This window comes from Bufo bufo, chromosome 7 (genome assembly GCF_905171765.1).
Source record: "Bufo bufo chromosome 7, aBufBuf1.1, whole genome shotgun sequence".
NCBI classification, from domain to species: Eukaryota; Metazoa; Chordata; class Amphibia; order Anura; family Bufonidae; genus Bufo; species Bufo bufo.
Window position 1 is genome coordinate 75160423 of NC_053395.1, and position 72089 is coordinate 75232511.

Sequence of the window (72089 nt, forward strand, 5' to 3'; positions counted from 1 at the left end):
GTAGCTTGCATTTTAAACAGTAAAACACTTTTTTCTCTGTTATATAATTGCAGTTGCCTGCCAGTGTGTGTCAGGCCCACAGAGTGTACTGTGCCCACTGCCAGTGCCCACCACTCGTATCTGGTGGCACAATAGCTTGCATTTAAAACAGTAAAACACTTTTTTCTCTGTAATATAATTGAAGTTGCCTGCCAGTGTGTGTCAGGCCCACAGAGTGTACTATGCCCACTGCCAGTGCCCACCACTCATATCTGGTGGCACAGTAGCTTGCATTTAAAACAGTAAAACAATTTTTTCTCTGTAATATACTTGCAGTTGCCTGCCAGTGTGTATCAGGCCCACAGAGCGTACTGTGCCCACTGCCAGTGCCCACCACTCATATCTGGTGGCACAGTAGCTTGCATTTTAAACAGTAAAACACTTTTTTCTCTGTTATATAATTGCAGTTGCCTGCCAGTGTGTGTCAGGCCCACAGAGTGTACTGTGCCCACTGCCAGTGCCCACCACTCGTATCTGGTGGCACAATAGCTTGCATTTAAAACAGTAAAACACTTTTTTCTCTGTAATATAATTGAAGTTGCCTGCCAGTGTGTGTCAGGCCCACAGAGTGTACTATGCCCACTGCCAGTGCCCACCACTCATATCTGGTGGCACAGTAGCTTGCATTTAAAACAGTAAAACAATTTTTTCTCTGTAATATACTTGCAGTTGCCTGCCAGTGTGTGTCAGGCCCACAGAGCGTACTGTGCCCACTGCCAGTGCCCACCACTCATATCTGGTGGCACAGTAGCTTGCAGTTAAAACAGTAAAACATTTTTTTCTCTGTAAAATAATTGCAGTTGCCTGCCAGTGTGTGTCAGGCCCACAGAGTGTACTGTGCCCACTGCAAGTGCCCACCACTCATATTTGGTGGCACAGTAGCTTGCATTTAAAACAGTAAAACAATTTTTTCTCTGTAATATACTTGCAGTTGCCTGCCAGTGTGTGTCAGGCCCACAGAGTGTACTGTGCCCACTGCCAGTGCCCACCACTCATATCTGGTGGCACAGTAGCTTGCAGTTAAAACAGTAAAACATTTTTTTCTCTGTAAAATAATTGCAGTTGCCTGCCAGTGTGTGTCAGGCCCACAGAGTGTACTGTGTCCACTGCAAGTGCCCACCACTCATATCTGGTGGCACAGTAGCTTGCAGTTAAAACAGTAAAACATTTTTTTCTCTGTAAAATAATTGCAGTTGCCTGCCAGTGTGTGTCAGGCCCACAGAGTGTACTGTGCCCACTGCCAGTGCCCACCACTCATATCTGGTGGCACAGTAGCTTGCATTTAAAACATTAAAAAAAAAAATTCTCTTTAATATAATTGCAGTTGCCTGCCAGTGTGTGTCAGGCCCACAGAGTGTACTGAGCCCACTGCCAGTGCCCACCACTCATATCTGGTGGCACAGTAGCTTGCATTTAAAACAGTAAAACAATTTTTTTCTCTGTAATATAATTGCATTTGCCTGCCAGTGTGTGTCAGGCCCACAGAGTGTACTGTGCCCACTGCCAGTGCCCACCACTCATATCTGGTGGCACAGTAGCTTGCAGTTAAAACAGTAAAAAAAATTTTTTTCTCTGTTATATAATTGCAGTTGCCTGCCAATGTGTGTCAGGCCCACTGCCAGTGCCCACCACTCATATCTGGTGGCACAGTAGCTTGCATTTAAAACAGTAAAAAAGGGGGCGGAGCTAGCGCCGTCAGGAGATGGCTGCATGAGTAGATAGCTCCGTACATAAATCACCCTAGTAAGCTTGTTATCATCGCTTGAAAATCCAAAAATGGTCAAGATCGGAGGTCCCAAGCCTAGCGACATTACTGATCCACATAAAACCCCTGTCTGCAAAGGGGACATGGACAAATTTATCAAGAAAGCGGCGGCTATCTATGTAGCACGAGAAGACAAGATGGCGCCGACTTCACCTCGCGCCTCAGGCCGCTCGCAGAAAGAACCGTCTGCAGCAGCGCAGCTCACAGAGGCAGAATCAGACAAGCTACCTATATCAAGAACATACCTAAAAGACATACTTACCTCCTCCCTGACAGCAGCGCTGGAACCCCTGAGCACTGATCTTTCGGAGATAAAACAGGATGTCCGGCAAGTAGGCAGAAGAGTCGAGGTCCTGGAGGAGACACAAGCGGCTCTGGTGAGTCACCAAATGGGGGTAACAAATAACCTGATCCTTGTACAAAGAAATCTAAACAGCCTATACTGTGCTATTGAAGATCAGGAAAACCGCGGCAGGCGTAATAACCTGCGATTCCGGGGGGTGCCGGAGACAATCACCGCAAGAGATATTCCCCATACCATCACTCAAATCTGCCTCTCTATTTTGGGCCCTGACTCAGCCCATGAAGTCTTGATTGAGAGAGCTCATAGGGCACTAAGACCCAAACCAGCCGCAACAGACCCACCAAGGGATATAATCTGCAGATTTTTAAGCTTCCAAGTTAAAGAAACCATACTAATCAAAGCCCGTCCTATGGAAGAGATATCCTGGGATGGAAGCAGCATCACCATCTACCAAGATCTTTCCCAATCTACACTCAAGAAGAGAAGGTCTTTAAAACCCCTAACAGATTGGCTTAGAGCACGCAACATACCGTACAGATGGACCTTTCCTTTTGGTCTCTCTTTCTTCCACGAAGGCCGCAGGATGAATATTTCCACCTACACTGATCTTAACTCAGTGTACGACCACCTCAACATTGAACCTATGAACATCCAGAACTGGGATCTTGTTCAAGACCTATCCTCACTACCAGAACTGCCTATCCCGATTCCATGGGAAAAACCAACATACCCCAAGACCTAATAGAACCAGAAGAGAAGTCCCACAGTCAACACCGAGAAGACTTCCATTGGGAGAGTGAGATGATCTGTCACATGTATATTTTATGTCATGTATTATCTCTCATACTCTTCAAACTTTAACCCTTTAACCGATTTATCTACATACAACCTCTCATCCTGATTTTCCTCTCTCTTATCTAACCCTTCTACTTTTACCTCCAATCCAATTCCTATTACTGTCCAGCAAAATCTTGGATATTTAGCCCAAATAGGGTGATATCTTTCACAGGTTGATAATTCCCCCTCTGATCAACCAAATAATTGCTTGCGCAAGTGCGCAGATATTCTTTTATTTTAGTTTGTTCTTATTTCCATGTTTAAGTTCTTTTCAATTGTACTTGTTCCGTAGATATCTTGCATGTGGCGACCAAACCGTCTCTCAATTGAGACTTCATATAAGTGTGTTCCTATTTCCAAGGTATACTCCAACAGACATCTTGGGCTATATGTGGACCTCTCGTGTGGAGGGATCTGAGACGCAGTGGTTCATCTTACAAAACAGAAAGATATGGCTGATCTCACTGTAGCATCATTTAACGTAAAAGGCTTTAATGCCCCCTCAAAAAGATGTCAAATTTTCTCTCTTTTGAAAAAAAGAAACACCTCCATACTATTATTACAAGAAACTCATTTTAAGTTTAACCATTACCCTGATCTTTCCCGTTCCAGCTTTCCTGAGTGGTTCCACTGCGGCTCGGATTCCTCCGCCTCCAGAGGGGTCAGCATCGGTTTTAACAAGAACACAGCCTTCCAATACATTGCACATATTCAGGATGCGGACGGGAGATACATTATGCTAAAAGGTACCATAGCTAACCAAACCTACACACTAATAAACATATATGCTCCTAACGTTGACCAGGCTTCATGGTTTGATACTATATACCCAATTATAGAATCTTTCCAAGAAGGCACAATTATCATGGGAGGAGACTTCAATGTTACCCTCAACCCCATACTAGACTCTTCAAAAGGGAAGTCTGCCCTTTCACAGAAAAAACTTAACTCCATAAACAATAAACTACATAATCTTAACCTTATTGACACATGGAGAACATTTAATCCCACAGAAAAAGATTATACTTTCTTTTCAAGTGTACATGGCTCATACCAAAGATTAGACTACTTATTTATTTCAAAAGCACACCTACAGTTATGCTCAAAAACCCATATAGACTCTATACATTTATCCGATCACTCTCCAATATTTGTCACTATAACAACCCCTCAACCAGCCGGTAAAACTAACACCTGGAGACTCAATGAGCAATTGATCTCTTCAAAAGAAAACAAAGAAAAAATCCAAAAAACCCTTAATGACTTCTTCTCCCTAAATGCCCTCCCAGATACCTCCCCACATGTTCTATGGGATACACACAAAGCCTACATAAGAGGCCAATTTATTAGCCTTGGTGCTCATATTAACAAAATGAGGAAAGCTCACAATGATAACCTTTTGTCTGAAATCCGAAAGTTGGAAACGATCCACAAAAAATCCCTTTCTGACCACTATCTTCCTAAACTTAACTCCCTTCGATCTGAACTTAAAAACAATTTAAATGCTATATCGGCCAAATATTTCTTAAATTCCCAATTTAAATATTTCGCCCATGGCGATAAAGCATCTAAGTTCATCATGAACAGGATAAAGAAAAGAAGAAATTTTAACTATATCTGTAAGATCCATGATAATAAAGGTGAAAAAGTCACTTCATCTAAAGATATAGCCTCCCAATTTCAAGCTTTCTACCAAGCCCTTTACAATTTACCCCAACATGCCCCACCATCTAATGCCCCACCTACCATAGAAGCTATCAACAACTTCCTAGATACTGTTTCCCTCCCTAAACTCAACACTTCCAATATGGAAACATTGGGATCTCCTTTTTCTATGTTGGAACTGGAGAAAGCCATCAAACAACTACCAAAAAATAAAGCCCCAGGTCCCGACGGTCTTTCAGCCCATTATTATAACTCCTTTAGAGAAACTATTTCCCCTTATCTTCTAAATATCTGTAACCAGTCACTCAAAGGTACCCCCCTCACTACTGATATGACCAGAGCCCTAATAACCATTATTCCTAAAGAGGGCAAAGATCCAGCACATTGTGCTAATTACCGGCCCATTTCTTTACTAAACCTTGACCTGAAGCTTATGGCTAAGATGCTGGCAAACCGTCTCTCCCCTATTCTCCCCTCACTAATACACAGAGATCAAACTGGCTTTGTGATTGGAAGAGAAGGTAAAGATAATTCGGTCAGAATTATTAATGCCATTCATTATGCCACCAAACTCTCTCACCCCTTAGTTCTTCTCAGCACCGATGCCGAAAAGGCGTTCGACAGGATTAGTTGGGATTTCTTGCGTCTTACCTTGTCTAAATTTGGAATGCCAACACCTTTTATAGAAGCGATCTTTTCTATGTATTCCAAGGCCTCGGCGTCGGTGCTGGTGAACGAAACCATCTCCCCTCCTTTCCCCATTAGAAATGGCACTCGCCAGGGCTGCCCACTGTCTCCCCTAGTATTCGTTTTAACCATGGAACCACTCCTACAATCCTTCCGTCAAAACGACAAAATTAAAGGTATTAAACTCGGTAACCATGAACACAAGGTTGCAGCATTTGCCGACGACCTCCTTCTCCTTACCTCCAACCCCAAAACCTCCCTCCCACTAATATACGAAACCTTAGAAAAAATCAGTCCCCTCTCTAACCTTAAAATTAATATGAAAAAATCACATGTTCTGAGCATAGGTCTAAAATCTCGAACCAAAAGTGATCTAGCAGCCCAATCCCCGTTTAATTGGGATACCCCTTATATAACTTACTTGGGAGTTAAAATTAGTACTGATATTTCCAAATTGTTCCAACTAAATTATGCCCCATTGTTACAAAATATGCAAGAACAACTAAGGAACCTCCACTCTCATACATTATCCTGGTTTGGCCGAAAATATATATTTACCTCACTAGTTCTCCCTAAGTTAAATTATTTACAACAAGTCCTCCCCCTCCCCATCCCTAAAACCTTCTTTCAAGCCTTTGACAAAGAAATTCGATCCTTCATATGGATTCATAAGAAAGCCCGCATACGCCTTTCTATACTTCAGAAACCCAAAAACTTCGGAGGTATTAATCTCCCGAATCCTTCTCTATACAATTTAGCTTCCCTATTAGCCAGATCTGTCGACTGGTTCAGGAACCCCACATACAAATCCTGGCCTGACATGGAAGCGGCCATAGCTAAAATCCCCTTTAGAACTTTATTGATCCACTCTCAACAAAACCATAACACATTCAAAAATACCAGCCCTAACATAATGGCCACTATAGAAGCATGGAATACATTCCAAAAATCTGATAACGGAATCCCACTACCCTCCCCACTTATACAAATAAAGGATTTAATAGATTTGGCCCCAATGGAACTGAAACAAAGCCTTCCTACTTACATTCGCAACTCTGAAACCCTGATTCTCTCCCTCTTTGGAGAAGATGATAACATGATCCAGAAAGATCAATTTGCCTCCCTTTTCCCTGAAACTAAGCTATTTCCCTCCCTGTATTCATTTTTACAATCCAACATAACAAAATATGTTCCCTACCATGCACTGCTAAGACCCCTCACTTGGTTTGAAAGCCTCATAAACACGAAACAACCCCCCAAGAAGTTAATCTCTCAAATATATAGAAGGTTGAGTATCCCTATCTGCCCTCCTAAACTGGCATTCATTGGTGCCTGGGAGAAAGACCTAGATATTACTCTTTCTGAAGAGAACCAGTTTAAACTCTTTAGAGAACCCCATTACTCATCCCGTTGCGTCAGGATTCAGGAAAATGGGTACAAAATACTCACCAGGTGGTACAAAACGCCCGATATCACATATAGATACAACAGTTCTGGTTCTGACGCGTGCTGGAGGTGTGGAGAAGAGGTTGGCAAATTTCTACATATATGGTGGTCCTGCTCACCTATATACAACTGGTGGACCGAGATCTTCAAACACTGTAATACAGTCTGCAAAACCAATATTACATTATCTCCTCAACTTGCCCTCTTGGGCCTTCCTCCCCCCCATGCGAACATCGGTGTCACTCCACTTTTTAAGAAGCTTTTATCAGCTGCACGCCTCCTAATCCCTAGATTTTGGCTTTCTTCAGACCTCCCACCTACTGATTACTGGGTTAATAAAGTGGATTCCATATATAGATTTGAAGAACTCTCAGCTTGGGAAAACCGGTCTCACGATAAATTCACTGCCCTTTGGAAACCCTGGAGTGTCTATAGGCATTTCAACGAGATCCACTAATGGATATGGGACCTACTATATTTCTTATATACAAGTATTTAGAGAAGGCTCACCTAATGCTCAAGAATGGAAATGGGTGCACCTACCAAGAGGATTCACCCAATCCTCAAAAACAGTAATAAAATTGAAGAATAAGATGGTAGGGCACACCAATATTCGGTATCACACGGATATTTATTATAACAATATTTATTTATTAGTGATATAACTGTTGAATAAACATACATAAAATGTAACACTCTTAAAAATAATAATAAAATACTAAAAATGGAAAAACTATTGAATACAATAAAACCCAATATAATAATAATATATAAATTAACAATATTGCGTTTTTGATATCTATGTAATTTCAATAGTTCAACTGTATGTATACCAGGACTCGTTTAGATGGTAAACAATATCCTTCCAGATGGGTTCTTTCACCCAATCGATACCCCAAGCGATGGGGATTAATCGGATGGTTTGAATCAAGTCTTTTTGAATAAAGGCTTTTGAAACAAAGATTTTTCTTATATATAAATAAATAAATAAATAGTCACTGCCGATGTTGCGACTTAATAGTCGCTATGTATATTGAATCAGTGCACTATTGCTGCTTTTTAATACAGGAGAGCCGAGACAATTTTACTCACAGTTTGTAGTGCAGTATTGTCGGCTTTGATAAATCACAGGTGGCGTCCCACGTGTGGTGAACAATAGTTGCTCCAATTGCAGCAAATTAAAGTGATGCGGCTTTGGGATCCTCGCTGTTTTTCATATAGCCGTGCCGTATTTGGGGGTCAGTCGGTGATGCGTTCCTTCTGTATTTAAATAAATACTTCACAGGAGTAAACTCTGCCACACAGCCGACTCTCCAAACGAACAGGTATCCGGCTTATCTTGGATTTTTCAAGCTGGAAAATCAGCGATCCCTTGTTTCTTTATTTCCTTTTTCTTTGCCTTTTCCTTTAGCGCTTTTAGTCCTCCGGAGTGATGCTTTATTCCATAGGGTAATTACCAAACATGTTTCGGAGTTAACTACGACTCCTTCATCAGTGGCTAAACTACCCATGGAAATGACTGACTTTTATATACCTAAATCAGGTGTGGATTAAATTAATTGACTTTGAGTCGGAAATGACGTACATTTTTTCTCTTCAGAAAGGTGCAAGTAGATTACTTACATATTCAATATAAAAACCGGTTAAAAATAGATATATTATTAATTAAAAATAGATTAAATATATAACCAAGTATATCACATTCAAACTGCGGTAGTACATGCTTAAACAATTCAAACTGCGGTAATACATGTATTAAACAATTCACATGTGTATATATACACACGCGCATGCATATGTCACCGCAACACCATCATAAAATGTATTTTAATCATCCATTTTATACTATTCGTTCTTACTAATAGAATAGGATAGTAGGTAAATAAGGAGGAAACGATAAATAATATCAAAATCCGCGCACTGTTTGTGCAATTGAATGGAACAATTTTATATGTGTTGCGGTTTCATTGCGTTTTCATTCAACTTCTTCCTACATTGATCCCATATTAGAAGTTCCATTTAGTACTCAAATATAGAGTACATGTATAGGATAAATCTGTTTAAAAACATATACAAATATATAAAAGATATAAAAATCCATAAAATACATAAAATACATATATATAATTATCGATACAATACATCACTAAATTTAGATGAGACAGATAGATATTTCATATTAATTTATTCATTCTTAATTTATTTGCCCATGGGAGAGCTTCATATGTTTGTAGATAATAAGGAGGAGGTTCATCACCGGGGGAAGGCCCGGAGGGCATAAATGCTCACGGGTCTCTCCCCGGTCAAGAACCCCCCCCCTAAAAAAATAGCTACAGAAATCCATAAATTTCAATTTCAGCGTTCAATCCTGCTGGTAATAGGGTATTCAAGTCAAAGATGAATCGTGATTCAATCCTTGACATTTTCTTAATATGATCCCCACCCCTCCAGTCTGTTTCTATTTTCTCCAGAGCCGAAAACACAAGTCCCTTGGGATCTTGGTTATGTACAAGTTTGAAATGGTTTGACAGAGTGTGTTTCACGTACCCTTTCTTTATATTGGAAATGTGTTCCGCTATGCGAACTTTTAATTGTCTCTTTGTTCTTCCCACATATTGCCTCTTACAGGGACATTGTATAACATAAATAACACTATTGGTATTGCATGTAAGGAAATCTTTAATTGTGTGTTGGTGATTATTTGTTGTAGATTTCACTACGGATGTCTTTTTGGGGAACATAGTATTTTTACACCCCATGCATTTTCCACATCTAAAAAAACCTGTAGTGTCTGTCCATTTTTGTATGGATGAGTCTACTTTGTTTTTATTGGTTTTTGGGATTGTTGGTGCTACCATAAGTGCTAAATTGGGTGCTTTAGTAAAAATAACTTGTGGAAATTTTGGAATTAATTGGCCTATTACTTTGTCTTTGTTTAAAAAATGCCAATGTTTATTTAATATATATTTCACTTTTTTATGCTGGGTATTAAACGGGACAATTATTCTTATATTTTCATCTTTCTGTTCCTTTGTTCTTGCACTAAAGAAAGATTTTCGATCTAATTGTCTAACTTTGTTTAATGCTGTTTCCAAAACTTCTGTGGGATATTGTTTCTCCAAAAACTGATTTTTCATATCTACAGCTTCTTTTTCAAAGGTCTCCAATTTTGAACAATTTCGCCTAATTCTTCTAAATTGTCCTGTAGGTACATTTAAAAGCCATTGTGGCAGATGACAGCTGTTATACAAAATATAGCTATTTTTTGCTGTTGGCTTCCGAAATGTGTTGCAGATTAATTTGGACTCCTCTATTTTAATTTCTAGATCAAGGAATTCCACCATTTCTTGGCTAGTTTTTCCCGCAAACCGTAGACCATAGCTATTTTTATTTATATCTTCTAAAAATTTGTCCAATGATTCCTGATCTTTTTTCCATATGAAGAGGACGTCATCGATATATCTCTTCCAGAGCACCAGGTCTGTCCCCAGCTTAGGGTCAATAACTTCTTGTTCCCAATTCGCCATAAATAGATTGGCGTAGCTGGGGGCAAACCTGGTGCCCATTGCAGTACCACATACCTGCAGATATATATTCGAATCAAACCAAAAATAGTTATGATCCAGAATATACTGAGTAACTGTTTGAAGATATTCAATTTGTTCTATGGGTATCTGGCTATTTTGTTGCAATTGCTGTCCCATAGCCTTTATTCCTTGTTCGTGGTTTATTACAGTATATAGGGACTGCACGTCCAATGTTCCTATAATCCATCCTGGACTATATTGTATTTTCTCAATCATATCAATTATTGAGGTGGTGTCTTTTATATATGATTTAATTGTTTTAACTGCTGGTTGCAGTAATCTGTCTATATAATGAGACAGATTTGCTGTCAACGAGCCTATGCCGGAAATTATTGGACGCCCTGGCGGATTTATAGGGTCCTTATGTAGTTTGGGGATGCAATAAAATACTGGCAGTCTACATTGGCTATTAGTAATATAGTGATACTCTTGTTGGGATAGAATGCCCGATTTTTGACCTTGTTCACATAATGTTACTAATTGTTTATAATATTCTATAGTTGGGTCAGTACGTAAACGTTTATACGTAGTTATGTCGGACAGCTGTCTTGTACACTCTTTATTATAATTATCTTTATCCCATACTACTATTGCACCCCCTTTATCTGCTGGACGTATAATTATTTGTTGGTCCTTCTGTAGTTGTTTAATAGCCTGTATTTCTACTTTTGATAAATTATTATCTCTGCTTTTATTCGTTTTTATTTTTCTAATATCAAATTCTACAGCCTGTCTAAAAGCCGTCATCTCCTCACTAATTTCTTGACGTGGATATTTTACCGATTTACTTTTCACATCTGTATGTACATATTTTCGGCCTTTTGTTGGGGTATCTCCATTTACTATAGGGTTTTTAATGAAATATTTCTTTAAACATAATTTTCGGATATATTTTTCTATACCAATCATTGTGTCAAACTTATTTAATTGATTAGATGGTGCAAATTTCAGTCCCTTATTCAATAATTTTATTTGTGAAGGAGTGAGGGGAGTCGTGCTTAAATTAACAATAGCATTTATATCATCTAATTGTAATGGTGATTGTAATTTCTTCTTTCTACATCCTCTACGTAGTGTCCTTTTTCGTGTCTTTGTGCTTTGTGTTGTTGTCTTTGAGTGTTCTGGTGTTCCTCGTATCGTGCTGGTGGTCGAGGTTTGTGTTGCTGATAAGTTTTGTGATAGTGATAATCCAAATTCATATCCCTGTGTCTCAAGTTGTACCGATGTGTTGGGGATTCTATTCGTGTGGGATGTGAATGTGGTGATCGTCTTGGTGTCTTCTGCCGTGATCTTACTTTGTGATGTGGTGGAGTTTGATCTAAAAAATGGTTTTCCGAAAATATTTCATACCTATTAGAGGTAGGTATATTAAATTCTCCTTGATCTAAATTATGAATTATATCTCTTTCGGTAGCTGGTTTTATATGTTGACTAGTAGTCTTTTTTTGTATTGGTTTTTTTGGGTCTTTTTTTACATTTTTAGCGTTCCAAATTTTTTTACTTTTCTTAGAAATTATATCATATTCAATTTTGTCTATATTTTTACAAATTCTTTCCTGCCATAGTTTGTATTCATCGTTTTTAGGTAAATTTGTCATAGTTATTTTTAAATCCTCAATCTGGACTGTTAGTTGCTCCAACATTTGGGATCTCCTTTTTATAACCATTTCCATTAAAACAATGGATTGTGTATACAGGAAATCATCCCACTCTTTTTCAAAATCCGTGTTATACAGATCATGTGCTGGGGTTTTGGATAACAACAGTCCAGTTGGTATTATTCCTTGTATGATATATTGCCTAAGGGCTCTAATTTCCCATCTTTGTCTCAACTGTTTTTGCAGTAGAGTTTCTAATTCTCTAAATATATCTGCTGTCGATTTTTCACTAGATGAACCTATATGTCCATCGTCATCTTTTTCAAACGTGAAAGCCTCCACTTTCAAACGCTTATTTTCCATGTGGCTCCAAATATCCATTCTTTGAACAACAGGGAGCTCACTCTCAGTGGGTGGTAATAAATAATTAAAATACAAGTATTTAGAGAAGGCTCACCTAATGCTCAAGAATGGAAATGGGTGCACCTACCAAGAGGATTCACCCAATCCTCAAAAACAGTAATAAAATTGAAGAATAAGATGGTAGGGCACACCAATATTCGGTACCACACGGATATTTATTATAACAATATTTATTTATTAGTGATATAACTGTTGAATAAACATACATAAAATGTAACACTCTTAAAAATAATAATAAAATACTAAAAATGGAAAAACTATTGAATACAATAAAACCCAATATAATAATAATATATAAATTAACAATATTGCGTTTTTGATATCTATGTAATTTCAATAGTTCAACTGTATGTATACCAGGACTCGTTTAGATGGTAAACAATATCCTTCCAGATGGGTTCTTTCACCCAATCGATACCCCAAGCGATGGGGATTAATCGGATGGTTTGAATCAAGTCTTTTTGAATAAAGGCTTTTGAAACAAAGATTTTTCTTATATATAAATAAATAAATAAATAGTCACTGCCGATGTTGCGACTTAATAGTCGCTATGTATATTGAATCAGTGCACTATTGCTGCTTTTTAATACAGGAGAGCCGAGACAATTTTACTCACAGTTTGTAGTGCAGTATTGTCGGCTTTGATAAATCACAGGTGGCGTCCCACGTGTGGTGAACAATAGTTGCTCCAATTGCAGCAAATTAAAGTGATGCGGCTTTGGGATCCTCGCTGTTTTTCATATAGCCGTGCCGTATTTGGGGGTCAGTCGGTGATGCGTTCCTTCTGTATTTAAATAAATACTTCACAGGAGTAAACTCTGCCACACAGCCGACTCTCCAAACGAACAGGTATCCGGCTTATCTTGGATTTTTCAAGCTGGAAAATCAGCGATCCCTTGTTTCTTTATTTCCTTTTTCTTTGCCTTTTCCTTTAGCGCTTTTAGTCCTCCGGAGTGATGCTTTATTCCATAGGGTAATTACCAAACATGTTTCGGAGTTAACTACGACTCCTTCATCAGTGGCTAAACTACCCATGGAAATGACTGACTTTTATATACCTAAATCAGGTGTGGATTAAATTAATTGACTTTGAGTCGGAAATGACGTACATTTTTTCTCTTCAGAAAGGTGCAAGTAGATTACTTACATATTCAATATAAAAACCGGTTAAAAATAGATATATTATTAATTAAAAATAGATTAAATATATAACCAAGTATATCACATTCAAACTGCGGTAGTACATGCTTAAACAATTCAAACTGCGGTAATACATGTATTAAACAATTCACATGTGTATATATACACACGCGCATGCATATGTCACCGCAACACCATCATAAAATGTATTTTAATCATCCATTTTATACTATTCGTTCTTACTAATAGAATAGGATAGTAGGTAAATAAGGAGGAAATGATAAATAATATCAAAATCCGCGCACTGTTTGTGCAATTGAATGGAACAATTTTATATGTGTTGCGGTTTCATTGCGTTTTCATTCAACTTCTTCCTACATCGATCCCATATTAGAAGTTCCATTTAGTACTCAAATATAGAGTACATGTATAGGATAAATCTGTTTAAAAACATATACAAATATATAAAAGATATAAAAATCCATAAAATACATAAAATACATATATATAATTATCGATACAATACATCACTAAATTTAGATGAGACAGATAGATATTTCATATTAATTTATTCATTCTTAATTTATTTGCCCATGGGAGAGCTTCATATGTTTGTAGACAGTGACTATTTATTTATTTATATATAAGAAAAATCTTTGTTTCAAAAGCCTTTATTCAAAAAGACTTGATTCAAACCATCCGATTAATCCCCATCGCTTGGGGTATCGATTGGGTGAAAGAACCCATCTGGAAGGATATTGTTTACCATCTAAACGAGTCCTGGTATACATACAGTTGAACTATTGAAATTACATAGATATCAAAAACGCAATATTGTTAATTTATATATTATTATTATATTGGGTTTTATTGTATTCAATAGTTTTTCCATTTTTAGTATTTTATTATTATTTTTAAGAGTGTTACATTTTATGTATGTTTATTCAACAGTTATATCACTAATAAATAAATATTGTTATATTTCTTATATATCTGCACTTATACTGCTCAAATATGCAATACGCCTGGCACTGATATCTACTATGTTAATGTTGTAACTTGTGTTAACTCAGTTACTATATTGATTGCTTTTGTGGTACACTGACAATGTATACGGCTGTATATCTCTACTTTTGTCTATTGAAATAGACCTACTTGTACTGCTGAAATAAGTTTTCAATAAAGCTTTGAAAAATTAAAAAAAAAAAAAAAAAAAAAAAAAATCTCTGTAATATAATTGCAGTTGCCTGCCAGTGTGTGTCAGGCCCACAGAGTGTATTGTGCCCACTGCCAGTGCCCACCACTCATATCTGGTGGCACAGTAGCTGCAGTTAAAACAGTAAAACAATTTTTTCTCTGTAATATAATTGCAGTTGCCTGCCAGTGTGTGTAAGGCCCACAGAGTGTACTGTGCCCACTGCCAGTGCCCACCACTCATATCTGGTGGCACAGTAGCTTGCAGTTAAAACAGTAAAAAAAAATCTCTGTAATATAATTGCAGTTGCCTGCCAGTGTGTGTCAGGCCCACAGAGTGTACTGTGCCCACTGCCAGTGCCCACCACTCATATCTGGTGGAACAGTAGCTTGCATTTAAAACAGTAAAACATTTTTTTCTCTGTAATATAAGTGTGTGTCAGGCCCACAGAGTGTACTGTGCCCACTGCCAGTGCCCACCACTCATATCTGGTGGCACAGTAGCTTGCAGTTAAAACAGTAAAACAATTTTTTCTCTGTAATATAATTGCAGTTGCCTGCCAGTGTGTGTCAGGCCCACAGAGTGTACTGTGCCCACTGCCAGTGCCCACCACTCGTATCTGGTGGCACAATAGCTTGCATTTAAAACAGTAAAACACTTTTTTCTCTGTAATATAATTGAAGTTGCCTGCCAGTGTGTGTCAGGCCCACAGAGTGTACTATGCCCACTGCCAGTGCCCACCACTCATATCTGGTGGCACAGTAGCTTGCATTTAAAACAGTAAAACATTTTTTTCTCTGTAATATAATTGCAGTTGCCTGCCAGAGTGTGTCAGGCCCACAGAGTGTACTGTGCCCACTGCCAGTGCCCACCACTCATATCTGGTGGCACAGTAGCTTGCAGTTAAAACAGTAAAAAAAAAAATCTCTGTAATATAATTGCAGTTGCCTGCCAGTGTTTGTCAGGCCCATAGAGTGTACTGTGCCTACTGCCAGAGCCCACCACTCATATCTGGTGGCACAGTAGCTTGCATTTGAAACGGTAAAACACTTTTTTCTTTGTAATATAATTGCAGTTGCCTGCCAGTGTGTGTCAGGCCCACAGAGTGTACTGTGCCCACTGCCAGTGCCCACCACTCATATCTGGTGGCACAATAGCTTGCACGCTTAGTACCAATAATCTAAAAAAAATGACAGGCAGAGGCAGGCCACCCCGCAAGGGCCGTCGTGGTGCTGTGATTTCCTTTGGCCCTAGAATAATGCCCAGTGTTCAGAGGCCACGTACCCTGAACTCGAAAAGTTCTGAGAACATAGTTGACTGGCTAACACAGGACACCCAATCTTCTACAGCTTCCGCTCTAAACCTTGACGCACCATCCTCCTCCAGCTCAGCTTCGGGCACCTCTTAAGTTACCACTCGCCCGCCTGCCGCCACCACCAACACTAGCACCACAGCCGCTTCACTTGATCTATCAGAGGAGTTATTTACACATCAGTTGGAAGAAATGAGTGATGCGCAACCATTATTGCCGGAGGAAGTAGATAACAGGGATATGTCTCAGTCAGGCAGCATTACACACATGGACGTAAGGTGTGATGATGATGATGTTGTACCCGCTGCTGCTTCCTTTGCTGAGTTGTCAGATACAAGTGAAGCGGTTGATGACGACGATGTGTCCGTGGATGTCACGTGGGTGCCCGCTCGAAGAGAAGAAGAACAGGGGGAAAGTTCAGATGAGGAGACAGAGAGGAGGAGGAGACAAGTTGGAAGCAGGGGGAGGTCATCGCATTGAGCTAGTGGCACAGTCAGACAGCATGTATCGGCACCCGGGGTCAGCCAGACAGCACGCCAGTCAACGCATGCTGTTGCCACCACCAGAATGCCGTCATTGCAAAGTTCAGCAGTGTGGCATTTTTTTTGTGTGTCTGCCTCTGATAACAGCGATGCCATTTGCAACCTGTGCCAAAAGAAACTGAGTCGTGGGAAGTCCAACACCCACCTAGGTACAACTGCTTTGTGAAGGCACATGATCTCACATCACAAATGCCTATTGGATCAACACATGATGAGTAGAAGCAGCACGCAAACTCAGAGGCACCATCCTCCTCCTGGTCCAGCATCTTCAGCCACGTCAACCACTGCTGTCCTCCTTGCCCCCTCTCAACCACCCGCCACTCCGCCTCTCACCTTCAGCAGTTCCTGCTCATCTGCCCACAGTCAGGTGTCTGTCAAGGAAATCATTGAGCATAAGAATCCAATGTCACAGAGTCACCCCCTTGCCCGGCGTCTAACAGCTGGCTTGTCGGAACTCTTAGCCCGCCAGCTTTTACCATACAAGTTGGTGGAGTCTGAGGCCTTCAAAAAATTTGTAGCTATTGGGACACCGCAGTGGAAGGTACCCGGCCAAATTTTTTTTTCACAAAAGGCAATCCCCAACCTGTACTCTATTGTGGAAAAGGAAGTCATGGCATGTCTGGCACACAGTGTTGGGGCAAGGGTCCATCTGACCACTGATACCTGGTCTGCAAAGCACGGTCAGGGCAGGTATATCACGTACACTGCGCATTGGGTAAACCTGCTGACGGCTGCCAAGCATGGAATGTGTGGCTCTGCAGAGGAGTTGGTGACACCGCCACGACTTGCAGGCAGGCCTGCTGCCAACTCCTCTACTCCTCCTACTCCATCCTCTTCCATAACCTCCTCGGCTGAGTCCTCTTCTGCTGCTGCGTCTTGCTCCACATCAACTGCACCCCCCCAGCTCCCCAGGGGCTATTACACATCCCGGATACGACAGTGTCACGCCGTCTTGGGGTTGACTTGCCTGAAAGCAGAGAGTCACACCGGACCAGCACTCCTGTCCGCCCTGAACGCACAGGTGGATCAATGGCTGACTCCGCACCAACTGGAGATCGGCAAAGTGGTGTGTGACATCTGAAGCAATTTGTTGGCGTCATTGAATTTGGGCAAGTTGACACATAAGCCGTGCATGGCACATGTGTTGAATCTGATTGTACAACGCTTTGTGCATAAGTACCAGGCTTACAGGACGTCCTCAATCAGGCCAGGAAGGTGTGTGGCCATTTCAGGCGTTCCTACACGGCAATGGCGCACTTTTCAGATATCCAGCAGCGAAAAAACATGCCAGTGAGGCGCTTGATTTGCGACAGCCCGACAAGTTGGAATTCAACACTCCTAATGTTTGACCGCCTGCTCCAACAAGAAATAGCCGTCAACGAGTATTTGTATGACCGGGGTGCTAGGACAACCTCTGCGGAGCTGGGAATTTTTTTGCCACGTTACTGCACGCTCATGCGCAATGCCTGTAGGCTCATGTGTCCTTTTGAGGAGGTGACAAACCTAGTCAGTCGCACTGAAGGCACCATCAGCGACATCATCCCATTTGTTTTCTTCCTGGAGCGTGCCCTGCGAAGAGTGCTGGATCAGGCCGTAGATGAGCGTGAAGAGGAAGAGGAAGAGTTGTGGTCACCATCACCACCAGAAACAGCCATATCAGCATTGCTTGCTGGACCTGCGGCAACGCTGGAAGAGGAGTCTGAAGAAGAGGAGTCAGAGGAGGAATGTGGCTTTGAGGAGGAGGAGGAAGACCAACCACAGCAGGAATCCCAGGGTGCTCGTTGTCACCTATCTGTTGTACTTGGCTGGGGGAAGGACAGACCTTCAGTGAGATCAGTGAGGACGAGGAACGGGACATGATGAGTAGCTCGGCATCCAACCTTGTGCAAATGGGGTCTTTCATGCTGTCGTGCCTGTTGAGGGACCCTCATATAAAAAGGCTGAAGGAGAACGACCTGTACTGGGTGGCCACGCTACTAGACCCCCGGTATAAGCAGAAAGTGCCTGAAATGTTACCAAATTACCGGAAGTCGGAAAGGATGCAGCAGTTCCAAAATAAATGAAAAAGTATGCTTTACACAGCGTATAAGGGTGATGTCACAGCACAACGGACATCTAATAGGGGAAGAGGTGATAGTAATCCTCCTCCTACCCTGACCACGCCGGCAAGGACAGGACGCTTTACAGACGTGTTGTTGATGGAGGACATGCAGAGCTTTTTAAGTCCTATGCATCGCCACAGCCCTTCGGGGTCCACCCTCAGAGAACGACTCGACCGACAGGTAGCAGACTACCTCGCCTTAACTGCAGATATCGACACTCTGAGGAGCGATGAACCCCTTGGCTGCTGGGTGGGCAGGCTTGACCTGTGGCCTGAGCTATCCCAATTTGCGATAGAACTTCTGGCCTGCCCCGCTTCAAGTGCCCTGTCAGAAAGGACCTTCAGTGCAGCAGGAGGTATTGTCACTGAGAAGAGAAGTCGCCTAGGTCAAAAAAGTCTAGATTACCTCACCTTTATTAAGATGAATGAGGCATGGATCCCGAAGGGACTGACAGTGGGTGATACATTTGACTAAAAAAGGCCTGGTGATGAGATGAGCTGCCTTGGGCTAAAAATGGTCCACATACTGCTGTATGTTATCTCTGCATGCCGGATGACTTGCGTGACTTATCTGCCACCAACTAGGGTTCAAGCCGCAATGTTTTAGTGCACTTTCTGCCTAGAAAACAATAATTTTTCTGGCCGCTGCTACAGCAGTGGCTGCAACAATACCAAATTTTTCTGGCATGTGTACATGCCTAATTGTTCTGGCCTCTGGTGCTGCACTGTGGCTGCAAAAACAAAACAAAAAAAAAGGCACATACAGTACAGACCAAAAGTTTGGACACACCTTCTCATTCAAAGAGTTTTCTTTATTTTCATGACTATGAAGGCATCAAAACTATGAATTAACACATGTGGAATTATATACATAACAAACAAGTGTGAAACAACTGAAAATATGTCATATTCTAGGTTCTTCAAAGCAGCCACCTTTTTCTTTGATTACTGCTTTGCACACTCTTGGCATTCTCTTGATGAGCTTCAAGAGGTAGTCCCCTGAAATGGTCTTCCAACAGTCTTGAAGGAGTTCCCAGAGATGCTTAGCACTTGTTGGCCCTTTTGCCTTCACTCTGCGGTCCAGCTCACCCCAAACCATCTTGATTGGGTTCAGGTCCGGTGACTGTGGAGGCCAGGTCATCTGGCGCAGCACCCCATCACTCTCTTTCATGGTCAAATAGCCCTTACTTTCAAAGTTTTCCCAATTTTTCGGCTGACTGACTGACCTTCATTTCTTAAAGTAATGATGGCCACTCGTTTTTTTTTTTTACTTAGCTGCTTTTTTCTTGCCATAATACAAATTCTAACAGTCTATTCAGTAGGACTATCAGCTGTGTATCCACCTGACTTCTCCTCAACGCAACTGATGGTCCCAACCCCATTTATAAGGCAAGAAATCCCACTAATTAAGGCCTCTTTCACACTTGCGTTGTCCGGATCCGGCGTGTACTCCACTTGCCGGAATTACACTCCGGATCCGGAAAAACGCAAGTGTACTGAAAGCATTTGAAGACGGAACCGTCTTCCAAATGCGTTAAGTGTTACTATGGCACCCAGGACGCTATTAAAGTCCTGGTTGCCATAGTAGGAGCGGGGAGCAGGGGAGCGGTATACTTACAGTCCGTGCGGCTCCCGGGGCGCTCCAGAATGACGTCAGAACGCCCCATGCGCATGGATGACGTGATCCATGCGATCACGTGATCCATGCGCTTGGGGCGCCCTGACGTCACTCTGGAGCGCCCGGGGAGCCGCACGGACGGTAAGTATGCTGCTCCCCCGCTCCCCGCTACACTTTACCATGGCTGCCAGGACTTTAGCGTCCCGGCAGCCATGGTAACCATTCAGAAAAAGCTAAATGTCAGCTTCGGCAATGCGCCGAAACGACGTTTAGCTTAAGGCCGGATCCAGATCAATGCCTTTGAATGGGCATTTATTCCGGATCCGGGCTTGCGGCAAGTGTTCCGGATTTTTGGCCGGAGCAAAAAGCGCAGCATGCTGCGGTATTTTCTCCGGCCAAAAAACGTTCCGTTCCGGAACTGCAGACATCCTGATGCATCCTGAACGGATTTCTCTCCATTCAGAATGCATTAGGATAATCCTGATCAGGATTCTTCCGGCATAGAGCCCCGACGACGGAACTCTATGCCGGAAGACAAGAACGCAAGTGTGAAAGAGCCCTAAACCTGACAGGGCACACCTGTGAAGTGAAAACCATTTCAGGGGACTACCTCTTGAAGCTCATCAAGAGAATGCCAAGAGTGTGCAAAGCAGTAATCAAAGCAAAAGGTGGCTACTTTGAAGAACCTAGAATGTTACATATTTTCTGTTGTTTCACACTTGTTTGTTATGTATAGAATTCCACATGTGTTAATTCATAGTTTTGATGCCTTCAGTGTGAATCTACAATTTTCATAGTCATGAAAATAAAGAAAACTCTTTGAATGAGAAGGTGTGTCCAAACTTTTGGTCTGTACTGTACATGTGTCAATTCCCCTTCGTGATCGTTACCTTGTTGTGGTGAAAGGGCTTGCGTATCACAATGAAGCGACCACCTCTATGAGTGTGTTGACAATGGCAATGTTGGCACACCCCAGATGATAAGGTCATTGCTTCATTGTGAACAGACCAAAAGCGATCGGCTGGATAATTTTGCATAGAAAAAACATTAATTTTCTTTGTGATCATCCAAGGTGATCATTAAAGCCTACTAGGCCAACAATGGGCCCACACTGCAGAATCATTGTTTTCTCGGTCACTTAACTGTCACTGAACTACCTCAGCACGACCATAGACTTTGAAAAAACCACATTGCCTGCAATCTCCCAAACGTGCGCACGAGCACAGTCATCACTACACCAAGATTGACGCATAGAGGAATAAAATTTATGTCATGAGTGTATCAACTATTGACAACTCTTTGCGGTTGTCTAAAATCTATTCCATACACGTCCCCTGATAGGGGACGTAACAGGGATTAAACTGATAGGAATAGCACTACTTAACACACCACTCATATCTGGTGGCACAGTACATTGCAAGGCGTACGTGTAGTGCCCCAAATTGGAAGTAAGAGGACCGACCAAGCATCTTTTTCCATCTCCCAGTTCCTAATATCTATTCCATACACGTCCCCTGATAGGGGACGTAACAGGGATTAAACTGATAGGAATAGTACTACTTAAACACACTACTCATATTGGGATTGCACAGTACATTACACGGCGCACGAGCAGTGCCCCAAATTGGAGGTAAGAGGACCGACCAAGCATCTTTTTCCATCTCCCGGTTCCTAAAATCTATTCTATACATGTCCCCTGATAGGGGACGTAACAGGGATTAAACTGATAGGAATAGTACTACTTAAACACACCACTCATATCTGGTGGCACAGTACATTGCAAGGCGTACGCGCAGTGCCCCAAATTGGAAGTAAAAGGATCGACCAAGCATCTTTTTCCATCTCACGGTTCCTAAAATCTATTCCATACACCGGCCCCTGATAGGGGACAAAACAGAGATTAAACTGTTAAGAACAGATTTTTTTTAATTTAAAAAAAAAAGACGACAGCCTCTGCGGAGCTGGGTATTTTTTGGCTGCGTTACTGAACGCTCATGCACAATGGCTGTAGGCTCATGCATCTTTTTGCGGAGGTGACAAACCTGGCAGTCAAACCCAAGGCAACATCATCGACCTCATCCCATATGCATTTTTTCTGGGGCGTGCCCTGCGAAGAGTGCTGGATCAGGCTGTAGATGAGCATGAAGAGGAAGAGTTGTGGTCACCATCACCACCAGAAGCAGCCTTGTCGTCATCGATTGCTAGACCTGCGGCAATGCAGAGAGAGGAGTCTGAAGAAGAGGAGTCAGAGGATGAAAGTGGCTTTGAGGAGGTGGAAGACAAACCACAGCAGGCGTCCCAGGGGGCTTGTTGTCGCCTTTCAGGGACCCTTGGTGTTGTATGTGGCTGGGTGGAGGAAGAGACATTCAATGACGTCAGTGAGGACAAGGAACGGGACATGGCTAGCTTGGTATCCAACCTTGTGCAAATGGGGAGTTTGCGGTTGTGCAAATGGACTGTTTGTGGTTGTTTGGTCTGTCACTGTGAAGCGGGCGTAACCCTTACATTACCTGATCAATACAACATCATACCTGATGTTTTAAAGCACGTTATTCAAAACAATTTAGGAATGTTAGGTGATTTATGCCCTTTATGGATTAAAACCCGACTCTGCGTCAACTACGCAATTTTCCATGGGAGTTTTGCCATGGATCCCCCTCCGGCATGCCACAGTCCAGGTGTTAGTCCCCTTGAAACAACTTTTCCATCACTATTGTGGCCAGAAGGAGTCCCTGTGGGTTTTAAAATTCGCCTGCCTATTGAAGTCTATGGCGGTTCGCCCGGTTCGCCCGTTCGCGAACATTTGCAAAAATTCACGTTCGCCGTTCGCGAACTGAAAATGTTATGTTTGCGACATCTCTATATATCAATAATATACTTTCCATATTATGAATTTAGACAGTGCTACATTTGTCTGCAGTTGTGCTGCGTTACCGCATCTACACAGAGTGAAAAACACTATTTGGAGAAATAATTTAGACTGGTGTGATTTACCAGTTGACCCACCAAAAAACTGATTGAAACAGGGATTTTATATACCAATAATATACTTTCTGTATATTGCATTTAGGTAGTGCAGTATTTGTTTGCGGATTTGCTGCGTTACCGCATCTACACAGAGTGAAAAACACTATTTAAAGAAATAATTTCTATTGGTGTAATTAACCATTTGCCCTCCAAAAAACTTATTGAAGCAGGGATTTTATATACCAACTAGACATTAAGCCCGTTATAATAACGGGCGCTAGAACAGTAGTGTATTTGGCTGTCCTGTACCACCTGATGGATGTGTCATGGTTCAAAGTTCTTCACAATTTAAAATAATATGGCGGGCGTGAATGTCGCCATATATTCACCTATTTAGCGAACAGCGAACAAGTAAAGTTTGCCGCGAAACGACCGCAGGGCGAACCAGAAGGCCATCTCTACCATCAACCATGCACGGACACATCTGGCGCTCCCAGGAAGCCGGCATATGGCTCTGGTGTGTTTTTTTTTTTTTTACCTGTTTGCTGCTGACAATAGTTTTGCCATTTGCAGCCTGTGATGTCAATGCATAAGTCGCGGTAAGCTCAACACTCACCTACGGACCACCGCCTTAAGAAGGCACCTGGCCTCCCATCATCGAGCCCAGTGGGAGCAACACCGTCAGAACCCACAAAGCGACACTCCTGGCGCTCCACATCCTGCCTCTACTTCTCCTCTCTCCTCCCATTTGTCCTCCACTCCACCTTCCACCACGCCATCGCCGCGTTCATCTGGCAGAAGGCAGGCTTCGGTGGCCCAAACGTTCGAGCGTAAAAATTTAATGACGCCGGATAACCCTCTTGCCCAACGGCTGACCGCTGGCTTGTCAGAACTGCTAGCCCGTTAACTACTTACATATAAACTGGTGGACTCGGAGGCCTTTAGAAAATTTGTGGCCATTGGCACACCACAAAGGAATGTCTCCGGAAGGAAATGTTTCTCCCAGAAAGGCATCCCAGAGCAATATGGCCACGTTCAGCGGCAATTGAATATATCTCTGGCACATAGTGTCGGTACCAAGATACATCTGACCAAAGACACGTGGTCTAGCAAAGATGAGAAGTGAAGGTGCATAACTTTCACTGCCCGCTGGGTGAACCTTCTGACGGCCGTCAAGCATGCAACCCCTGGCACCCGTGTGGATTTGGTGTTACCGCCACGGATTGCATGCGGGCCTGCCTCTTCTTCTCCTCCTCCTACTCCATCCTCCATCTCCTCCTCGGCTCCTCAGACATCTGATTTGTGATAGCCCGACATGCTGGAACTCCACCTTGTATATGCTTGATAGGCAGCAATGTGCCGTTAATGACTACCTGTATGAAGTCTGCAGCAGGACAGGTTCTACGGAGCTTGGTTCCTTTTTACCGTGCCAGTGGCTGCTCATGCGCGATGCATACCGACTTTTGTGTCCATTTGATGAGATCACCAAACTGGTCAGTCACAGCCAGGGCACCATCAGTGACATCGTACCTTACGCCTTCTTTCTGGAGCGTACATTGCGTTGTGTCATTGATCAAGCCGTCGAGGAGCAGGAGCTAGAAGATGAGGAAGTCGCAATGCTGAATGAATTCCCAGGGGGGTCTACTCCATATGAGACAAGTCAGCAGGAGTCTGAAGAGGAGTCAGAGAAGGATTGTGGCTTGGCGGAGGAGGAAGAAGAGCAGGCTTTGAGAGGGACTTTAAAGTTTTCAGGGATCCCTGGTGTTGTCCGTGGATGGGGGGTGGATACAAAGGAATACATTCTCCTGGGCGATGAGCAGGAGGGCCTTAATGTTACTAGCATCACAGAGGGCTGTCAGAATGCAGCATTTCCAGGCCTTGCTGTAAGAGATGCTGCATTCTGCTGTTGCAGGTGCTGGCAGAGGAATTTCCACCCACAGTGAAACAGGTGCAGGTACCAATCCTACCACGCCTGCAAGAAGAGGGCAGTTTGAAAATGTGTTGGTCACTTCAGATATGAGATCATTCTCGCAACCAACCCATCGAGAGCCGCCCTCTGGATCGAGCCTCAGGAAACCCCTAGACCGACAAGTGTCCGACTACATCGGGTTAACGGCCGATGTGGACGCTCTCAGAAGCGAGGAACCCCTGGACTAATAAGAGTGCAGGCTTGACCTGTGGCCAGAGCTGGCACAATTTGCCATGGAACACTTGTCTTGCCCCTCGTCGAGTGTCCTGTCCGAAAGGACGTTCAGCGCAGCAGGGGGGATCGTGACCAATAAGCGCACTTGCCTAGCTCCAGCAGTGTGGACTACCTCACATTTCTAAAAATGAATGAGGCATGGATCTCGGAGGAATTGAACACCTGTGACGACTACGTGTAATTGAATTTCCTCATGCCAGCCCACAAATATCCGCCACTGCTCAGAACAAAGAATGGTCTTTGTCTTATGTATATACAGTGACATAAAAGACCTTTTCTGTCAGGTGAATTCCTAATTTTTGGGGCCTCTACTCCAGTGGTCTACAGAAATTTATTTATCCAGTGACCGCCTAATGTACCTCCAGACACATAAAAACGAGTTCTTTTCTGTCAGGTGAATGCCAAATTTTTGGGGCCTGTACTGGCCTACAGTAATTTTTTTTTGGCAATGACCGTCAAATATACCTCCAGTCACATAATCACTTGTTCTTTTCTGTCAGGTGAATGCCTAATTTTTGGGGCCTGTACTCCTCTGGTCTACAGTAAAATTGTCATCCACTGACGATCTAATATACCTTCAGCCACATAATCACTTGTTGTTTTCTGTCAGGTTAATGCCTAATTTTTGGGACCTGTACTTCTCTGGTCTACAGTAAAATTGTCATCCACTGACCATCTAATATATCTTCAGCCACATAATCACTTGTTTTCTGTCAGGTGAATGCATAATTTTTGGTGCCTGTACTCCACTGGCCTATAGTAAAATTGTTATACATTGACAGCCTAATATTAGGGATGAGCGAACCCGAACTGTATAGTTTTGGGGTTTCCGTGACACGGACTCGAACCCGAACATTTTCGTAAAAGTCTGTGTTCGGGTTCGGTGTTCGGCGCTTTCTTGGCGCTTTTTGAAAGGCTGCAAAGCAGCCAATCAACAAGCGTCATACTACTTGCCCCAAGAGGCCATCACAGCCTTGCCTACTATTGGCATGGCTGTGATTGGCCAGTGCAGCATGTGACCCAGCCTCTATATAAGCTTGGGTCACGTTGCGCTGCACGTCACTCTGCTGATTGAAGCATAGGGAGAGGTTGCAGCTGCGACGTTAGGGCGAGATTAGGCAGTGATTAACTCCTCCAAAAGACTTTATTCTGTGATCGATCTGCAGCTGTGGATCATTGAAGTGCTAGTATTGACTTGCTCACTTTTTTGAGGCTGCCCAGAGCGTTTTTAGATCACTTTTTTTCTGGGGTGATCGGCGGCCATTTTGTGACTTGTGGTGCTCCAGCACAAGCTATCACCAAGTGTATTTAACCATCAATAGTGTGGTTATTTTGTGCTATATCCTACATCAGCTGCAGGCTGAGCCTGTGTCACCGAAGTGCATTTAACCATCAACAGTCTGGTTATTTTTTGGCCATATACTACATCAGCTGCAGCTGAGCCTGTGTCACCGAAGTGCATTTAACCATCAACAGTCTGATTATTTTTTGCCCATATACTACATCTGGTGCAGGCTGAGCCTGTGTCACCCAAGTGCATTTAACCATCAACAGTGTGGTTATTTTTTGGCCATATACTACATCAGGGGCAAGTTGAGCCTGTCACCCAGCGCCTAAAAAATAGACCTGACATTTCTATTCAACCAAATCTGTACTGTTTTAGCTGGTCAAGTTATTTGTAGTGACCGTAAAAGCACACTTTTTGTTCTGGGTTGAAAAACTATTCCCAAATTTGCCATTCTCAAAATAACTAGTTTCTGGTATATGAGGCCTGCTTGAAATCTATCCCAAAAAGGATATCTTACATTGAAGGTACTGATAGTGTCATTCAGAAAAACCTAAGACACACGCTACCGTGCAGATAGAAGTCTGATTCTGAGATTAAACCTTAACCTGTCACACATTGCAAAAAAAAACATGTCTCACATTTCTATTCAAGCAAATCTGTACTGTTTTAGCTGGTCAAGTTATTTGTAGTGACCGTAAAAGCACATTTTTTTTTCTGGGTTGAAAAACTATTCCCAAATTTGCCATTCTCAAAATAACTAGTTTCTGGTATTTGAGGCCTACTTGAAATCTATCCCAAAAAGGATATCTTACATTGAAGGTACTGATAGTGTCATTCAGAAAAACCTAAGACACACGCTACCGTGCAGATAGAAGTCTGATTCTGAGATTAAACCTTAACCTGTCACACAGTGCAAAAAAAAACAGCTCTCACATTTCTATTCAAGCAAATCTGTACTGTTTTAGCTGGTCAAGTTATTTGTAGTGACCGTAAAAGCACATTTTTTTTTCTGGGTTGAAAAACTATTCCCAAATTTGCCATTCTCAAAATTGTGGTGAACGGGAACAATGAGGAAAACATCTAATAAGGGACGCGGACGTGGACATGGTCGTGGTGGTGTTAGTGGACCCTCTGGTGCTGGGAGAGGACGTGTCCGTTCTGCCACAGCCACACGTCCTAGTGTACCAACTACCTCAGGTCCCAGTAGGCGCCAGAATTTACAGGGATATTTGGTGGGGCCCAATGCCGTTCTAAGGATGGTAAGGCCTGAGCAGGTACAGGCATTAGTCAATTGGGTGGCCGACAGTGCATCCAGCACGTTCACATTATCTCCCAAGCAGTCTTCTGCAGAAATCGCACAGATGGCGCATGAAAACCAAGCCCATCAGTCTGTCACATCACCCCCATGCATATCAGGGAAACTGTCTGAGCCTCAAGTTATGCAGCAGTCTCTTATGCTGTTTGAAGACTCTGCTGCCAGGGTTTCCCAAGGGCATCCACCTAGCTCTTCACCAGGGGTGGAAGAGATAGAATGCACTAACGCACAACCACTTATGTTTCCTGATAATGAGGACATGGGAATACCACCTCAGCACGTCTCTGATGATGACGAAACACAGGTGCCAACTGCTGCGTCTTTCTGCAGTGTGCAGACTGAACAGGAGGTCAGGGATCAAGACTGGGTGGAAGACGATGCAGGGGACGATGAGGTCCTAGACCCCACATGGAATGAAGGTCGTGCCACTGACTTTCAGAGTTCGGAGGAAAAGGCAGTGGTGAGACCGAGCCAACAGCGTAGCAAAAGAGGGAGCAGTGGGCAAAATCAGAACACCCGCCGCCAAGAGACTCCGCCTGCTACTGACCGCCGCCATCTGGGACCGAGCACTTCAAAGGCAGCTTCAAGGAGTTCCCTGGCATGGCACTTCTTCAAACAATGTGCTGATGACAAGACCCGAGTGGTTTGCACGCTGTGCCATCAGAGCCTGAAGCGAGGCATTAACGTTCTGAACCTTAGCACAACCTGCATGACCAGGCACCTGCATGCAAAGCATGAACTGCAGTGGAGTAAACACCTTAAAAACAAGGAAGTCACTCAGGCTCCCCCTGCTGCCTCTTCTGCTGCTGCCGCCTCGGCCTCTTCTGCTGCTGCCACCGCCTCGGCATCTTCTGCTGCTGCTGCCGCCGCCTCGGCCTCTTCCTCTGCCTCTGGCGGAACGTTGGCACCTGCCGCCCAGCAAACATGGGATGTACCACCAACACCACCACCTGCGTCACCAAGCATCTCAACCATGTCACACGGCAGCGTTCAGCTCTCCATCTCACAAACATTTGAGAGAAAGCGTAAATTCCCACCTAGCCACCCTCGATCCCTGGCCCTGAATGCCAGCATTTCTAAACTACTGGCCTATGAAATGCTGTCATTTAGGCTGGTGGACACACACAGCTTCAAACAGCTCATGTCACTTGCTGTCCCACAGTATGTTGTTCCCAGCCGCCACTACTTCTCCAAGAGAGCCGTGCCTTCCCTGCACAAACAAGTGTCTGATAAAATCAAGTGTGCACTGCGCAACGCCATCTGTGGCAAGGTCCACCTAACCACAGATACGTGGACCAGTAAGCACGGCCAGGGACGCAATATCTCCCTAACTGCACACTGGGTAAATGTAGTGGCGGCTGGGCCCCAGGAGGAGAGCTGTTTGGCGCACGTCTTTCCGCCGCCAAGGATCGCAGGGCAACATTCTTTGCCTCCTGTCTCCTCCTCCTCCTACTCAGCTTCCTCCTCCTCTTCTTCCACCTGCTCATCCAGTCAGCCACACACCTTCACCACCAACTTCAGCACAGCCCGGGGTAAACGTCAGCAGGCCATTCTGAAACTCATATGTTTGGGGGACAGGCCCCACACCGCACAGAAGTTGTGGCGGGGTATAGAACAAACAGACCGACGAGTGGTTGCTGCCGGTGAGCCTCAAACCCGGACTGGTGGTGTGCGATAATGGGCGAAATCTCGTTGCAGCTCTGGGACTAGCCGGTTTGACGCACATCCCTTGCCTGGCGCATGTGCTGAATTTGGTGGTGCAGAAGTTCATTCGCAACTACCCCGACATGTCAGAGCTGCTGCATAAAGTGCGGGCCGTCTGTTCACACTTCCGGCGTTCACACCCTGCCGCTGCTCGCCTGTCTGCGCTACAGCGTAACTTCGGCCTTCCCGCTCACCGCCTCATATGCGACGTACTAACCAGGTGGAACTCAACTTTGCATATGCTGGACAGACTGTGCGAGCAGCAGTAGGCCATAGTGGAGTTTCAGCTGCAGCACGCACGGGTCAGTCGCACTGTGGATCAGACACACTTCACCACCAATGACTGGGCCTCCATGCGAGACCTGTGTGCCCTGTTGCGCTGTTTCGAGTACTCCACCAACATGGCTAGTGGCGATGACGCCGTTATCAGCGTTACAATACCACTTCTATGTCTCCTTGAGAAAACACTTAGGGCGATGATGGAAGAGGAGGTGGCCCAGGAGGAAGAGGAGGAAGAGGGGTCATTTTTAGCACTTTCAGGCCAGTCTCTTCGAAGTGACTCAGAGAGAGGTTTTTTGCAACACCAGAGGCCAGGTACAAATGTGGCCAGACAGGGCCCACTACTGGAGGACGAGGAGGACGAGGATGAGGAGGAGGTGGAGGAGGATGAGGATGAAGCATGTTCACAGCGGGGTGGCACCCAAAGCAGCTCGGGCCCATCACTGGTGCGTGGCTGGGGGGAAACACAGGACGATGACGATACGCCTCCCACAGTGGACAGCTTGTCCTTACCTCTGGGCAGCCTGGCACACATGAGCGACTACATGCTGCAGTGCCTGCGCAACGACAGCAGAGTTGCTCACATTTTAACGTGTGTGGACTACTGGGTTGCCACCCTGCTGGATCCCCGGTACAAAGACAATGTGCCCACCTTACTTCCTACACTGGAGCGTGATAGGAAGATGCGCGAGTACAAGCGCACGTTGGTAGACGCGCTACTGAGAGCATTCCCAAATGTCACAGGGGAACCAGTGGAAGCCCAAGGCGAAGGCAGAGGAGGAGCAAGAGGTCGCCAACGCAGCTGTGTCACGCCCAGCTCCTCTGAGGGCAGGGTTAGCATGGCAGAGATGTGGAAAAGTTTTGTCAACACGCCACAGCTAAGTGCACCACCACCTGATACGGAACGTGTTAGCAGGAGGCAACATTTCACTAGCATGGTGGAACAGTACCTGTGCACACCCCTCCACGTACTGACTGATGGTTCGGCCCCATTCAACTTCTGGGTCTCCAAATTGTCCACGTGGCCAGAGCTAGCCTTTTATGCCTTGGAGGTGCTGGCCTGCCCGGCGGCCAGCGTTTTGTCTGAACGTGTATTCAGCACGGCAGGGGGCGTCATTACAGACAAACGCAGCTGCCTGTCTACAGCCAATGTGGACAAGCTGACGTTCATAAAAATGAACATGGCATGGATCCCACAGGACCTGTCCATCCCTTGTGCAGATTAGATATTAACTACCTCCCCTTAACAATATATTATTCTACTCCAGGGCACTTCCTCATTCAATACTATTTTTAATTTCATTTTACCATTATATTGCGGGGCAACCCAAAGTTGAATGAACCTCTCCTCTGTCTGGGTGCCGGGGCCTAAATGTGTGACAGTGGCCTGTTCCAGTGGTGGGTGACGTGAAGCCTGATTCTCTGCTATGACATGAAGACAGATTCTGTGCTGACATAAGGCCAGATTCTCTGTTACAGGACCTCTCTCCTCTGTCTGGGCGCCGGGGCCTAAATGTGTGACAGTGGCCTGTTCCAGTGGTGGGTGACGTGAAGCCTGATTCTCTGCTATGACATGAAGACTGATTCTGCGCTGACATAAGGCCAGATTCTCTGTTACGGGACCTCTCTCCTCTGCCTGGGTGCCTGGGCCTAAATGTGTGACAGTGGCCTGTTCCAGTGGTGGGTGACGTGAAGCCTGATTCTCTGCTATGACATGAAGACAGATTCTGTGCTGACATACGGCCAGATTCTCTGTTACAGGACCTCTCTCTTCTGTCTGGGTGCCTGGGCCTAAATGTGTGACAGTGGCCTGTTCCAGTGGTGGGTGACGTGAAGCCTGATTCTCTGCTATGACATGAAGACAGATTCTGTGCTGACATAACGCCAGATTCTCTGTTACAGGACCTCTCTCCTCTGTCTCGGTGCCTGGGCCTAAATGTGTGACAGTGGCCTGTTCCAGTGGTGGGTGACGTGAAGCCTGATTCTCTGCTATGACAAGAAGACTGATTCTGCGCTGACATAAGGCCAGATTCTCTGTTACGGGACCTCTCTCCTCTGCCTGGGTGCCTGGGCCTAAATGTGTGACAGTGGCCTGTTCCAGTGGTGGGTGACGTGATGACTGATTTTCTGCTATGACATGAAGACAGATTCTGTGCTGACATAATGCCAGATTCTCTGTTACAGGACCTCTCTCCTCTGTCTGGGTGCCGGGGCCTAAATGTGTGACAGTGGCCTGTTCCAGTGGTGGGTGACGTGATGCCTGATTCTCTGCTATGACATGAAGACTGATTCTGCGCTGACATAAGGCCAGATTCTCTGTTACGGGACCTCTCTCCTCTGCCTGGGTGCCTGCGCCTAAATGTGTGACAGTGGCCTGTTCCAGTGGTGGGTGACGTGATGCCTGATTTTCTGCTATGACATGAAGACAGATTCTGTGCTGACATAAGGCCAGATTCTCTGTTACAGGACCTCTCTCCTCTGTCTGGGTGCCGGGGCCTAAATGTGTGACAGTGGCCTGTTCCAGTGGTGGGTGACGTGATGCCTGATTCTCTGCTATGACATGAAGACTGATTCTGTGCTGACATAAGGCCAGATTCTCTGTTACAGGACCTCTCTCCTCTGTCTGGGTGCCTGGGCCTAAATGTGTGACAGTGGCCTGTTCCAGTGGTGGGTGACGTGAAGCCTGATTCTCTGCTATGACATGAAGACTGATTCTGCGCTGACATAAGGCCAGATTCTCTGTTACGGGACCACTCTCCTCTGCCTGGGTGCCTGGGCCTAAATGTGTGACAGTGGCCTGTTCCAGTGGTGGGTGACGTGAAGCCTGATTCTCTGCTATGACATGAAGACTGATTCTGCGCTGACATAAGGCCAGATTCTCTGTTACGGGACCGCTCTCCTCTGTCTGGGTGCCGGGGCCTAAATGTGTGACAGTGGCCTGTTCCAGTGGTGGGTGACGTGAATCCTGATTCTCTGCTATGACATGAAGACTGATTCTGTGCTGACATGAAGCCAGATTCTCTGCTATGGCATGAAGAGACTGATTCTGTGCTGACATGAAGCCAGATTCTTTGCTATGGCATGAAGAGACTGATTCTCTGCTGACGTGAAACCAGATTCTCTGCTATGGGACCTCTGTCCAATTGATATTGGGTCATTTTTATTTTTTTAATTTTTATTTTAATTCATTTCCCTATCCACATTTGTTTGCAGGGGATTTACCTACATGTTGCTTCCTTTTGCAGCCCTCTAGCTCTTTCCTGGGCTGTTTTACAGCCTTTTTAGTGCCCAAAAGTTCGGGTCCCCATTGACTTCAATGGGGTTCGGGTTCGGGACGAAGTTCGTGTCGGGTTCGGATCCCGAACCCGAACATTTCCGTGAAGTTCGGCCGAACTTCTCGAACCCGAACATTCAGGTGTTCGCTCAACTCTACCTAATATAACTCCAGCTACATAATCACTTGTTCTTTTCTGTCTGGTGAATGCCTAAAGTTTGAGGCCTGTACTCTACTGGCCTGCAGTAAAATTGTTATCCACTTACCGCCTAATATACCTTTAACCACATAATCACTTGTTCTTTTCTGTCCAGTGAATGCATAATTTTTGGGGCCTGTACTCCACTGGCCTGCAGTAAAATTGTTATCCACTGACCGCCTAATATACCTTTAACCACATAATCACTTGTTCTTTTCTGTCCAGTAAATGCATAATTTTTGGGGCCGTACTCCCGTGGCCTAAAATAAACATTTTCTAGGCTCCAGTAGGGCACTTTTTTGAGAGCTTCCCTTTAAGAAGCATAAAAATGGCCCCTGATTAAAATACATATTTTTGGTGGGAATCTTCGCCATTCATCCCCTCTGTTATGTCACTGTCCATGTTGTGGAACTATTTGTGCACTTCTAGTAAGTATTTGGTGGCTGCAAATATAATCTGAAGGTTTTTCAGGTTCGCCTGCCATTAAAGTAAATGGGGTCCGCCTCGAACGCGCGGTTCACGAACATTTGATCGTGAACGCGCGTTCGCGAAACGTCCCGGCCGATGTTCATCCATCACTAATTATCATACAGTTTGCAAATTGGGATGTATTTGATGTGAAAATCATTTCCTTTTGGACCGCTACCATTTTATTGAAGAAGCTGGATTCTCTCTTTCTATTGGCTACCATTTTATTGGTTTGCAATTACATCCAACTATTATTATTACAAGACACACTTAAAACTGATAAAATATCCTATTATCATGTGCAGTCTTCCTCATATCTCATGCTTTATCGATCCCTATATAAATGAACATTTTTCTGTTTTGGAACCTGAATTTGAAGAAGTTGAATTCAATCCGAATACCAGGAAAAAATTTCCTGCCACTTTGTGGTCACAGATCAGATTTTTTTCTAAAATGGCTGTTGCAGATGTTACAAAGTGAAAGTAAGAATGAAAGATCCCCCATAATGCCATGCAGCCAGCCAGTCAGCAGATAGTCCGCTCCTGTGATGTCATAGCCCTATAAATGCCTCATCCTCCCCGGTCTCCACTATTTTACTGTAAACTTATCACAGGGAGAGATGTGACAGGCACTAGAGACAGTGATTAAGAAAGCCTTTATTTGTAAAAAAATTAGTTTGGAACAGTTCAGGGACAGCACAGGGAAAGTGTAGGGAGATAATAGGTAGACTTTAGGGAGAACATAGGGAGAGTGCAAATGCTAATAGAACAGTATGCCCCTTGGTTCATAGATAAGCAGTTCTATTACACCTTGATGCACTAATTGGGGTGAAAAAGCTGTCCAATACTACTGATATTGTGTTGTCCACATTGTTATATACTTAAGTAATTCTATAAGGCATTGATTCTGTAATTGGGGTGAAATAGAACTTTAAAGGGAACCTGTCATGTGGATATTTGATTATAATCTAACTAATTATATACAATCATTAACTACTAAAAAGTACCTTAGATGTATTCACTTACTGGTGTGACAGATGGTTATCTCATAATATACACACAAAGATGCTGCATGCTAATGAGCTGATTGGAGTCCAGCGTGATGTCATTGAGTCCAGCGTATATTTAATTCAGAGCTATAGTTACTCCCCTGCCCACCTGCTGCTGATTCCTATGGAAACAAACTGTCATTCAGCAGCAGGTGGGCGGGGAGAGTCAGGAGCTCATAAATATTCATGACTCATCATTATCAGCTGGAGCTTTTCAATACAAGATGTTGGCAGATTGAATGGGTCAATTAAAGAAAGTGACCCAGCATTGGGCTAAGAGAATCAATCACTTATTTATGTTGCCCTTAGTTAGGACACCATAAAACTGGTGACAGGTTCCCTTTAAATATTTTTTTACGTATTTTGCTTTACTGCTTGTGTTATAGATAACTAATTTCATTCGGTCTTTATTCTGTAATTGGGGTGAAATAACGCTCTATTTTTTCATGTATTTGCTTTTACACCTTGAGTTATAGATGAGGAACTTCATTAGGCCTTGATTCTGTAGTTGGGTTGAAATTGTGTTCTAATACTACAGATTTTGGGTGTTCACATTGTTTTATACATAAATAATTCCATTAGGCCTTGTTTCTGTAATTGGGGTGAAATAGTTGTTTATTACTACTGATTTTAGGGTGTCCACATTGTTTTATACATAAGTAATTCCACTAGGCATTGTTTCTGTAATTGGAGTGAAATAGCGGTCTAATACTACTGATTTTGGAATGTTCACATTGTTTTATACACAAGTAATTCCACAAGGCCTTATTTCTAATACTACAGATTTTAGGTTGTTCACATTGCTTTTCTATTAGGCCTTGATTCTGTAACTGGGGTGAAATAATGGTCTAATATCACTGATATTGGGGTATGCATATTGTTTTTTACATAAGTAATTCCATTAGACCTTGTTTTTGTAACTGTGGTGAAATAGCAGTCTATTTTTTAAGCATTTGGTTTTAAACCTTACTGACAGGGAATGTCCCACAGGATTGGCGCATGGCAAATGTGGTGCCAATATTCAAAAAGGGTCCAAAAACAGAGCCTGGAAACTATAGGCCGGTAAGTTTAACATCTGTTGTGGGTAAACTGTTTGAAGGTTTTCTGAGAGATGCTATGTTAGAGCATCTTAACGGAAATAAGCAAATAACGCCATATCAGCATGGCTTCGTGAGGGATCGGTCATGTCAAACTAATTTAATCAGTTTCTATGAGGAGGTAAGTACTAGACTTGACAGCGGCGAATCAATGGATGTCGTGTATCTGGACTTCTCCAAAGCATTTGACACTGTACCTCATAAAAGGTTAGTATATAAAATGAGAATGCTCGGACTCGGAGAAAACGTCTGTAAGTGGGTAAGTAACTGGCTCAATGATAGAAAACAGAGGGTGGTTATTAACAGTACATACTCAGATTGGGTCACTGTCACTAGTGGAGTACCTCAGGGGTCAGTATTGGGCCCTATTCTCTTCAATATATTTATTAATGATCTTGTAGAAGGCTTGCACAGTAAAATATCAATTTTCGCAGATGATACTAAACTGTGTAAAGTAATTAACACTGAAGAGGACAGTATACTACTACAGAGGGATCTGGATAGATTGGAGGCTTGGGCAGATAAGTGGCAGATGAGGTTTAACACTGACAAATGTAAAGTTATGCACATGGGAAGGAATAATGCAAGTCACCCGTACATACTAAATGGTAAAACACTCGGTAACACTGACATGGAAAAGGATCTAGGAATTTTAATAAACAGCAAACTAAGCTGCAAAAAACAGTGTCAGGCAGCTGCTGCCAAGGCCAATAAGATAATGGGTTGCATCAAAAGGGGCATAGATGCCCGTGATGAGAACATATTCCTACTACTTTACAAATCACTGGTCAGACCACACATGGAGTACTGTGTACAGTTCTGGGCTCCTGTAAACAAGGCAGACATAGCAGAGCTGGAGAGGGTCCAGAGGAGGGCAACTAAAGTAATAACTGGAATGGGGCAACTACAGTACCCTGAAAGATTATCAAAATTAGGGTTATTCACGTTAGAAAAAAGACGACTGAGGGGAGATCTAATTACTATGTATAAATATATCAGGGGTCAGTACAGAGATCTATCCCATCATCTATTTATCCCCAGGACTGTGACTGTGACGAGGGGACATCCTCTGCGTTTGGAGGAAAGAAGGTTTGTACACAAACATAGAAAAGGGTTCTTTACGGTAAGAGCAGTGAGACTATGGAACTCTCTGCCTGAGGAGGTGGTGATGGTGAGTACAATAAAGGAATTCAAGAGGGGCCTGGATGTATTTCTGGAGTGTAATAATATTACAGGCTATAGCTACTAGAGAGGGGTCGTTGATCCAGGGAGTTATTCTGATTGCCTGATTGGAGTCGGGAAGGAATTTTTATTCCCCTAAAGTGAGGAAAATTGGCTTCTACCTCACAGGGTTTTTTTGCCTTCCTCTGGATCAACTTGTAGGATGACAGGCCGAACTGGATGGACAAATGTCTTTTTTCGGCCTTATGTACTATGTTACTAATTCCATTAAGCCTTGATTCTCTAATTGAAGTGAAAAAGCAGTCTAATACTACTGCTATTTTATACTTAGTTACTGTTACTTACAGTATGTCCGATATACAGGTGCAAGGGCCTTCCAAAGTGACCAGGCTGTGGCAAAAATGTTTCTGGAGCTGGCAGAAGTAGCAAGAGAAGAAGGGGGGAGGGGGGCTAGTAGCAGCAGTGGCAGCAATAGACCCAAACTTCCAGTGTCATCCAGCGGTCGTGTTTTGACCAGCAACCCAGCTGTCCTTGAATGGTTTACTCGGTCTTCAACATCCTCTTAACTGACATCAGACAACCCCCAGCCAGGAGTCAATGGGTTCCTTTGACACCACCCACGCTTAGTTGGCATGGTCCAGGAACAAGCTCTGTGCCCCACCCTGCCTCTTTCTTTTTTGTTCCTTCTGCTTAGAAATTATTGTATGCTGCTGGCTCTGCTCCGCTTTTCAGCAAGGACAAGATTATTCAGGACAGTCAGCAGCTACTGAACAGCCAGGATTTGGAGGAGAGATCCACTGCTTCCTCCTGTAGGCGGTCAGGTAGCGACGATGAAAGGAAGCAGGTGTTGCGAGTGGTCAGGCACCCGGCCATGAGACTGGTGAGGGTGACATCAGTGACGTGCAGACAGTAGTGGATGATGATGTAGCCGATCACACATGGGAGACAGGTGAAGAGGGGGCTTCATCATTATCATCAAGGGGTGAGTGTGGAAGCTTGCGCGTGAGACTGCGGCTGAGCAAGCAGGGTGAAAGTGTGGCCGTGGGTCAGCAGAGTGGGAGCAGTGTGAGATCTGGAGCCATATGTGTCTAGGTAGACCTGAGGTAGACCATATGCTACTCAGGAGCCTGTCAGGAAACAACTAGCAGTACACGGGTTCATAGAGCCAGTAGCAGGCAGTGAGTACGCAGTGGTGGGGGTAAAATGCCATATTCAGAGGATGTCAGATTGGCCGTGTGTAGAATCTGTGGGCAGAAGGTGAAACGTGGTCAGGGCACCACAGCCCTGCATCAACAAATGCAACATCACCATAAAGTGGCCTGGGAAAACCATGGCGCTAATGTTGTGGTACAGCCTGAGGTATCTCCTAGTGGCCCGCAACTCTTTTCCAGCAGTCAAGGCTCCACCTCCTCAGCAGAAGGGAGCTGTATTCATTTCCCATCATCTAATGGTCCTGATGCTCCTCCTCCTACTCTCCATCACTCATTTAGCCAGCAATCGATCGCAAAGTCGATTGCAAAATAACAACAGTATGCATGCGCTCATCCAATGGCACAGAAGCTGAACATGCTCCTGGCCAAGTTGCTGGTACTACAGTCCCTCCCTTTCCAGGTCCCATGCACAAATGGTGAGATGCATGCTGAGTGGCTTGTGTAGTGACAGTCGTATTATCGCTACAGGCTCTCCACCACATTACACTCTTCCTACCGCTCCAAAATGGGGGCCTTTTTTAACCTGCTGATAGAAAAGATAAATTAACTACTATCGAGACCTCCTATGTAGTCAGTTGGTCGCTGCCTATCCTCATGAAGTTCTGACCGGGGGGACACTCTGCGCTCATGTTCCACTGCCATGACTGCTGGAGGTGGGTGTAGGGCAGGAGCAGCAGCAGCTCCATCAGCAGCAACAACTTAAGTCTGGAGTCTCTAATGAGCACTGTTCTCCACCTGCCTACTGAAGAAACTACCCAGCAGCAGCAGGACATGGAGCAGAACCTGAACCAGCAGATGGTAGTATACTTGAAGTGCACCCTGCCACCCCAGAACCAAAATCCCCAGGACTACTTGGAAGACAAATTTGAATTGTGGCCACAACTCTCTAAGTTTATCCTGGACAAGCTTTCCAGTCCAGCCAGTAGTGTGGCATCAGAGTGGGTGTTTAGTGCGGCAGGGCCATTGTTACCCCAAAGAGAACTCTCCTTTTAGCACAAAATGTTAAAATATTAATCTTTGTAAAGATAAATCATGCATGTATCAGCTAAGATTTCCGCATGCCAGTGCCTGATGCATCAGACTAGATCATTCTGGGCGCCACACCAAAACATTATGAAAAATGGCCCATTACTTCTGGCCACGTGCTTCAGCCACTATTCTGATGCTGCCACCCGCCTGATACCACACACCTGCTGTCTGTGATGCTATCTTCTCCTACTTCCACCCACCATCTTGTGCTGTTAATGCCACTGTTGTTGTCCCCAACTCCCCACCTGTTGCCACCCTCCCCATTATGTGACTGGGCCACTGTGTTAACTCTTTATGCTGTTGCCACGCTCACCACTCTGTGACTGGGCCACTGCATTATGTTGACTCCTCATGCTGTTGCCACCCTCACCACTCTGTGACAGGGCTACTAGTGTCCCTGTTTGGCCTTGTTGACATCACAATTTATTTTACCCTTCTTATGATCTTTCAGAAAAACAAAAAAATGAACATCACAACTCCTCCTGTCTTTGGAGCAAACATAAGGCTTCTATCACATGGTCAGTAGTGATGAGTGGCAAAGGCAATATTCAAATTTGCAATATTTTGCAAATATTTGGGAGAATATTCGTCATAAATTAGCGAATTTTAAAATTTTTCATTACTTTCTTAAACTGCGAAAATCGGCAATGTAATATGCGCTCATTACGCATGCAATACAGGAGTGGGTCACTTTTGCTACATTTTTCAAGCTGCTACAAGTTTCCTGAGACTGGAGAAAATGGTTGGCACTGCAGAACATTACAATAGTTTTATATGCAGCTAGAGTGCTCCAATATATTCGCGATTGCGCAAATCGGCAAATAATGATGCACATATTTTGGCGCAATACGTGCAACTTCACATTTTAGTAGCTGTGACTACATATTACTGATTGGTGCACTAAGTATTGTTGTGAACTTGTGACATCACAGCACTATGTCTGTAGCATGTATGTATGGACAGCAGAACCTATCACACTACCTAACACCCTGCTAGTCAATTGCGCAAAGATATAAGCAAACACTAAAAGAATAAATGCTTGGGGGTCATACTTACTGCAAATGCAGCTAGAAGCTTTTTGCGAATATAATTGATCAAAAATATTTCGGGCCCATCTACCGGTCGTCAAGGTCGCTTCTAATCAGATGGGTCCTACTCTGACATGCCTCTCCTGGGCTTACAGCCTACAATCTGGGCAAAGTAGTACCAAGCTGCATCCTACACATGCCTCTCCCAGGTTATGAGCCTGCAGTATGGGCTGGGTAGAATACAGCTGTACAAGCTATCTAATTAAAAGCACATGGTAAATGGGCTGGTGGTGCACGGTTCAATCTCACCACCAGGGGGAGCCACTCCCCTAGTGGCAGTGACAATGGGGAAAAAATAAACGAACCAGCACCTCCACAATAAGTGAATATGAGAACGCAGGTGCACGCTACCTTGGCTAAAACACACTTGGATACGTAGAACTACAGGTAACAGCACTCTGCTAGTCAATTGCGCAAAGATATAAGCAAACACTAAAAGAATAAATGCTTGGGGGTCATACTTACTGCAAATGCAGCTAGAAGCTTTTTGCGAATATAATTGATCAAAAATATTTCGGGCCCATCTACCGGTCGTCAAGGTCGCTTCTAATCAGATGGGTCCTACTCTGACATGCCTCTCCTGGGCTTACAGCCTACAATCTGGGCAAAGTAGTACCAAGCTGCATCCTACACATGCCTCTCCCAGGTTATGAGCCTGCAGTATGGGCTGGGTAGAATACAGCTGTACAAGCTATCTAATTAAAAGCACATGGTAAATGGGCTGGTGGTGCACGGTTCAATCTCACCACCAGGGGGAGCCACTCCCCTAGTGGCAGTGACAATGGGGAAAAAATAAACGAACCAGCACCTCCACAATAAGTGAATATGAGAACGCAGGTGCACGCTACCTTGGCTAAAACACACTTGGATACGTAGAACTACAGGTAACAGCACTCTGCTAGTCAAATGCGCAAAGATATAAGCAAACACTAAAAGAATAAATGCTTGGGGGTCATACTTACTGCAAATGCAGCTAGAAGCTTTTTGCGAATATAATTGACCGTGCACCACCAGCCCATTTACCATGTGCTTTTAATTAGATAGCTTGTACAGCTGTATTCTACCCAGCCCATACTGCAGGCTCATAACCTGGGAGAGGCATGTGTAGGATGCAGCTTGGTACTACTTTGCCCAGATTGTAGGCTGTAAGCCCAGGAGAGGCATGTCAGAGTAGGACCCATCTGATTAGAAGCGACCTTGACGACCGGTAGATGGGCCCGAAATATTTTTGATCAATTATATTCGCAAAAAGCTTCTAGCTGCATTTGCAGTAAGTATGACCCCCAAGCATTTATTCTTTTAGTGTTTGCTTATATCTTTGCGCAATTGACTAGCAGAGTGCTGTTACCTGTAGTTCTACGTATCCAAGTGTGTTTTAGCCAAGGTAGCGTGCACCTGCGTTCTCATATTCACTTATTGTGGAGGTGCTGGTTCGTTTATTTTTTCCCCATTGTCACTGCCACTAGGGGAGTGGCTCCCCCTGGTGGTGAGATTGAACCGTGCACCACCAGCCCATTTACCATGTGCTTTTAATTAGATAGCTTGTACAGCTGTATTCTACCCAGCCCATACTGCAGGCTCATAACCTGGGAGAGGCATGTGTAGGATGCAGCTTGGTACTACTTTGCCCAGATTGTAGGCTGTAAGCCCAGGAGAGGCATGTCAGAGTAGGACCCATCTGATTAGAAGCGACCTTGACGACCGGTAGATGGGCCCGAAATATTTTTGATCAATTATATTCGCAAAAAGCTTCTAGCTGCATTTGCAGTAAGTATGACCCCCAAGCATTTATTCTTTTAGTGTTTGCTTATATCTTTGCGCAATTGACTAGCAGAGTGCTGTTACCTGTAGTTCTACGTATCCAAGTGTGTTTTAGCCAAGGTAGCGTGCACCTGCGTTCTCATATTCACTTATTGTGGAGGTGCTGGTTCGTTTATTTTTTCCCCACTACCTAACACCCTGCACTGGAACCTATCAGCTACACTATATCACTATCTAACCTACACTGACTATCTCCCACTAACTATCTGTAATATATATATATATATACTGTATATATAGTTTCCAAAGATGAGGCAGCACTCCAATAGACGTAAAAAGTGGATCCTTTATTCCCCTCTGTGCAACGTTTCAACCGTCTCAATGCGGTCTTTCTCAAGCATAACAAAATGGTGTCATCAGGGGGTATATATACCCACAATACATTGCAAATAATAAATGTGACAATTATACAATCTTAAGACAATATAGCATAAACAGTACATTACATAGTGTAAAAAACCCCACATGTTGTATAGCCAAGTGATCTATATTGCATAATATTTATCATAGTACAATATAGTGTACAAACACATTTGATCATTCTGATAACAATCAGATAAGTTAATTGACCAATATCCAATTCATCAAAAAAGTGTAACATCACCTGTGCATATAAATAAGTGCATATAGTTTAAAAACAAACTCACACCGGATCGTATGGGTCGGCGCGCCAAACTTCCGCGTCCTCACCGTCAAAGTGCGCATGTCCAAAGTCACTGCCGCGTCACCAGAAAGACGCCCCAAGCCGAGGAGCCAGGCGTCATCACCATGGAAACGTGTAAACACATGACCAGAGCGATAGACTCGTGACTCCTCAGGAGGGCGCGCCGGGTAGATCCACGCCCACAAGGCCGGACCCGCGTCGCCAGGCAACAGTGAAACACTGCTCCCCCGGCACCAGCAGTCACGCAATGTGCATCGCGGTCCACCCACAGGTCACATGACAGGTACAGGCACCCGGGCACAAAAACGGCAGAAGAGGGGGAAATAACAGACGAGAGGAGAGAAAAGGGACACTGGCATCGCAAAAATGAGCTATGTGGGTAGAAGGACCAAAAAAGGTCACTGTAATTTGTATATATATATATATATAAACCAGAGTGAACGTGGCTTGCATAAAGTATATCAGCACTGGAAAGAATAACCTGTGCCATACTTCCATAATAGGCCAACAGGCCGGGGACCAAAAGGTCCCGCCGTTGTCACGGCAGAAACCCCGGTCCATGGAGGGCAAGGGATCAGAGACACGTCCATGCCACAGGTCCCAAACCCAAACACCGACCCTTCAGTCCAAGATAAGATAAACAGACCACCACTCCAGGTAGACAACATGATTATAGTAAACCCACACATTACATAGCAAAGCCAATATAGATGCGTCCAGGGATCTCTCCCATCATCATAATCCCAACATGGAGAAGCAGAAGAAGGCGCATACCGTCCGCAAAAAACCACCAGCGGAGCACCAATGATCTAAAGAAAGAAAAAGAGTAAAATATAAGCAATAAGACAGAGAACTATACATCTGTATGTAACAAATTGGTTATATATTAAATGACACCAATATAGAATTCACATACACCAGGACATGACATAAAGAGGGACAACAGGGAATAGCAAAAGGCCCCATCCTATACTACACTCCACTTAAAATCAACATTGAGACCATGAGGTCTCAGTGTGTTGAGGCGATGGATCCATCTAAGCTCACGTTGTTTGAGAGCCAATGTCCTGTCTCCTCCCCTTCTAGACAGAGTAATGTGGTCCACTAACATAAATTTCAAATCCTTCTCCCTGTGATTGGCCTCGACAAAGTGTTTAGGCACGGGCAGATCTTTTCTTTTTTGTCTGATGGAAAAACGATGATTGTTCAAACGTGCCTTCATGTCACAAGTGGTCTCCCCAACATAGAGGAGGCCACAAGGACAGGAGAGCACGTAGATCACATATGAACTATTGCATGTCAAGAAATGTCCAATCCCATACTGGGTCCCCGTAATAGGATGAGTAAACTTCTCCCCCTTGGTCATATAAGCGCAATTGACGCAGCCAAGGCAGGGATAGGAACCCACCCTACGAGGGCCAATATGAGACTGTACTAAAGTCTTGGCAGGAATGTCCGCTCGGACCAGCTTGTCCCGGAAGTTGGCAGGACGTCTGTAGGAAAGCAGAGGTGGCACTGTCAAAGGCATAACATTAGAAAAATTGCTCTTAAGTATTGCCCAGTGCTTACGGACAATCTGAGCAATCTGAACACTTTGTTCCGAATAGGTTGATATAAAAGGTATCCTCTCAACTTTATTTTGTGTAGCACCTAGAGATATCTGTGGATCTTTCACTTTATTAAGGTGTTTGTTGATCACCCGAGTAGGGTAACCACGTTCCCTAAACTTGTGCATCATCTGAGAGAAACGAGTCGGGAGTAAATCTGGATCCTGCACCACCCTCTTAACCCTGAGTAGTTGACTGTAGGGTACAGAATTAATGATAGATCTTGGGTGACAGCTGCCATAATGCAGCAATGTATTACAATCGGTGGGCTTCGTGAAGATGTCAGTGGATAAATGGTCACCCACTATGGTAACTGTCATGTCTAGAAATTGGACATGTGAACTCGAGTGTACAAGGGTAAACCTGATATTTGGGTCCATACGGTTCAAAAAATCATGAAAGCTCCCGAGAGAGAGAGAGTCACCAGACCAGATGAGGAAGACGTCATCTATGTATCGCCACCACCCCAGCACATGGCTGAAGTGGTGGGACACATAGATAAAGTCCTCCTCGAGGGCCGCCATGAAGACATTGGCATAAGTCGGTGCCACATTAGACCCCATGGCGGTCCCTCGTAACTGGAGATAGAAGCTATCCATGAAAAGGAAATAGTTGTTCCTCAAAATCAAATCCAATAGCTGGACAAAAAAATCCTGACAAGATAGTGAATAGTTGCTGCCAGATAGCTGTCTCCGAACCGCAGCCAACCCCCTGTCATGGTCAATGGAGGTATATAGGCTAGTGACATCAAAAGATGCCTGGAGACAACCATCTGGCAGCACAATGTCAGAGATCCTGTCCAAAAAGTCGCCAGTGTCCCTAATGTAGGACCTGGCGCTTATCGCATAGTGTCGAAGTACTCGATCTAAGAAAATTGAGATGTTAGAGAAAATGGATCCGGTGCCCGCAACAATGGGGCGACCTGGTGGGTCCAACAATGACTTGTGAATTTTGGGAAGAACATATATGACTGGTGTGCGTGGCTGAGATACAGTTAGGAAGGAATGGAGATCACCATCAATAATGTCCCGACTCAAAGCTGTGTCAAGGACACCCTTGATGCGTCTAACTATATCAAACCTAGGATCCCCAGTTAATACCCTGTATACACCCGCCATGGGGTCTAATGTGGCACCGACTTATGCCAATGTCTTCATGGCGGCCCTCGAGGAGGACCTTATCTATGTGTCCCACCACTTCAGCCATGTGCTGGGGTGGTGGCGATACATAGATGACGTCTTCCTCATGGTGACTCTCTCTCTCTCTCGGGAGCTTTCATGATTTTTTGAACCGTATGGACCCAAATATCAGGTTTACCCTTGTACACTCGAGTTCACATGTCCAATTTCTAGACATGACAGTTACCATAGTGGGTGACCATTTATCCACTGACATCTTCACGAAGCCCACCGATTGTAATACATTGCTGCATTATGGCAGCTGTCACCCAAGATCTATCATTAATTCTGTACCCTACAGTCAACTACTCAGGGTTAAGAGGGTGGTGCAGGATCCAGATTTACTCCCGACTCGTTTCTCTCAGATGATGCACAAGTTTAGGGAACGTGGTTACCCTACTCGGGTGATCAACAAACACCTTAATAAAGTGAAAGATCCACAGATATCTCTAGGTGCTACACAAAATAAAGTTGAGAGGATACCTTTTATATCAACCTATTCGGAACAAAGTGTTCAGATTGCTCAGATTGTCCGTAAGCACTGGGCAATACTTAAGAGCAATTTTTCTAATGTTATGCCTTTGACAGTGCCACCTCTGCTTTCCTACAGACGTCCTGCCAACTTCCGGGACAAGCTGGTCCGAGCGGACATTCCTGCCAAGACTTTAGTACAGTCTCATATTGGCCCTCGTAGGGTGGGTTCCTATCCCTGCCTTGGCTGCGTCAATTGCGCTTATATGACCAAGGGGGAGAAGTTTACTCATCCTATTACGGGGACCCAGTATGGGATTGGACATTTCTTGACATGCAATAGTTCATATGTGATCTACGTGCTCTCCTGTCCTTGTGGCCTCCTCTATGTTGGGGAGACCACTTGTGACATGAAGGCACGTTTGAACAATCATCGTTTTTCCATCAGACAAAAAAGAAAAGATCTGCCCGTGCCTAAACACTTTGTCGAGGCCAATCACAGGGAGAAGGATTTGAAATTTATGTTAGTGGACCACATTACTCTGTCTAGAAGGGGAGGAGACAGGACATTGGCTCTCAAACAACGTGAGCTTAGATGGATCCATCGTCTCAACACACTGAGACCTCATGGTCTCAATGTTGATTTTAAGTGGAGTGTAGTATAGGATGGGGCCTTTTGCTATTCCCTGTTGTCCCTCTTTATGTCATGTCCTGGTGTATGTGAATTCTATATTGGTGTCATTTAATATATAACCAATTTGTTACATACAGATGTATAGTTCTCTGTCTTATTGCTTATATTTTACTCTTTTTCTTTCTTTAGATCATTGGTGCTCCGCTGGTGGTTTTTTGCGGACGGTATGCGCCTTCTTCTGCTTCTCCATGTTGGGATTATGATGATGGGAGAGATCCCTGGACGCATCTATATTGGCTTTGCTATGTAATGTGTGGGTTTACTATAATCATGTTGTCTACCTGGAGTGGTGGTCTGTTTATCTTATCTTGGACTGAAGGGTCGGTGTTTGGGTTTGGGACCTGTGGCATGGACGTGTCTCTGATCCCTTGCCCTCCATGGACCGGGGTTTCTGCCGTGACAACGGCGGGACCTTTTGGTCCCCGGCCTGTTGGCCTATTATGGAAGTATGGCACAGGTTATTCTTTCCAGTGCTGATATACTTTATGCAAGCCACGTTCACTCTGGTTTATATATATATATACAAATTACAGTGACCTTTTTTGGTCCTTCTACCCACATAGCTCATTTTTGCGATGCCAGTGTCCCTTTTCTCTCCTCTCGTCTGTTATTTCCCCCTCTTCTGCCGTTTTTGTGACCGGGTGCCTGTACCTGTCATGTGACCTGTGGGTGGACCGCGATGCACATTGCGTGACTGCTGGTGCCGGGGGAGCAGTGTTTCACTGTTGCCTGGCGACGCGGGTCCGGCCTTGTGGGCGTGGATCTACCCGGCGCGCCCTCCTGAGGAGTCACGAGTCTATCGCTCTGGTCATGTGTTTACACGTTTCCATGGTGATGACGCCTGGCTCCTCGGCTTGGGGCGTCTTTCTGGTGACGCGGCAGTGACTTTGGACATGCGCACTTTGACGGTGAGGACGCGGAAGTTTGGCGCGCCGACCCATACGATCCGGTGTGAGTTTGTTTTTAAACTATATGCACTTATTTATATGCACAGGTGATGTTACACTTTTTTGATGAATTGGATATTGGTCAATTAACTTATCTGATTGTTATCAGAATGATCAAATGTGTTTGTACACTATATTGTACTATGATAAATATTATGCAATATAGATCACTTGGCTATACAACATGTGGGGTTTTTTACACTATGTAATGTACTGTTTATGCTATATTGTCTTAAGATTGTATAATTGTCACATTTATTATTTGCAATGTATTGTGGGTATATATACCCCCTGATGACACCATTTTGTTATGCTTGAGAAAGACCGCATTGAGACGGTTGAAACGTTGCACAGAGGGGAATAAAGGATCCACTTTTTACGTCTATTGGAGTGCTGCCTCATCTTTGGAAACTATACTTATTCAGAGCCGTCTTAGCCTGCGGCTGAGAGGACTTGCACCCACTGTTTTTGGTCTTGTGCTGCTGAGCTTTGTTTTTGGTTTCTATATATATATATATATATATATATATATATACATATATATATATATATATATATATTAACTAACTATCTAATGTAATGACACAGCAAAGCACAGAGCACAGCAAATCTTTGCGAATTCTCGAAGTGGCAATATTCACGATTACAATTTGTGATCGATACTCGCGTCCAACACTAATTGAATTTTGCATCAGGATTTGCTTATGATTTGGAAGCCAAAAGCAGGAGTGGGTACAAAGCACAGAAGACCTCCAAATATTCCCATCACGTGTCATCTTTGTTTTGGACCCACTCCTACTTTTTTTTTTTTGGTCTTAGAAATACTGATGAAATACTGATACAAAAAACTGAACAAATACTGATGTAATAGAGGCCATTAAAGTCCTGCATGCAGGACTTCTTTTACATCTGAATAAAACTGCTTTTAGAGGCAAATAGCCAAAACTCATGCAAATGGAACATGAGGCCTTTATCACAGTATCTCTGTTTTGGACCCACTCCTGTTTTTTTGGAATTAGCAATACTGATCAATTACTGACCAAATACTGACTATGTGAAGGCGGATGTTTAAAAGACTGGATCCATTTTTTGGTTGTTCTCCTGACGGATCGGAAGAAGGGGGAAAAAAAAAACTGTGATGTCAACATAATCTTACTGCTGGGGCCCACTACTTTTATCAGCATGTAACAGAACTGGTTCTCTAGCAATCTATGTGGAATCAGCAGATGGTGTAAAAGGAGATTGCTCTTTCACTCTGTTGTAGAATCTTGTGCCAGTTCACGGTTAACACCATTATATCTGACGCTAACATAGACCTGTAAGGAGTTCACACTTCAGTAATTTGGTCAGTTTTTGATCCGTAACTGACCAAATAACTGAAGTGTGAACTTAGTCTACGTGTGACGCCTGTCACATGCCTGTCATACTGACGCACAGTAACTGTTTCACTACTACAGCAACTAGCTATGCATGTTTCTGCAATGCACAGTTATGTACACCAAGAAGCACGCTCACTGCCAGGAAATAGCTGATTTATAAAGCACTTCATGACAAATTAATTTGTATCAAATCAAATGTTTTGGAAAAAATTGGTGAAGCGTCTGTATCAAATCTTTTTTTTAAATTCGGCAGAGCATCCGAATTGAATTTTTGAAAATTTCGCTCATCTATAAAAATTACAATAAGCTGGGAGAATTGGCACTCCATGGTGAACACACACCCATGATAATATAGAGGCTCGTGACTGGTGCAGAAGGACATGTCAACTAGCTTATAAATACATTCCACACCCTTGAAAGTACTGCACAAGCTCCAATACCCTTCACAAAAATGCTAGTGCTGCAATAAATGTCAGGGTGGGAGTATAAACAAGCTGAAATTGGTAGGAATCAGTGTACTTGTCATGACCGGCGTACGCAAAGGGAAGGAAATGGGAAGGCCCTGTTCAAGGTAGAGGGAAGGATGGTAACCCCTGACTCACCTTGCGGCTGGCACCTGACTGCCCTGACGTCCCTAGACGGGTTCCTCACCCGTACGCCGATCACGTGCCTAAACCCTGGCTTTCCCTAAGATGAGCCCTACGTAGTGAACGAGGCGGTGGGAACACTAGTCCGCACCACTGACACTAAAAGGAAAACACCAAGGAGAGGACAGACAACACAGACAAAACATAAAATCCCAGGTGGACGACAACAGCAGACAACAAAAGTCCAACAGGGATCCGGAGGGTAACGTTCTGGAACAACAACCAGGAATCACAGCTACACAGCTCCAGTGGGTCAGTATAGAAGTCCAGGCAGGAAGCTCTATATCTGGCAACCACAGAAGTGGGAGAGGGGAATATAAGGAGGTTGGGATTGCTGGACAAGAAACAGCTGAGGAGAAGGAACTACGGATCCCTGAGTGAGCCAAAAAGGGTTGCAAGGCAAACCCAGAAAGCTATCATTAATAAACAGCCCTATCTTTATACATAGAGCGCGCAGCCACCCGCTGTGACTTCCTGACCCCGGGTATAACTGAGTCAGGCGTGACTCTTGACACCCTCATGACAGTACTTTAGCATAGGGAAGCTCTGACAAGCAGACTGCAGCTGCAACAGATTCTACGAAAGCACCTGCTGTAAAACATGTAGCACTGAATAACTTTGGAAATTTTGATATCATCAACACTATCATAGAGTAAATAAGAGTTTTTGCTGTGAGTGAATGTATGATAGCCATGTCTGCATTAATGGGATCCAGGAATACTAAATTATCATCAAATAATAATTTGAATATCCCAGTGAAGCAATACTCTAAGTTTGAAAAACTGTAGCATTTCCTAAATTTCTTTTGGGAAATCTTTTGATACCACGAATATTAACTGAATTTATCTGGGATATTTTTAATAATGCAACCACTATACCACCATCCTAGTGGATAACAGTGAGGCCTCTTTCACACGACCGTGTGTGTCCCGTGGCCGTATATATGCGCCTAACATGGTGACAAGAGCTAACGGGGAATCATTGTTCGATTTTGGAGAGGGAGCCTGAAAAATGGCTACGGCTACTACTTCAAAGCAAGGCAGCATGAGTTGCGGGCCTGAAGGTGAGCTGACCCTGTAAAAGATTTGAGTTGCGGGCCTTCTGGTGAGCTGACCCTGTAAAAAATTTGATTTGAGTGCCTGCGGTGAGCTGACCCTGTAAAACATTATATGCGAGGGCCTGCATCTGAGCTGACCCTCTAAAAAATTATATGCGAGGGTCTGTATGTGAGATGACCCTGTAAAAGATTTGAGTCGCTGGCCTGCATGTGAGTTGACCCAGTAAAATATTTGAGTTGCGGGCCTGCAGCTGAGCTGACCCTGTAAAATATTTTAGTTGTGGGACTGCAGGTGAGCTGAGGTGGAACCGAGAAAACCAACTTAATTTTGATGGCTGCATTAATCTGTAGGTGACCGTCATACCGTTCTACAGATTTGTTTCCACCTGCATTTTTCTCAACAATCTGTGGCCTCAGACTTTTATCCAGACTCTGTCATTGTGACACTATGTGGCCTCCTCATGCTGCCATCTCCACAATATGTCGCCTTGCCTTAAAGTGATCACCAGGCACACAATTTAATTAAGATTTTGGAATCGATAAGTCCAATTTGCTTTTGTGGGCTGCATCAGTGGCTTAGCTATAAATGACTGGGCCACACAGCAAATTTTTGAATGGGGCTCCATACCACAGAAATTCTTTAGTGACCCCTTCCTTGCATGCCGCCCCCATTCCTGTGGCTAGTAAAGATCGCTCTCTCAGACCAAGGCCGGCAGTTGTTCCATCTGTTTTATACACTGTCTGTACTGTCACTGTATATAATTTCATTGTGTAATACTGTTGAGGGGGCCCTGACCAAATTCTTTAGTCCTCCTCCTCCTGGATGGGCCGCTTCTGGGTCAGGGCCCCAAAGCTGCAGCTACCCCTGCTTCCCCTATAGCTACGCCCCTGGTCTGCATTAATCTGCAGGTGACCGTGATACAGCTCCACAGATTGTTTCCATCTGCATATTTCTAAACAATCTGTGGCCTTAGTCTTTTATCCAGACTCAGTCATTGTGACCTCCTCATGCTGCCATCTCCACAGTATGTCACCTTGCCACTCATTTTTATCACCATGCTGCTGCTGATGCTGCTTAAAAGGTTTTAAACTGATCACCAGGCCCACAATCTAATTAAGGTTTTATGCACAAAACCAAAGTAAAAAAAACGATTTTATAGGAAAAACTGATTGAAAACATTCTTTCCTGTATAGTTACTCGTATATAAAGTGCAAGTGCTGCCAAAAATTTCAAGAAAAAGGCACTCTGATACAACCTGTATATCACATAAAGGAGGGGCTCATTCACATTAAGTTGCGGGCCTGCAGGTGAGCTGACCCTGTAAAAGATTTGAGTTGCGGGCCTGTAGGTGAGCTGACCCTGTAAAAGATTTGAGTAGTGGGCCTGTAGGTGAGCTGAACCTGTAAAAGTTTTGAGTTGCGGGCCTAAAGGTGAGCTGACCCTGTAAAATATTTGAGTTGCGGGCCTGCAGGTGAGCGGACCCTGTAAAAAATTAGATGTGAGGGCCTGCTAGTGAGCGGACCCTGTAAAAAATTAGATGTGAGGGCCTGTTGGTGAGCGGACCTTGTAAAACATTTGATGTGAGGGCCTGCTGGTGAGCGGACCCTGTAAAAAATTATACGTGAGGGCCTGTTGGTGAGCGGACTCTGTTAAAAACTAGATGTGAGGGCCTGCTGGTGAGCGGACCTTGTAAAACTTTAAATGTGAGGGCCTGCTGGTGAGCCCACCCTGTAAAAAATTAGATGTGAGGGCCTGCTGGTGAGCGGACCCTGTAAAAAATTAGATGTAAAAGCCTGCTGGTGAGCGGACCCTGTAAAAAATTAGATGTGAGGGCCTGCTGGTGAGCCCACCCTGTAAAAAATTAGATTTGAGGGCCTGATGATGAGCAGACCCTGTAAAAAATTAGATGTTAGGGCCTGCTGGTGAGCGGACCATCGAAAAAAATTATATGTGAGGACCTACTGGTGAGCGAAACCTCTAAAAAATTAAATTTGAAGGCCATATATGCAAGGGCATTATATGTGACGAATAAGCAATGCATGTTGATATATCGAAAGGGAAGGAGGAGAAAAGGAAGATTCAACCACATACCCTTGTTTGTGGTGGAAGGGGTGCATGGGAATAAAGTCTATTAACTACATTAAAAACAACACATGTAAAGTGCCTTTATGTTCATCAGCATTCCTCTGGTGGAGTCGAGAAGTAATGGTCAATCCAGTCCTTGTTCATTTTTATATGAGTCAACCTGTCAGTTTTTTCAGTTGACAGGCGGATACGCTTATCTGTTATAATGCAACCAGCAGCACTAAATACACGCTCAGACAAAACGTTGGAGGCAGGGAAGGCCAGCACCTCCAAAGCGTAGAGCGCCAATTCGTTCCACGTGTCCAGCTTGGACACCCAGCAGTTGTAAAGCACTGAGGGATCATTGAGGACGCTGACACAGACTGCTATGTACTTCTTCACCATCTTCAAAAAAAATTCTTTACTTGTGGCAGTAAATTTAGGATCTTGCCCTAAATGGGTGTTTAATTAATAGTAGAATAGAACGACAGTATGTAAAGGGTGTATCTCACACGGCCTGAACCAGACTAGGCCTCAATAAAATATTTTTTTGCCCAAAATGGCAGTATTTCAAATGCCTAATTCAAACCCCTGTATGTAGAGGTAGTATCTCAGAGGGCCTGAACCTCTGTAGGCCTGCAGTAAATATATCTTTGCACAAAATGGCTGTATTTCAAATGCCTAATTCAAACCCCTGTATGTATAGGGGGGATAACACATGCCCTGAATTAGTGTAGGCCTGAAGTAAAGATTTCTTTGCACAAAATGGCTGAATTTCAAATGCCTAATTCAAACCTTTGTATGTATAGGGGGGATCACACACGCCCTGAATCAGTGTAGGCCTGAAGTAAAGATCTCTTTGGACAAAATGGCTGTATTTCAAATGGCTGTATTTCAAATGGCTGAATCAAACCCCTGTATGTATAGGGGGGATCACACATGCCCTGAATCAGTGTAGGCCTGAAGTAAATATATCTTTGCACAAAAAGGCTGTATTTCAAATGGCTGTATTTCAAATGCCTAATTCAAACCCCTGAATGTATAGGGGCGATCACACACGCCCTGAATCAGTGTAGGCCTGACGTAAAGATTTCTTTGCACAAAATGGCTGTATTTCAAATGGCTGAATCAAACCCCTGTATGTAGAGGGGGATCACACACACCCTGAATCAGTGTAGGCCTGAAGTAAATATATCTTTGCACAAAATGGCTGTATTTCAAATGTCTGTATTTCAAATGCCTAATTCAAACCCCTGTATGTAGAGGGGGTATCTCACAGGGCCTGAACCAGTGTAGGCCTGAATTCAATATTGGTGCACCAAATGGCGGTATTTAAAATCTCTGAATGTAACCCAAACGTATTAAGGGTATATCTCACAATGACATCTGCATCATAGGCTGCCAACTAACTTTTTTGTGCCCAAATGAGTGTTTGTTTAAAAACTGAATTTGACAGCAGTATATAAGACTGTAATTTCACACGTGCTGATGCTGCAAGGCCTGAAAATAATGTTTTTTGTCAAAAGAGTGTGTTTTTCAAACCCCAGAAAATGATGGGTGTATTTCTACCTTAAATTGCACACTGACTAATACAGATGTTGTAGATTGCCAAAAAAGTCTTTTTTTGCTAACAGAATATGAAAGCTGTATATATTAACCACCTCAGCCCCCCTAGCTTAAACACCCTTAATGACCAGACCACTTTTTACAATTCTGCACTACACTACTTTCACTGTTTATTGCTCGGTCATGCAACTTACCACCCAAATGAATTTTACCTCCTTTTCTTCTCACTAATAGAGCTTTCATTTGGTGGTATTTCATTGCTGCTGACATTTTTACTTTTTTGTTATTAATCAAAATTTACCTAAATTTTTGCAAAAAAAAGAAATTTTTCACTTTCAGTTGTAATTTTTTTTTTTTAAAACTACATTTCTATATAAATTTTTCTCTACATTTATTTTTCTACATGTCTTTGATAAAAAAAATGTTTGGGTAAAAAAAGAAATGGTTTGGGTAAAAGTTATAGTGCTTACAAACTATGGTACAAAAATGTGAATTTCCGCTTTTTGAAGCAGCTCTGACTTTCTGAGCACCTGTCATGTTTCCTAAAGGTTCTACAATGCCCAGACAGTAAAAACACCCCACAAATGACCCTATTTCAGAAAGTAGACACCCTAAGGTATTCGCTGATGGGCATAGTGAGTTCATAGAACTTTTTATTTTTTGTCACAAGTTAGCGGAAAATGATTTTTATTTTTATTTTTTTTCTTACAAAGTCTCATATTCCACTATCTTGTGACAAAAAATAAAAACTTCCATGAACTCACTATGCCCATCACGAAATACCTTGGGGTGTATTCTTTTCAAAATGGGGTCACTTGTGGGGTAGTTATACTGCCCAGGCATTTTAGGGGCCCTAATGCGTGCGAAGTAGTTTGAAATCAAAATATAAAAAAAATGCCCTGTGAAATCCTAAAGGTGCTCTTTGGAATGTGGGCCCCTTTGCCCACCTAGGCTGCAAAAAAGTGTCACATATGTGGTATCGCCGTACTCAGGAGAAGTTGGGGAATGTGTTTTGGGGTGTCTTTTTACACATGCCCATGCTGGGTGAGATAAATATCTCTGTCAAATGACAACTTTGTATAAAAAAAATTGGAAAAGTTGTCTTTTAGAGAGATATTTCTCTCACCCAGCATGGGTATATGTAAAAAGACACCCCAAAACACATTGCCCAACTTCTCCTGAGTATGGCGATACCACATGTGTGACACTTTTTTGCAGCCTAGGTGGGCAAAGGGCCCACATTCCAAAGAGCACCTTTAGGATTTTACCTGGCATTTTTTACACATTTTGATTTCAAACTACTTCTCACGCATTAGGGCCCCTAAAATGCCAGGGAAGTATAACTACCCCACAAGTGACCCCATTTTGGAAAGAAGACACCCCAATGTATTTCGTGATGGGCATAGTGAGTTCATGGAAGTTTTTATTTTTTGTCACAAGTTAGTGGAATATGAGACTTTGTAAGAAAAAAAAAAATTATCATTTTCCGCTAACATGACAGGGGGATGATCAGGGAGTCTATATGGGGCGATCAGGGGTTAATAAGGGGTTAATAAGTGACAGGGGGGTGTAGTGTAGTGTGGTGCTTGGTGCTACTTATTACAGAGCTGCCTGTGTCCTCTGGTGGTCGATCTAAGCAAAAGGGACCACCAGAGGACCAGGTAACAGGTATGTTAGACGCTGTTATAAAAACAGCGTCTAATATACCTGTTAAAGGTTAAAAAAATCGCATCTACAGCCTGCCAGCGAACGATCGCCGCTGGCAGGCTGTAGATCCACTCGCTTACCTGCAGTTCCTGTGCGCGTGTTCACAGGAAATCTCGCGTCTCGCGAGATGACGCGTAGATGCGTGACTCTGCCTGAGTGAGCCGCCTCCGGAGGCGGTTAAACTTTAATTTAACATTTGCAGATCTGTAAAATACTGTTTTTTGAAAAAAAATTGTGTTTTTAAAACCCCAGAAAATGATGGATATTTCTACCTTAAATTGCACACTGACTAATACTGATGTTGTAGATTGCCAAAAAAGTCTTTTTTTTGCCTTCAGAATATGAAAGCTGTATATATTAAACTTGAATTTAACATTTGCATATCTGGAAAATACTGTTTTTTGGAAAAAAAAAAGTGTTTTTCAAACCCCGGAAAATGATGGGTGTATTTCTACCTTAACCCCTTAAGGACTTAGGACGTACCGGTACTGCATGTTTGCCGAGTCCTTAACCGCTTTACGTCCGCCCATAGGATATAAACGTCCTATGGGTGGACGTCTATTTCTGAAAGCACGTTTTAGAACGTCCATTCAGAAATAGCAGCTGCACGCTAATCGTGCAGCTGCTGATCGGGTTGCCCACTGTCAGTGCCAGCAGGGCAACCCTAAGACAAGGCAGGGACAGTGCCCAGGTGTCCCTGCCTTCTGGATCGCTGCAGACACAGCGCTCGGTGAGCGCTGTGTCTGCAGAGAAGGAAGCGCTGTGCGCTTCCTGTTCCGGCCCGGCGGTCATGTGACCGCCGTGACCGGAGTGTGCAGGAGCTGTGTGAGGTCTCTCAGAGACCTCGATCAGCCCTGCTCTGAGGCTGTACAGCGCTGGATTGCTGCTGTACAGCCTCTCTAGGGGTGTATTTGTCCTGTAACTGGGGCTACTATGTCAGCCCCAGTTACAGGAGAAATCAACTGTGAAAAAAAAAAAAAAAAAGTGAAGCAAATGTCCCCCAGAGGTCTTGTATGACCTTATGGGGGACGAAAAGTGTAAAATTAAAAAAAAAAAAATTAAAGGTTGAAAATAAAAGTAAGGAAAAAAAAAAAAAAGTTAAAAAAAAAAAAAAAAAAAGTATACATATTAGGTATTGCCGCGTCCGTACAAACCAGCTCTATAAAAATATCACATGACCTAGCCCCGCGGGTGAACACCATAAAAAAAAATAAAAAAATAACTGTGTCAAAACAAGCAATTTTTGTCACCTTGCATCACAAAAGGTGCAACACCAAGTGATCAAAAAAGCGTATGTCCCACAAAATAGTACCAATAAAACCATCACCTCATCCCGCAAAAAATGAGCCCCTACATAAGAAAATCTCTCAAAAAATAAAAAAACTATAGCTCTCAGAACATGGACACATTAAAACATAATTTTTTTGTTTCAAAAATGCTATTATTGTGTACAACTTTAATAAATGAGAAAAAGTATACATATTAGGTATCGCCACGTCCGTAACGATCTTCTCTTTAAAAATGTCACTTGACTGAACCCCTCAGGTGAACGCTGTAAAAATAAATAAATAGAAACTGTGCTAAAACAACCAATTTTTCGGTCACCTTGCCCCATAAAGTGTTATAATGAATGATCAAAAAATCATATGTACCCAAAAATAGTACTAATAAAACTGGCACCTTATCCCCTAGTTTCCAAAATGGGGTCACTTCTTGGGAGTTTCTACTGTAAGGGTGAATCAGGGGGCTTCAAATGGGACATGGCATCTAAAAACCATGTGGAGTTCCTTTTCTTCTGCGCCCTGCCGTGTGCCCATACAGCAGTTTATGACCACATGTGGGGTGTTTCTGTAAACCGCAGAATCTGGGTAATAAATATTGAGTTTTGTTTGGCTGTTAACCAACGATGTGTTAAAGAAAAAAATTGATTAAAATGGAAAATCTGCCAAAAAAGTGAAATTTAAAAATTTGATCTCCATTTTCCTTTAATTCTTGTGGAACGCCTAAAAGGTTAACAAAGTTTGTAAAATCGGTTTTGAATACCTTGAGGGGTGTAGTTTCTACAATGGGGTCATTTATGGGGGTATCCACTATGTAGGCCCCACAAAGTGACTTCAGACCTGAACTGGTCCTTATAAAGTGGGTTTTGGCAATTTTCTTATAAATTTGAAGAATTGCTTCTAAACTTCTAAGCCTTCTAACGTCCTAAAAAAATAAAATGACATTTCCAAAATGATGCCAACATAAAGTAGACATATGGGGAATGTTAAATAATAAATATTTTATGAGGTATTACTTTCTGTTTTAAAAGCAGAGAAATTGAAATTTAGAAAATTGCGAATTTTTCAAATTTTTGGGTAAATTTGGGATTTTGTCATAAATAAAGGTGAAATATTTTGACTCAAATTTATGATTATCATGAAGTACAATGTGTCACGAGAAAACAATCTCTGAATGACTTGGATAAATAAAGGCGTTCCTAAGTTATTACCACATAAAGTGAGATATGTCAGTTTTGCAAAATTTGGCCTGGTCAGGAAGGGGGCAAATGGCCCAGATGGCAAGTGGTTAACCACCTCCGGACCGCTGTACGCACAGACGCGTCCTGGAGGTGGTTGATTAATTCCGAGTGGACGCGCCGGCGCGTCCTCTCGCGATGGCCGAGATTTCCTGTGAACGCGCGCACACAGGCGCGCGCGCTCACAGGAACGGAAGGTAAGAAAGTGGATCTCCAGCCTGCCAGCGGCGATCGTTCGCTGGCAGGCTGGAGATGTGATTTTTTTAACCCCTAACAGGTATATTAGACGCTGTTTTGATAACAGCGTCTAATATACCTGCTACGTCTATTTCTGAAAGCACGTTTTAGAACGTCCATTCAGAAATAGCAGCTGCACGCTAATCGTGCAGCTGCTGATCGGGTTGCCCACTGTCAGTGACAGCAGGGCAACCCTAAGACAAGGCAGGGACAGTGCCCAGGTGTCCCTGCCTTCTGGATCGCTGCAGACACAGCGCTCGGTGAGCGCTGTGTCTGCAGAGAAGGAAGCGCTGTGCGCTTCCTGTTCCGGCCCGGCGGTCATGTGACCGCCGTGACCGGAGTGTGCAGGAGCTGTGTGAGGTCTCTCAGAGACCTCGATCAGCCCTGCTCTGAGGCTGTACAGCGCTGGATTGCTGCTGTACAGCCTCTCTAGGGGTGTATTTGTCCTGTAACTGGGGCTACTATGTCAGCCCCAGTTACAGGAGAAATCAACTGTGAAAAAAAAAAAAAAAAAGTGAAGCAAATGTCCCCCAGAGGTCTTGTATGACCTTATGGGGGACGAAAAGTGTAAAATTAAAAAAAAAAAAATTAAAGGTTGAAAATAAAAGTAAGGAATGAAAAAAAAAAGTTAAAAAAAAAAAAAAAAAAAGTATACATATTAGGTATTGCCGCGTCCGTACAAACCAGCTCTATAAAAATATCACATGACCTAGCCCCGCGGGTGAACACCATAAAAAAAAATAAAAAAATAACTGTGTCAAAACAAGCAATTTTTGTCACCTTGCATCACAAAAGGTGCAACACCAAGTGATCAAAAAAGCGTATGTCCCACAAAATAGTACCAATAAAACCATCACCTCATCCCGCAAAAAATGAGCCCCTACATAAGAAAATCTCTCAAAAAATAAAAAAACTATAGCTCTCAGAACATGGACACATTAAAACATAATTTTTTTGTTTCAAAAATGCTATTATTGTGTACAACTTTAATAAATGAGAAAAAGTATACATATTAGGTATCGCCACGTCCGTAACGATCTTCTCTTTAAAAATGTCACTTGACTGAACCCCTCAGGTGAACGCTGTAAAAATAAATAAATAGAAACTGTGCTAAAACAACCAATTTTTCGGTCACCTTGCCCCATAAAGTGTTATAATGAATGATCAAAAAATCATATGTACCCAAAAATAGTACTAATAAAACTGGCACCTTATCCCCTAGTTTCCAAAATGGGGTCACTTCTTGGGAGTTTCTACTGTAAGGGTGAATCAGGGGGCTTCAAATGGGACATGGCATCTAAAAACCATGTGGAGTTCCTTTTCTTCTGCGCCCTGCCGTGTGCCCATACAGCAGTTTATGACCACATGTGGGGTGTTTCTGTAAACCGCAGAATCTGGGTAATAAATATTGAGTTTTGTTTGGCTGTTAACCAACGATGTGTTAAAGAAAAAAATTGATTAAAATGGAAAATCTGCCAAAAAAGTGAAATTTAAAAATTTGATCTCCATTTTCCTTTAATTCTTGTGGAACGCCTAAAAGGTTAACAAAGTTTGTAAAATCGGTTTTGAATACCTTGAGGGGTGTAGTTTCTACAATGGGGTCATTTATGGGGGTATCCACTATGTAGGCCCCACAAAGTGACTTCAGACCTGAACTGGTCCTTATAAAGTGGGTTTTGGCAATTTTCTTATAAATTTGAAGAATTGCTTCTAAACTTCTAAGCCTTCTAACGTCCTAAAAAAATAAAATGACATTTCCAAAATGATGCCAACATAAAGTAGACATATGGGGAATGTTAAATAATAAATATTTTATGAGGTATTACTTTCTGTTTTAAAAGCAGAGAAATTGAAATTTAGAAAATTGCGAATTTTTCAAATTTTTGGGTAAATTTGGGATTTTGTCATAAATAAAGGTGAAATATTTTGACTCAAATTTATGATTATCATGAAGTACAATGTGTCACGAGAAAACAATCTCTGAATGACTTGGATAAATAAAGGCGTTCCTAAGTTATTACCACATAAAGTGAGATATGTCAGTTTTGCAAAATTTGGCCTGGTCAGGAAGGGGGCAAATGGCCCAGATGGCAAGTGGTTAACCACCTCCGGACCGCTGTACGCACAGACGCGTCCTGGAGGTGGTTGATTAATTCCGAGTGGACGCGCCGGCGCGTCCTCTCGCGATGGCCGAGATTTCCTGTGAACGCGCGCACACAGGCGCGCGCGCTCACAGGAACGGAAGGTAAGAAAGTGGATCTCCAGCCTGCCAGCGGCGATCGTTCGCTGGCAGGCTGGAGATGTGATTTTTTAACCCCTAACAGGTATATTAGACGCTGTTTTGATAACAGCGTCTAATATACCTGCAACCTGGTCCTCTGGTAGTCCCCTTTGTTTGGATCGACCACCAGAGGACACAGGTAGCTCAGTAATATGTTGCACCAAGCACCACACTACACTACACCCCCCCGTCACTTATTAACCCCTTATTCACCCTTGATCACCCCTGATCACCCCATATAGACTCCCTGATCACCCCCCTGTCATTGATTACCCCCCTGTCATTGATCACACCCCTGTAAAGCTCCATTCAGACGTCCGCATGATTTTTACGGATCCACTGATAGATGGATCGGATCCGCAAAACGCACACGGACGTCTGAATGGAGCCTTACAGGGGCATGATCAATGACTGTGGTGATCACCCCATATAGACTCCCTGATCACCCCCCTGTCATTGATTACACCCCTGTCATTGATCACCCCCCTGTAAAGCTCCATTCAGACGTCTGCATGATTTTTACGGATCCACTGATAGATGGATCGGATCCGCAAAACGCACACGGACGTCTGAATGGAACCTTACAGGGGCGTGATCAATGACTGTGGTTATCACCCCATATAGACTCCCTGATCACCCCCCTGTCATTGATTACACCCCTGTCATTGAGCACACCCCTGTAAAGCTCCATTCAGACGTCCGCATGATTTTTACGGATCCACTGATAGATGGATCGGATCCGCAAAACGCACACGGACGTCTGAATGGAGCCTTACAGGGGCATGATCAATGACTGTGGTGATCACCCCATATAGACTCCCTGATCACCCCCCTGTCATTGATTACCCCCCTGTCATTGATCACACCCCTGTAAAGCTCCATTCAGACGTCCGCATGATTTTTACGGATCCACTGATAGATGGATCGGATCCGCAAAACGCACACGGACGTCTGAATAGAGCCTTACAGGGGCGTGATCAATGACTGTGGTGATCACCCCATATAGTCTCCCTGATCACCCCCCTGTCATTGATCACCCCCCTGTCATTGATCACCCCCCTGTCATTGATCACCCCCCTGTCATTGATCACCCCCCCTGTCATTGATCACCCCTCTGTAAGGCTCCATTCAGACATTTTTTTGGCCCAAGTTAGCGGAATTTATTTTTTTTTTCTTACAAAGTCTCATATTCCACTAACTTGTGTCAAAAAATTACATCTCACATAAACTCACCATACCCCTCACGGAATCCAAATGCGTAAAAATTTTTAGACATTTATATTCCAGACTTCTTCTCACGCTTTAGGGCCCCTAGAATGCCAGGGCAGTATAAATACCCCACATGTGACCCCATTTCGGAAAAAAGACACCCCCAGGTATTCCGTGAGGGGCATATTGAGTCCATGAAAGATTGAAATTTTTGTCCCAAGTTAGCGGAAAGGGAGACTTTGTGAGAAAAAAATAAATAAAATCAATTTCCGCTAACTTGTGCCAAAAAAAAAAAAATTTCTATGAACTCGCCATGCCCCTCATTGAATACCTTGGGGTGTCTTCTTTCCAAAATGGGGTCACATGTGGGGTATTTATACTGCCCTGGCATTCTAGGGGCCCTAAAGTGTGAGAAGAAGTCTGGGATCCAAATGTCTAAAAATGCCCTCATAAAAGGAATGTGGGCCCCTTTGCGCATTTAGGCTGCAAAAAAGTGTCACACATCTGGTATCGCCGTACTCAGGAGAAGTTGGGGAATGTGTTTTGGGGTGTCATTTTACATATACCCATGCTGGGTGAGAGAAATATCTTGGCAAAAGACAACTTTTCCCATTTTTTTATACAAAGTTGGCATTTGACCAAGATATTTATCTCACCCAGCATGGGTATATGTAAAATGACACCCCAAAACACATTCCCCAACTTCTCCCGAGTACGGAGATACCACATGTGTGGCACTTTTTTGCAGCCTAGGTGGGCAAAGGGGCCCACATTCCAAAGAGCACCTTTCGGATTTCACAGGTCATTTACCTACTTACCACACATTAGGGCCCCTGGAAAATGCCAGGGCAGTATAACTACCCCACAAGTGACCCCATTTTGGAAAGTAGACACCCCAAGGTATTCCGTGAGGGGAATGGCGAGTTCCTAGAATTTTTTATTTTTTGTCACAAGTTAGTGGAAAATTATGATTTTTTTCTTATTTATTTTTTTCTTACAAAGTCTCATATTCCACTAACTTGTGACAAAAAATAAAAACTTCCATGAACTCACTATGCCCATCAGCGAATACCTTGGGGTGTCTTCTTTCCAAAATGGGGTCACTTGTGGGGTAGTTATACTGCCCTGGCATTCTAGGGGCCAAAATGTGTGGTAAGGAGTTTGAAATCAAATTCTGTAAAAAATGACCAGTGAAATCCGAAAGGTGCTCTTTGGAATATGGGCCCCTTTTCCCACCTAGGCTGCAAAAAAGTGTCACACATCTGGTATCTCCGTACTCAGGAGAAGTTGGGGAATGTGTTTTGGGGTGTCATTTTACATATACCCATGCTGGGTGAGAGAAATATCTTGGCAAAAGACAACTTTTCCCATTTTTTTATACAAAGTTGGCATTTGACCAAGATATTTATCTCACCCAGCATGGGTATATGTAAAAAGACACCCCAAAACACATTCCTCAACTTCTCCTGAATACAGAGATACCAGATGTGTGACACTTTTTTGCAGCCTAGGTGGGCAAAGGGGCCCATATTCCAAAGAGCACCTTTCGGATTTCACTGGTCATTTTTTACAGAATTTGATTTCAAACTCCTTACCACACATTTGGGCCCCTAGAATGCCAGGGCAGTATAACTACCCCACAAGTGACCCCATTTTGGAAAGAAGAGACCCCAAGGTATTTCGTGATGGGCATAGTGAGTTCATAGAACTTATTATTTTTTGTCACAAGTTAGTGGAATATGAGACTTTGTAAGAAAAAAAAAAAAAAAAAATCATCATTTTCCGCTAACTTTTGACAAAAAATAAAAAGTTCTATGAACTCACTATGCCCATCAGCGAATACCTTAGGGTGTGTACTTTCCGAAATGGGGTCATTTGTGGGGTGTTTGTACTGTCTGGGCATTGTAGAACCTCAGGAAACATGACAGGTGCTCAGAAAGTCAGAGCTGCTTCAAAAAGCGGAAATTCACATTTTTGTACCGTAGTTTGTAAACGCTATAACTTTTACCCAAACCATTTTTTTTTTACCCAAACATTTTTTTTTTATCAAAGACATGTAGAACAATAAATTTAGAGCAAAATTTATATATGGATCTCGTTAAATTTCGATTAATAACAAAAAAAGTAAAAATGTCAGCAGCAATGAAATACCACCAAATAAAAGCTCTATTAGTGAGAAGAAAAGGAGGTAAAATTCATTTGGGTGGTAAGTTGCATGACCGATCAATAAACGGTGAAAGTAGTGTAGGTCAGAAGTGTAAAAAGTGGCCTGGTCTTTCAGGGTGTTTAAGCACTGGGGGCTGAGGTGGTTAAGGACCCTTGACATACCGGTACGTCATAAGTTTAAAACTACATTGCGGCGCGGCATTGGTTAATCGGAACAGGATGTCTGCTGAAATCATTCAGCGGGCATCCTGTCACAATGCCAGGGGGGGTCATGTGACCCTTCCCCGCATCGGCGATCGCAGCAAATCACAGGTCAATTCAGACATGCGGTTTGCTGCGTTTCCGGTCCATTCGGGTCTCCGGTGACCCGATGAACCGGAAAAGGACGGTAATCGGTGGTGTGATTACACACCACCAATCACAGTCCGAGCATTTGGGGGCGGCGTTGCTGTTCTTGGTGCTGGCGGTGCTGTTCTTGGTGCTGATTGGTGCGGGGAGATAGGCGGGAGATTTTACTGCATTAAAACCCAAGAGCAAAAGGATGCCACCTCCCTCTAACTATGAGTATGTGGACATCTTCCTCCAGATGGTCATCACTGAGCTTGACCGTATGGGTAAAGTGGATCCTAAGATGTTTAATCTTTCTCTAGTTGAAATGCAGGCATTAAGTTCACTGGAAAAAGATGACTCCATTATCATCAAGAAATCACAGGATTACCACCATTCTAAAACATAACCTTTATTGCTAGTATAGTAAAAAAGTAAATGAACCCTTATAATTATAAATAAATAATAATCATAAAGAAAAAGAAAATCTAGGGAAAGGTTGCTGATTCCCTTGCAAGGTGTTTGCAGAGGGGAATGAGATGGTTGGGGCCTGTTGGGAGCAATGTCCCTATTTCTGGCCCTAGTCAGGATCCCTACCTATATACGGAATAGCCGCCCTGATAAGGGCGATCCCGTTTCTCGTGCCTCCTAATATCCCTGGGTAGACCCTCGCAGGAGAAGGATACCAATCTGTGGAGTAGATAACCCTATCAGAGACCTAGGCTAATATATGCACAAAAATAATAAACAAATACAAGTACCCAAATGGAGTGACGGAACACACCCTAATTAATAAGTGAATAGAGAAATAGTATAAAGTATTTAGAGAAAATATTCTATATAGATGTCCAAACTCGTCCCTACACGTTTCACCTGGTTGGTGTCAGGCTCATCAGGGGACACATTTGACCATAGAGTACCTATCACCATTAATTATCACCTAGGCACTTCAAAATGAATTATATACAAGTTCATTTATTTATTTTTATAATTATTTATTTTTCGCTTATTATAATAATAAAGAAGTAACTGGAACACGTGATGAAAATTTATCAGCTACCAACTGACTCGTCATTATAGAGAATCAACAGTCCAGCTTGAGGAACACAGGAAATAGGCCAAACAAATATAGTGTAGGTACTAAAGTTTAGAGTAACCTAGCAGGATCCCTCTATCCAGTGTTCTAGGCTGAAATTAGGTGGGGTATATTAAATAGATATACAAGTGTATTACCCACATCTGAGATAAATAGAAAGATGCCCAGTTGTTTATACACCAGCAGTCACTTAATATAATAACTGAATGATATCAGAAGTAGTCAGAAATAGATAAATCTGTTCTCCACCACCCCAAAAATAGCAACCTTCTATGGGTTCCCAAAAATACACAAGGGGCTTAGTCTCCTAAAAGGACGCCCTATAGTTTCGGGGATTGAGAGCCTAACCCATCATGCTGGCACATACATTGATAAAGTTTTACGTCCCTTTGTGTCTACACTCCCTTCATATCTACGGGATACGACGGACCTACTGCAAAGAGTTGACGGTGTCAGTATTGAACCAGACAGTTGGTTTGCCTCAATAGATGTAGAAGCTCTCTATACCTCTATTCCCCATAATAAGGGTCTGTCAGCAGTCAAATATTTTTTAGATTCCAGATCAACGGACTTGTACCAACATAACCAATTCATTCTTCAACTTCTCAATTTTGTCCTGACACATAATTATTTCATTTTCGAAGATCGCTTCTACCACCAGCTCAGGGGCACCGCTATGGGTAGCCCTTGTGCACCAACTTATGCCAACTTGCTCCTGGGCTGGTGGGAGGATACGGTTGTATTCTCTGAATCTATGTCATCTTGGACCAGATTTATCACAATCTGGTCAAGATTCATAGACGATATTTTACTTCTTTGGTCAGGGACAGTGAGTCCGTTCCAAGAATTTATGGACATGCTTAACTCTAATCATATTGGATTATTCTTCACTTCAGAAATACACCGTAACACCATCAATTTTCTGGATGTCTGTCTAGAAAGAGATGAACATAACTACATAAAAACGACCCTCTTTAGGAAGAAGACTTCGACCAATAGTCTTCTACGCTGGGATAGTTTTCATCCCACCCCTCTAAAAAGGGGTATTCCTAAAGGGCAGTTTTTAAGAGTTCGGAGGAATTGTTCTAAAAATAAAAACTTTACAGTGGAAGCATCTAAACTCTTTGATCGGTTTAAACAGAGGGGCTACCCGAGTCCGTGCCTCCATGAAGCATGGAATTGGGCTAACTCTAAGGATCGCACCGCCCTATTACAACCACAAATCAAGAACAAGAACCTCCAAGACCCAATTAGAATTATTGGTACTTATGACTCCGAATTTTAACAAGTTCGAGATATTTTAAACCGATACTGGTCTCTTTTAAACACCAAAGAAAAAAGGCCAGCACAGAAATGAATATATAATTAATCTTTATTATGGTCTCAAACCGGGACCGGAGGTAAAAATACAGATAAAATACAATACTATGATGGATGGGAGACACACAGGAAGAAAAAGACCAACACCACTGGTAATGAGCATATAAATAAAATATATATATGTCAATAAGATATCAAAGCAAATGGAATCATATAAATATACATAGTGTATAGATGAATAAAAAAAGCCAGATATCTAAAAAACAGGCAAAGTCATGGATAATACAAACGGATGAAAAATCCAAAAAACAGTACAGGGATAGATAAAGTGCAAAGTGCCAAAATGCAAGTACATGGATCAGATTAGTGAAACATCCGTATAAAGACTAATGACATATAATACCTGAGTGGTGAACTGGATAGCCCCAACGCACGTTTCGCGTTAGCTTCTTCAGGGGACAAGGTGTGTGTGGATTTTTTGGATTTTTCATCCGTTTGTATTATCCATGACTTTGCCTGTTTTTTAGATATCTGGCTTTTTTTATTCATCTATACACTATGTATATTTATATGATTCCATTTGCTTTGATATCTTATTGACATATATATATTTTATTTATATGCTCATTACCAGTGGTGTTGGTCTTTTTCTTCCTGTGTGTCTCCCATCCATCATAGTATTGTATTTTATCTGTATTTTTACCTCCGGTCCCGGTTTGAGACCATAATAAAGATTAATTATATATTCATTTCTGTGCTGGCCTTTTTTCTTTGGTGTTTCATCTTACGTGCAGGCTTGGCACGAGTACTCACTTTTGTGAGTCATATATTGGTGTATATTGGTCTCTATTAAAGACAGACCCTGACCTGACCAATATATTACCTGAAAATCCTGCTATCACCTATAGGCGTGGACGCAATATAGGTGACACATTAGTCCACAGTCACCTTGAGTCCCCAGAAAAAAGCACGTGGCTGTCGAACAGACAATTGGGCACCTTCAAGTCCGGCAAATGTAAAGCATGCACATTCATAGCCCCAGGAAAAACCTTTATGAATAGCCTGGAAGATCGGAAATTTTTCACCCGTAGCTTCGCTAACTGCAACACCGCTGGGATTATTTATATGGCCCAATGTGACTGTGGACTTAAATATATTGGCAAAACCAAAAGGATATTTAAAAAGCGAATTCTTGAGCATATTGGGGATATCCGAAACAAACGGGATAAACCTATACCGAGACATGTATGGACCAAACATGCAGGGTCCATAAAAATTATCCACTTCTTTATGATTGAGGTTTTAAAAATGTCTAAAAGAGGTGGGGACATTGACAAAATATTGAAGCAAAAAGAATCCAGGTGAATATTCAGGTTAAACACTGTTGCACCAGCTGGACTAATTGAAGGCATTGATTTTGTGTGTTTCATATAAGGCGGCCTTTATCTTTAAGGATCAATATATTATGTATAAAGTACAACATTTGTTGACTGGGAGGCAAACCCCTCCATATTTGATCCTAAGCTTGTATATTATACTAACGAGTTACCCTTTAAATAATTTAATTAATTTGTTATCTGGACACTTACATACTAATTGAGCTATCTGAGATAAGTCTGAGTTATATATCAGCGTTCTGAGCACATGGAAATATATTATATTCACAAGAATTGGTTTTCTATTTAAATATAAAGGTAGTTTGACCATCCTACTATGATATATCCTTGATTTGGCTACAATATTCATTCATCTGTTCGTTCCCCTACAACGGCCTTGATGAGCGGTCATGTGACCGGCATACAGGTCATGTGTCTGATACCAGACGCCATCCGACAGCTACATCATTTGGTCACGTGTCAACGTCTGACGTCAGACGCTATACGGCACTAGCATCACGTGGGAGCGCAACGTCATCCAACACCCGGAAGTGTCCTATAAAAGGTAATAACGCCAGCAGCACCTCGCTGCTACACCAGCCGGACATCATTGCCATTGTGCCACTGGATTGTCTTGTTGCCCCCACCGCTACTGGCCTCTTGCGATCTGGATATCTTTGATGATTCATCTGAATAAAGGGAACGCAAGTACTGCTAATGAGATCAGTGTTACTTACTTTGTTACCAGCCCTATTGATACATTGTTAACCTGCTCTATATTGTTTACCTGATCTGGTAACTATCCCATAAGTGACCATAATTCACTGTAATATATCATATGTGGTGGATTTATCTATTTCTGACTACTTCTGATATCATTCAGTTATTATATTCAGTGACTGGTGGTGTATAAACAACTGGGCATCTTTCTATTTATCTCAGATGTGGGTAATACACTTGTATATCTATTTAATATACCCCACCTGATTTCAGCCTACAACACTGGATAGAGGGATCCTGCTAGGTTACTCTAAACTTTAGTACCTACACTATATCTGTTTGGCCTATTTCCTGTGTTCCTCAAGCTGGACTGTTGATTCTCTATAATGACGAGTCAGTTGGTAGCTGATAAATTTTCATCACGTGTTCCAGTTACTTCTTTATTATTATAATAAGCGAAAAATAAATAATTATAAAAATAAATAAATGAACTTGTATATAATTCATTTTGAAGTGCCTAGGTGATAATTAATGGTGATAGGTACTCTATGGTCAAATGTGTCCCCTGATGAGCCTGACACCAACCAGGTGAAATGCGTAGGGACGAGTTTGGACATCTATATAGAATATTTTCTCTAAATGCTTTATACTATTTCTCTATTCACTTATTTATTAGGGTGTGTTCCGTCACTCCATTTGGGTACTTGTATTTGTTTATTATTTTTGTGCATATATTAGCCTAGGTCTCTGATAGGGTTATCTACTTCACAGATTGGTATCCTTCTCCTGCGAGGGTCTACCCAGGGATATTAGGAGGCACGAGAAACGGGATCGCCCTTATCAGGGCGGCTATTCCGTATATAGGTAGGGATCTTGACTAGGGCCAGAAATAGGGACATTGCCCCCAACAGGCCCCAACCATCTCATTCCCCTCTGCAAACACCTTGCAAGGGAATCAGCAACCTTTCCCTAGATTTTCTTTTTCTTTTTGATTATTATTTATTTATAATTATAAGGGTTCATTTACTTTTTTAATATACTAGCAATAAAGGTTATGTTTTAGAATGGTGGTAATCCTGTGATTTCTTGTTATATGACCACATTCTACCATATATTCCCCTGAACAGGACTATGTTCAACCTGTGAATAAATCCATTATCATCAAACCATCCGATAAAGGCGGCAATTTAGTCATTCTTGACCAGGATCTGTATCTACGTATGTGCCTTGATCTTTTGAAAGATCGAGATGGGTATAAGATACTATCCACAAACCCTACTCCATTCTTTCTGGAGGACCTTAAAGTGTTATTACTGGAGGGTCTTAATGATTAGGTCATTAGCCCGTCTGAGTTTGAGTTTCTCCTCCCTGTCAACCCATGTATAGCGACATTCTACGGATTACCTAAGATACATAAAGGTACTACACCACTCAGGGGTCGCCCAATTGTTTCGGGGGTCAATTTACTGACACAAAATTGCGGTGTCTACCTTGACCAGGTGTTGAGGCAGTTCGTCGTGTCCCTTCCTGCATACACTAGGGACACGATGGACTTCCTCAACAAGATCGATACACTCAACTTGGACCCTGACTGCCTACTGGCGAGCATCGACGTAGAGTCGCTTTACAGTTCCATCCCGCACCACAACGGACTTATAGCCGTTGAATATTTCCTAAGGATGAGAGACATACACTGTGGTTTACACAACATCTTAACCTTACGATTGTTGGAATTTACGCTCACACCCAACTTTTTTTTATTTAATGCACGTTTCTACCACCAGCTCAGGGGGATGGCAATGGGTAGTCTCTGTGCCCCGACCTATGCCAACCTCTTCCTGGGCTGGTGGGAGGATACATGTGTGTTCCCTGACCAATCGGTCTGGTGGGCTGACATTTTATTTTGGACAAGCTACATTGACGACATCTTCGTGGTGTGGAAGGGTGGATCGGGGGATTTCAAAAGGTTTGTCGCCGACCTTAATAAAAACAAAATTGGCCTACGGTTTACCTTCGAACTGGACCTCAATACTATAACCTTTCTAGATGTTCGGGTGACAAAGGAGGGTGATAGGCTTGTGACGAATATACATAGGAAAGCCACAGCCACCAATTCCCTACTCCACTGGAATAGCCACCACCCTGTCCCCTTGAAATGGTGTATACCCAGGGGCCAATATCTCCGGGTTAGGAGGAATTGCTCCGAGGGCGAGTCCTTCTTCAGTGAAGCAAGAGGACTGCAGGACAGGTTCAGGGCCAGAGGATACCCGCAGACGATTCTTAAGGATGCTTTCAAATATGCCCAGGGAAAGGATAGGGCTGATCTCTTGGTCCCGAGACGGAGAACCCCTGAGAGACATCAACCGCTGCGGATTATCTCCACATTTGACATGGCCAATCACGAGGTTATGGGTGTCCTAAAGAA

At 43.2% G+C, this 72089-nt stretch overlaps 1 pseudogene; it reads right to left on the reverse strand.

The window, feature by feature from the left end:
* Window positions 1-22026: 22026 nt before the first annotated feature.
* LOC121009091 lies at window positions 22027-22206 on the reverse strand (annotated as a pseudogene).
* Between the last annotated feature and the right edge of the window lie 49883 nt (window positions 22207-72089).